This window comes from Equus asinus, chromosome 1 (assembly GCF_041296235.1).
Source record: "Equus asinus isolate D_3611 breed Donkey chromosome 1, EquAss-T2T_v2, whole genome shotgun sequence".
Lineage (NCBI taxonomy): Eukaryota > Metazoa > Chordata > Mammalia > Perissodactyla > Equidae > Equus > Equus asinus.
This window is the reverse complement of record NC_091790.1, coordinates 202,913,445-202,968,238: the sequence shown is the minus strand read 5'-3', so window position 1 is coordinate 202,968,238 and position 54,794 is coordinate 202,913,445. Positions and strand designations below refer to the sequence as shown.

The 54,794-nt window shown below is 42.8% G+C and overlaps 1 protein-coding gene across 3 annotated transcripts; it reads left to right on the top strand.

The window, feature by feature from the left end:
• The first annotated feature begins 6,971 nt into the window (after positions 1-6,971).
• On the top strand, positions 6,972-52,375 carry RHEB (Ras homolog, mTORC1 binding). 3 transcript variants are annotated; one of them, XM_070516618.1, is made up of 11 exons: positions 19,308-19,417; positions 19,772-19,837; positions 19,935-20,050; positions 20,156-20,195; positions 31,766-31,837; positions 38,793-38,860; positions 45,149-45,231; positions 45,874-45,930; positions 46,040-46,087; positions 46,881-46,962; positions 51,874-52,375. In XM_070516618.1, exons 4-11 carry the CDS (start codon positions 20,192-20,194, stop codon positions 51,964-51,966), a joined length of 507 nt encoding a protein of 168 aa, XP_070372719.1. In that variant the 5' UTR covers positions 19,308-19,417; positions 19,772-19,837; positions 19,935-20,050; positions 20,156-20,191; the 3' UTR covers positions 51,967-52,375. The 3 variants fall into 3 exon arrangements, with proteins under 3 accessions (XP_044621654.1, XP_044621655.1, XP_070372719.1); XM_044765720.2 differs by lacking the exons at positions 19,308-19,417; positions 19,772-19,837; positions 19,935-20,050 and adding an exon at positions 7,776-8,236; XM_044765719.2 differs by lacking the exons at positions 19,308-19,417; positions 19,772-19,837; positions 19,935-20,050; positions 20,156-20,195 and adding an exon at positions 6,972-7,601.
• Positions 52,376-54,794: the final 2,419 nt, after the last annotated feature.

The window sequence follows — 54,794 nt, the reverse complement described above, 5'->3', positions numbered from 1 at the left end:
CACACACACAAACAAGTGCATGTAAAACTGGTGAAATGTCAATGAGTTCTGTGGATTGTACGAATGTCAACTTCTCGGTTTTGATATTGCAGTATATTTACGTAAGATGTTATCCTCTGGAGAATGGTACACAAGCCCTCTCTGTGCTGCTTTTGAAACTGCCCCTTAATCTATAATTATTTCAAAATACAAAGTTAAGGAAATGAAATAAAGGCGACTTTCAGATAAATAAAGCTGAATTTGTTGCCAGGAGACTACAAGAAAGGAAATTCTTCAGGCTAAAGGAAACCAGGATCCAGCCTGACTCCCAGTCTGTGAGGGCTGCACACAGGGACTTCCTTCCAAAGAGGACAGGGTGGAAAGGAGAGAAAAACAGTCACTTTCCAGTGGAGAAGCCTGACAAACATACCCTCAGCCAGGTGGTCAAGGTCAACATCAACAGTGATGTCATGTTGACAGTGTGCACCCTTATATGACGTGATGAGAATGGTGCTTTACCTCTGTGTTCTTCCTCCCCAAAACCCATAATCCCAGTCCAATCCTGAGAAAAACATCAGACAAATCCCAGTTGAGGAACAGTCTACCAAACACCTGACCAGCACTCCTCAAAACTGTCAAGGTCACCAAAAACGAGAAATATCTAAGAAAAGGTCTCACCAAGGAGACATGGCAACTAAATGCAACGTGGGATCGTGGATGGGTCCTGAAATGCAAAAAGGACATTAGGGGAAAACTGAGGAAATCTGAATAACGCATGGACTTTAGTTAACAATAATGCATCAGTGTTGGTTAATTAATTCTAACAAACGTACCGCACTAATGTAGATGTTACAATGAGGGCAACTGGGCGCAGGGCACATGGGAACTCTCTACGCTATCTCCACCATTTTTCTGTACATCTAAAACTGTTCTAAAAAATAAACTTTATTTTTAAAAAAGACAAGACATAATAGCAACCAACTGCATTATATGGATTTTATTTGGATTCAGATTTGAAAAAACAAATTGTTAAGGAAAATTAGGAAGCATTAAGAGATATTTGAATTGTCCGGATATTTGGTGGTACTAAGGATTCCTCAATGGGTTGTGTTTGCTTTCAGTGTAAAAATGGCATGTTATATTTTTGAAAAGTCATCTTTCCGAGAAAATATTGAAATATTTACGTATGAAATGGTATGATGTCCAGGATTTGCTTCAAAATAATCCATGGGTGGGTGGGGAAGTGGGTAGTTCACAGACGAAACAGGATTGTCCCTGTCTTGAGAAATATACTGAAGCAGGTGATGGGCCTGGGGCTCATTGTTCTAATCTCTCTACTTTTATACATGCTTGAAAGTTCCAAACCAAAAAAAGTTGCAGAAAAATTTGAAAGTCTGCCTTCGTATTTGGGATGCTTAGTTTTTAAACATCTCACTATTTGTTAAGGGATGCTGCCCATGTCATCAGCTGATCTCAAGGGGTAATTATACTTAGTCATCATTAACGAGAGTGGATGTGAATCCGTATTTTAAATGCTCCTCTTGGCAATTTTTGCTTTTTTGTAAAACTTTCTGGTCATTTTCTTGTCAGGTATGATTAGATTGCCATGTTTCCCTTTAATGTGGCTGGGAGAGAACTCATACAAGGAAGAGGCAGAGACTCCGCCATTTGTCTTAGCGTATACTGTGTTTTATTCTCATTGTTAATTCATGGTTTCTTTGATGGAAATCTTTTGACACTCGCAACCATTTTGTGCGATTTAATTTAGTTTAGCAGGACTTGAATAATATATTCTGTAATTCCTCAGAACAACTCATGTGAAAAGCAACATATTATAATATCTGAATGCTAACCATTGAGGGCAACACAGCCAACTCCTCCCTGTTGAGGAAGTCCCACCAGGACACCTCTTGTACCAGTCAGGACATACCACCATCCGTCACACAGGCCATGAGGGTGCCATGGTCAATCCATGTATTACATACTTGCGAAGCTCAATTATTTTATTTTTAAAATAAAAATGATAAAACAGAAGTTCTATTTTCTTTCCTGCACACCAATGGAAGACACTCCCTGGATGCCAACATGCTGGATAAAATCCGACACTGAGAACTCTTCACACAGGAGGAGGAACCAATAGGGAATTGTCCCTCTAAGGGTAATTAGAACTTCCCTTGGTTTATGAACACGTGCCTAAATTGCACATCTAAGGCCCATTTGAAGAGCACATGTAATGCAAGCCTTACTGGCAGAAGCCATCACCTGTTTTATTGCAAGGAAATAGCCTGCTGGCTCTCCCTGAGCACCTCCCAGGCACTGTGCACAGGCTCGGGAGAAGGTAGGAACGGGTGTTCTGCTCTAGCCCTCTTGCCAGGCGACTACCAAGGACCCTCAGGAGACTTTCTCTGCTGGGCACTGCAGCCCTCTGCTGGGGAAAGCTCCTACTAGGGGTACTCTGTCTTGGAGAATTGGGGAGAAGGCCAATTTCATCCATAGCCCAGCAGAAACTAGATTCAAACTTTTTTTTTGTAATTTAATTTTTTGTTTTTCAAAGATTGGCACCTGAGCTACCACCCGTTACCAATCTTTTTTCCTTCTTCTTCTTCTCCCCAAAGACCCCCAGGACATAGTTATGTATTCTAGTTGTGGGACCTTCTGGGTGTGCTGTGTGGGACGCCGCCTCAGCATGGCCCCATGAACAGTGCCATGTCCGCACCCAGGATCCAAACTGGTGAAACCCTGGGCCGCCGAAACGGAGCACGCAAACTTAACCACTTGGCCATGGGGCCGGCCCCCTAGATTCAAACTTTTAATGAAACTCTATTGACGATTTGAGGATAGCTGATGGATTGGTTTTCCAGGACTGCTATAACAAAGTACCACACAGTAGACGGCTTAAAACAACATAAACGTACTGTCTCACAGTTCTGGAGGCCAGAAGTCCAAAATTAAGGTGTCAGCTGGGCCATGCTCCCTCTGACGTCTCTAGGGGAGGATCCTTCCTTGCCTAATTCAGCTTCTGGGAGCCCCAGGGGCTCCTTGGCTTGTGGCAGCATCACTCCAATCTCTGCCTCTATCTTCACATGGTTGTCTTCCCTCTGTGTGTGTGCATCTGTGTCTCTTCTCTCCTTACGAGGACACCAGTCATACTGGATTAAGGGCCCACCTTACTCCAGTATGACCTTAACTAATTATATCTGCAACAGCCTTACTTGCAAATAAGATTTCTGAGAGGGTTAGGACTTCAACATATCTTTTTGGGGGACATATTCAACCCCTAACAGTTAAGAACAATTTACAACCACCGCGTAGGCCTAGACATAGCCTCAGAGCTCTTTGCTGAGCCAACTTCCCCCCTGACGTGTGGCCTACCTCTGTGGACTCCGGGCTGGCTTACTGCACTTCCCTCTTCTGGGAGCACTCCATGCAACTCTCTGTCTCAGGGTTTGGGCTGGGCAGGTCCCTGGCTTCAGAGAGAAGAGGATCTTTTTTCACCCCAGTGTAAGCTGGGGACTTGCCTTCCCCAGGATGGCCTCCTGCTAGGATGCTGAGTTCAGGCCTATCAAGGCCCTGTCAAGGAAGCTGCTCTGCCATCCACAAGACCAGCCAATGAAATGACCTTGACATGTTTCCCCAAATCTGCATTGTTTGGTTTTGTATAATACCCTATGTGAGAGAGAACAGCTGAGTCTAATTCGGCTTATGCCAAGATTAAGATGAATCCAGTCTTTTCCAGTCTTCCTTCACCAAATATTTAAGAAGCAAAACAACTACAACAACAACTACACGCCTTCATGGCTACTTTCATTTAGGGTTACCCTTTCACATGTAAGAAGGGAAAAGAATTTCACAAATGTCCTCTTAGTAAAAACAAGCATAGCAGTGGCTTTCATGCTTCTCTTTTAGTCTAACGCAATGGTATAAAAAAAAAGAAATTTTGTATATTACCTTCAGGAATTAAAAAAATGTTAGGACTAGAAATCAGATGTCATTGGACTTGGAAATGCTCTCAGAAAGTTAACAATAATCCCGCAGTAGCGAACAGTTCAAGCTGCAAGTAACTGCCATTAACTGCCACACCTAGCAACACAGGAGGGTCAGGCCATTCGAGGCTTACTGGCCAATCTACAGGTTCAGCATGAGCTCCTCACTCAGGGATGACGGTAATTAGCTGAACCAATCACGTTTTGTCTCTGGAATTTAAACAGAAGAGACGGAATTCTTAGTTCCCAAGGAAACAGAACATAGTGGAAGGACCCACCAAGAGAAGGGAGCATGCAGGAGCCACAAGACAGAGCAGTCCTGAACAAGCAGAACCTGCAGAGAGAAACTGACTGGTGGCAGAAGCTCCAGCTGCTTAAAAGGGTAAGAAGTGAACCCAATCAGTGGACTGACTTGAATTCAGAAGCGAGCCAGTTTCTCCCAACCACGTTCCCGTATCGATTGCAGTCGTTTCTGTGTGAATTCACAGCCTCACTCCCAAGTATTTTAGGTAATCGGAGTCATTTCTTAAGCCAAACAAATTCTCCCCATTCTGGAATAAAGGAATCTTCAAAACCCCTGTGTCTGAGCTTAAAGGGTTTTAAGACAATTAGAACATTTCTTGAATGAATTTGTCCTTTACAACTGTGCTCCTTAATCTGGATTCCTAATATTCCCAGGTTAAGGCAGTGCTTTCAAACTTTTTTTTTTTTGAGGAAGATTAGCCCTGAGCTAACCGCTGCCAATCATCCTCTTTTTGCTGAGGAAGACTGGCCCTGAGCTAACATCTATGCCCATCTTCCTGTACTTCATATGTGGGATGCCTACCACAGCATGGCTCGCCAAGCAGTGCCGTGTCCGCACCCGGGATCCAAACTGGCGAACCCCGGGCCCCGGAAGCAGAATGTGTGCACTTAACTGCTGCACCACCGGGCGGCCCCTGGTTTCAAGCTTTTTGAGGCAACCCACATTAATAAATACATTTTACAATGGAACTCAGTATGATGCCAGCCCTGATATCAGTTCCCCTACATTAAACCCAGCATATATGAGTTAAAACCAAAGCACTCATTCCCTGCTTACTCCCTGGCTTCCTGGCTCCAGAATCCACTATCCACCATGGAGACAAACAGCCAAGGTTGCCCACCTGCAAATTCCCTTATCCTCCCTGTAAGCAGCCTCCCAAGGCCACACACAGGCTGGTGCGGAAGCACCCAAGGCCACAGCAGCTCCCTCCCAACCCATCCCTACAAAGAGAAACATTCCTTGCAATCTTTAAAACTCCACGCCTCCCCTCTTTCAGGGAGACGAGACAAAACGAGATGAGTTTTAGGGCTCTCTCTTATCTTCCCACTGATATCATCCAAAATAAAAACGCTTTCCTTGCCATAAACCTGGTGTTCCTGATATCTGGCCCATCTTGTGTGGCAGGTAGGGAACCTATGTTTGTAGGCGGTAACAAGTACACAATACATACATAGCACATCTATAGGTATAGACTATACACCCAACAAAAGTGTCATGAAACCATACTTCCCCTTACTATGCACAGGGTACTATTTTCTATTCTGTTCTTCTATTAAAAAAAAAAAAAACGTAACACTCACTAAGCTGATTTCACAACCCACCAGGGAGTCGAGTGCCATCAGTTCAAAATACTGTGGTAGGCGGCATCCAGATCCACAGGACAAAAATGATACATTTTTCTTGAGGGTCCATTTTAAGACCTGAAGTTTTAAAATACTTCAACTAATTATAGAGTAGAATGCAAAAATCCATTAAGATAAAACACAGAGCTTCACAGATATTTCTCACTTCCAGCTGATCGTCTGGCGCTTCAATCTGCAGACCCCCGGGATATGAACGCGCACGCATCCCCCTCTCCTAGGTGTACTTCAGCCTCACGGTGGCATGATTCTGCCTTAGCGCCACTGTTCTAACTCAACAAGGCATATTCATGGGACAGTCACCTCCGAATCTTCACACCCAGGAACCCAACCCTGCCCCTCAGCTTCCCAGGGGCTCCTTCTCTGTGCTCATTGGGAAAGGCGAAGGGCCGTGCAGCTGTCCCAATCAACCACGCAGGTGACTGTCAAACCGCCCGAGGACAACAGAGGACGCTCATAGGGGTAGCGAGGTATCTGCTTCTTTAGCAACCACCAAGGGTAAGGATATCCACCACGATGGAAAAGTATCCCTGGCTGGAAATCTCCCAGTCACGTCCTCATTGCTCAGGCCTGGGCTTTTACCTTCCTTTTGCACAACCGGGGCCTCCCGGGCTGCCGTCCCTTGCTGCACTCTAACATGGGTGCCGCAGCAATATCTCTCCCCCAGCACCACTGGGGAAAAGGGTTGTCAGTGCGCCTTTTGTGGGAAATGCACCCTTGTCCCCTTCCTGGAGAGGTCGGCCCACACCCGAGGGCGAGCCCAGCAGACTTAAATACCCCTGCCCCAAGGACGGTTCGGAGTGTTCCAGCCCACGACGGCTGGTGCTTGTCTACCGAATTAGCCACGCAACTGCTGACACTAAAGACGTGTTGACTTGCCCTGTTTCCTGTGGGGTGTGCTGGGTCCCCAAGCTGCAGAGTTGAGACGAGAACTGGGAAGGAGCACATTTTTTAATGAAATGCGTAACATTTTTAATTAATGCATATTCCATTCTTCCCACTGTCTGATACTCATGGATGACGCTTAGTTACCACCTACATCCTCAAACCCAGACTCCCCAACGCCAATATAGCAAAGGGGTTTAAAAATAAATAAATAAACTAAAAAAGAACCAGCCAACCCACAGCCCAGCCGGCAACAGCCACGCGCCTCGCGCCTTTTACGGGCTCAGCGGGCGCCAGACTACCAACCGCTCAGCGTTCCGCCAATCACCGCGCCTTCCACAGCTCGCCCCGCCCCTCACAATCACTGCTATAACCAATCACTGGGGAGCCAGCCTCTCTCCGCCCCGCCCACCCGCCCGCCCCCGAACCCTGAGACGTTCCAAGCCTTCAAACCTCACTGGCGCCCAACCGCGCGGTCGCAGCCGGATTTTATTTTTAGCTCCCGGGCGAGCAGCCCCGCCCCCGGCTCCGCCTCCTCACCGCCCCCAATGAGAGACGGAGTTTCCGTCGCGTCATCGCGCGGGCGGGCGGGAGCTGCCCAATCAGCGCTCGGGGAGGATTGGCGTAATTAAAAAGCGGCGGAAGACGGTGGGTGGGTCATGACGCAGCGAGTTTCAGTCGTGACTTTTCCTGGGGCATCTCGGCGTCCCCTCTTTTTTCCTTTGAAGTAAAACGCCGCCCGTCGCGTCTCCGTGCGTTTCGGAGGTGGGGGCGGCAGTCGCGGCTGGGGGGGCGGCGCTGACGCGGTCCGCCGGTCTTCGGTGGCGGCGGGCGGTCACGTGGGCGTGTTTGGGGGCGGGGCCGCACGGCGGTTCCGGGCGGTTGGGCGCGCGAGCGAAGAGCCCAGGCAGCCGCGCCCGCCCGCCCCGCCCCTGGATGCCGCTCTGCCCCGGCGCGGCAGCCGCCGATCGCAGCACAGGAGCCGCCGCCGCCGCCGCGGTTGATGTGGTTGGCCCGGGGCTGAGGAGGCCGCCAAGATGCCGCAGTCCAAGTCCCGGAAGATCGCGATCCTGGGCTACCGGTCTGTGGGTGAGTGGCAGGCGCCGCGCGGCCTCTTCGTGCCGGGCCCGGCCTCTCCTGGGCGCCGGGACGCCGCGGGCCCGGCCAAGTTTGGGGCCGGCGCGGCCATGTGGCGGCCGCGCGTTTCGTAACCGGCCGCCCGCCGCCGCCACCTCCATTTTGAGCGGAGGCGGCGGCGCGGCCGGGCCCGCGGGCGGCGGGGAGGGCGGCCGGGGAGCGGGGAGGCCGGGCCGGGAGGCCGCGGGCGCGCGGGGAGCCCCGGGTCCGGCCGGGCCGGGCGGCAGTGGAGGCGCTGCGCTCTGCGGGCGCCGCGGAGGGAACCGCACCTGTCTCTGCGCCTCTTCGCGGCTGGCTGGCGTGGTCCTTGCCAGCAGCCTTTCCGCCGCAGATTCAGTCAAGTCCGTGGGGTTTTAACAAAGGGAACAGCGCCTTGGCTGTTCTCTCTCCGTGGCAAAGTTCAGCATTTTACAGAAAAACAGGGACCTACAGGACGTTTGGCTGCTGAGGGCAAGTTTCCCACCGAAGAAACCCCAAAGAGCCCTCTTCGGAAGCCGCTGGATGCTGCCAGCGGCCGAAATAGGAAGGCAGAGAGAAAGGAATTTCTCATATCTCGGTGTCCTATTTTTCTTCGGGGAAAAAATAAGGTCAGGTACTTGTAACCAGGCTGTTGGAGTAATTCAAAAGTTGTGTGTGTGTTTTTTTCCCTCCCCCAAAGGTTGACATATATTTGAAACCGTTCCCGGCAGTTGCCGTTTTGCTCGGCTGGGGCGGTCTGGGGTGGGGTGGGGTGGGGTGGACAGGATCCCAGAAAACGAGTGGGAAAGCTGACCCGTTGAACTTAACCAGCTTCCGGGTGAGGCTTTGTCGCCTCTGACACCTGGAAGCCCGGGGGAATTACGCTTCTGTTTCCCTGGTGTCTGTAAGAAGTAACTGTCTAAGGAACATGTGCGCTTGGCCACCCGAGCGCGGGGAGGAGGCGAGCGCGAGGGCTCGGTGTCCGTGGTGGTCGCGGGAGGAGGGAACAGCACTTGCCGGAGGAAAGCTCGGAGCTGCGTGCCGCTCAGCCGGTGAACTCCCCCTCGCTTTCTGTGCTGCTTCCTCACCCCGGTTTTCCGCCGCGTGTGCCAGGGTCTCTGTGCTCTTTGGCCAAGATCAGCGGCAGCATGCTTACTCATCCTTTTATCATCTGTGTCAAAGTGCTCAGGCGGGGGTGTGGGGGTGGAAATCCTAAGAATGGGGAGCAAATCAGACTGAGAGACGCTTGTGCAGAGATGGTGCCTAGAGTCATAGGGGTAACTCTTGTATGGTACAGTGCCAGATCGTAGGTACCTGTTGGGGAAGGACAGGTGACAGCCTGAGCAACTGCAGCCATAAAGTAACCATGCATCAGATTGAGGCTTTTAAAGTCACTAACAGTCCACTCCCCAGATGCCCGTATGGAACCCGGCATCCAGCCTTTATTGGCAGCCTGAATCACCAAGCCCTTGCTTCTCGGTTCTTTAGTTCCTCCTTTGCATTTTGAACCGTGGGACTATGACGTGTCGTGCTCTCGAGTGAGCTCTGTCAGATACAGGGTGCCCACTAATTGAAGCTAGTCTCTGAATAATCCAGTTACAGGTGACATGTACCTGGGTGACCCGATTTCAACTCAAAAGAATGTCCCACAGATCCTCGTTTATTTACCCCTTGAAATTCTTGAGATAGTGATTCTAGTTTTCAGTAAGCAAATCTAGTGTTTTATCACTGTTTTGCTAAAGAAGGTCCTTATGTCCAGTTGAAATCTATTCTGTTTTATTTTTCTTCTAATCATCCTTCTCCTAAAGCCCTGATGTGACAGGTCACTTTTAACCTTGTCTTCACAAACGTTTAAACTTTAAACTCCTGTTAAAATACTGTGCTAAATTAGCCTCCAGTGGAATACAGAGTAAGTTCTAGTCCCTATTTGCTATACCCTCCGTATGTCATATTATTGTAGCTTCCATTTTCTCCATATATGTGTTCAAGTGTAGGGATGATTAAAGTAAAAGGTATTTTGGAGCAGTTGCATTACTCTCAATATTTGCATTTGATTTTAAAGTTGTCTATCTTTGTTATGAACCAGACACTTTTTAATTTGTGGAGTCTTTTGTTTTGCCAGCATCAAAAAAGCGAGTAATTTCCTGATTGCGTGTATTAGCCACCCTTCAGAGTATTATTCGGGATTGAGACTTCTAGGAGTTTACTGACACGTTTGCTTGCACATGGTGCTGTACTAGAGAAATTTGAGCGTGTGCGTTTCTGGGTTGTGTTAAGCTGTGATGCTAAGCTGTTGTGGCATGTTAGGCTCAGCTAGAAACCACACCTTTCTTAGAATGTTCTCTGGATTAAATATTTTCTGCCAGTTTGACTAGGAGAGTACTTGTCAGTGACACTGCCAAATCACAAACTTTATTGTAAAAGTTTGCCTTCAGATAAAACTATTAAATGCTATGATTGTTTTACTGCTTGGCTTTCAAGTTTTGTATTTTTTTAAAATATTGATAAAACTACCAGTGAGGAAAATGTAATTCTCAGGTAATTTATACAGCTTTTCTCCTGAAGTACTTTCCTCTTATTTACAATGTTAAGCTTTTAAGGACACGTCACCTGTAGGGCAGGCTGGCTTTCAGGGAGTGCCTGGTATTCATTGTTTCAGTGATGGCCACTGTACCAGCTCCCTTCCATCCGTTGTTTCTAGTACAAAGGTAACTAAACTTAACCAAGTTAAAATTGTGGTGCCAGCTAACTATGTTCAAATAAAATCTGGCACGTCTCTTACTGGAATCCTCTACAGAGAGCTTTGATAATCTAGTTTACCATTAGACCATAATCAAAAGGTTATTTGTTGTGTGTAAGTCTCTGAGGTTAACAGGAGGGACAGGATCACAGGGATGTGAAAGATCGTAAGCGAGAAAACGAAGCCGCTCTGTGGCTTGGTAAAAGGCCGTCCAGCAGAAGTAACTCAACTTAGTACCTTGTGAGAATGTTTTAGGTAGTAAGGAAGATGCATCCTTTGACTTGGATACTTAATAGGTAAAGATGTCATTAAATTTGTTCCCAATACAATACAGTCTCGTTGTATTCTGATTTAGTGTCTATTTTTAAATTATCCTGTCCCTTTCTGAGGCATTTCATTGAAAATTTAAAGGTAAAACATTGTTTGCCATATATAAAATTTATTAGTATGTGAAACTGTGTTCAGGTGCTTAGTAACATTTTGAGGTTGTGTACTTGTGGGTGGGGGTAGTCCTGTAATGGTCACCTTGTGTTGAAGCTTGAAATTAACTTGTTTTCAGCGTCATTTATTGTTCTGTACAAGAGAATAATCAGAGCCCGCATTTGTGATTATGACTTTCTAGTGCCAAATGTTATTTTGACGTTCTTGTGGCTTATATCTATCCATACTTACCTTGATCACTCTAAAAAGGAACTCTGTACCCACTGGCTGGGACTCCCCATCCTTCCCTCACCTCAGGCCCTGGCACCCACTTAACTGCTTTCTGTTTCTATGGATTTCCCTATTCTGGACATTTCATATAAATGGAATCAGACACACTTGATCCTATGTGACTGGCATCTTTCAGTTAACATAAATATTTTCAAGATTCATCCATGTTATAGCATGTATCAGTAATTCATTCCTTTTTGTTACCAAATAATATTTTGTTATTTGAATATGCCACATTTTATGTACACATTTGTCAATTGATGGACATGTGGGTTGTTTCTACGTTTTGACTTATGGATAAAGCTGTTATGAACATTCTTGGTCAAGTTTTTGTGTAGACATGTTTTCATTTTTCTTGGGTATATTCCTAGGAGTGGAATTGCTGGGTCATATGGTAACTTTATGTTTAACATTTTGAGGAACTGTCAATCTGTTTTCCAAAGCAGCTGCACCATTTTGTATCCCTATCAACAGTTGAAATTGGCTTCAGTTTCTCCACATCCTCACCCATATTTGTTATTGTGTCTGATTTTAGCTATCTTTATGGGTGTGAAGTGCTATCTTACATGATTTGCAAGTACTTTCTTCCATTCTGTGGGTTGTCTTTTCATTTCTTCATGGTATCCTTTGAAACAAAAAGTTTTAAATTTTGACAAAGTCCATTTTATCTGTTTTCTCTTTTGTCACTTGTGTTTTTTAGTGTCATACCTAGGAAACCATTGTGTAATCCAAGGACATGTAGATTTACTACTATATTTTCTTCTGAACATTTTATTCTTTTACAGTTGTATCTATGATCTATTCAGAGTTACTTTTTGTATATGGTGGGAGATAGGGGTGCAACTTCATTCTTTTTTTGTGTGTGAGGAAGATTGGCTCTGAGCTAATTCTGTTGCCAATCGTCTGTTTGCTTGAGGAAGATTGTCACTGAGCTAACATCTGTGCCAGTCTTCCTCTATTTTATGTGGGACGCTGCCACAGCATGGCTTGACAGGCGGTGCTAGGTCCATGGCTGAGATCCAAACCTGTGAACCCCAGGCCCCCAAAGCAGAGAGTGTGAACTTAACCACTACACCACTGGGCCAGCCCCACACCTTCATTCTTTTGCATGTAGATAGCAAGTTATCCCAGCATGTTTTGTTGAAAGACTGTTCTTTCCTCAGTGAATTGTCAAAAACCAAGTAACTATAAATATAAGGGTTTATTTCTGGACTTGCTTCCTTTGATCTCTCTGTCTGTCTTTATGCCAGTATCACAGTGTCTTGATTACTGTAGCTTTGTAGAAAGTTTCAAAATAGGGAAGTGTGAGTCCTCTGACTTTTCAAGATTGTTTTGGCTATTCTGCATCCCTTGCATTTCCTTGTGAATTTTAGGACTAGCTTATCAATTTCTGCAAAAAAAAAAAAAAAAAAAAAAGCAACTGGGTTTTCATAGGATCTTTTGCAGTTTTGCAAGTATCTTTAAATGTCTGGTCTAAAAAACAACTGAATACTGATATCCGCTTCTGAATTCATTCCGTTGCAGTACGTTACTCTAATGAAGTACGAATATGAAGGAAATCTGGCCTTGCACAGATACATAGTTGGGAAAGGGAGGAGTATTTGAATAACTTTTTCAGATAATTGTGGATATTCTTTGATACTCGCCAAAACTCCATAGGTGGTTGTTTCTTAGAGGTTATTGTGACGTGCAGTCTGAAATCATGGATGACTTTTGTCTGCTGTTACATGTAACTCCATTGATTTGCTTTGCACTTTGAATGGATCTTCTACGCGCGCCTCATTTTATAACTTCATGCATCGGTCATTTGGAAAATACGTATTAGTTCACTGTTACACAGATTCTTCCACATTTTGACATATTTCAATATACAAATACTTTTTTAAAATCACATTTTTAATATCACCACCAGTTTCAACAATTTAAATATTGGGAAGCTGTTAAGCTCTCCATGAGTAATGCAGGTTTTCCGAAGTGTTAATTCCCTCTTCAGAGTTTGAATTTGATCATTGGGAAGGTCCTGCCAGTTTTTCTTGAAGTGACAATCTCATTTCCAAGAAAATGTCTGTCAGATATCCACATTTGAAATAATGATAGTTTGTTGGTCATTCTTGCAAGTAAAAGTGGTGTTCTGTGATGACAGTGCTGCTTCAGAGCGCTTCCCAAACAGCTGCGCACATGCTGCTCCTCGAGCCAGCCGTCGTCCTTCAGTGTGCAGCAGGAGCGCTGTGCGTGTCCAGCCCATTGTGTCATGCCGAATACCAAGAAGACAAGTACTTAAGGGTCAGATTTAATACAATTAATCATTCTTACTGCTTCAAGGACACTGTTAAATGAAAATGACTTTTTTTTTTTTTTTTTACTGTGGGTTCCTCTTGATGAAGAATACAATGACTTTTCACCACAGTTTGTAACCACTGTCTTGATCCGTGCTAAGGGATACCAAGCTAGTAGCTTACCTACTGTTGCTTTTGCAAATTAGTGCTGATGTGAACATGATGAAAAAAGCAAATATCTTAGTATTGTTTTGAAAATAGTTTTGACCTGATGAACCCCCTGAAAAGCTCTCAGGGGACCCCTGGATTTTCACAGTCTGCCCTTTGATAACCACTGAACTATGGTATGCAGAATCTTGCTAGACTGCTGCTCGCTGTTATGCAGAATTGCAACCAGAGTGGCTGCATCCTAGATACTGTTCAAGGGGATGTGGTTACTGCAGTCTTAGAGCAGCCTTCCAGGGGAGGCCCTGTAGCGTTGTAAGAGACAGGGATGGCGAGGCAGGAAAGAACTTGGCAAGCGTGCGAACGGAAGGAAGCGGGGGTGGCTGGAACATCCTGAGCGGGGAGTAGGAAAGGAAGTTGGAAAGGTAGTCAGGAGCCGCATTATGCAGGGCCCTGCAGGAACAGTAGGGAGTCCTTCCTTCTGAGTAATAAGCAGTGAGTTCCTAAAGCAGGGAGAGGTAGGGGATCGAAATGCCAGTTGACTTGGCCTGATTTTGGTGCCATTTGGGGTGAGTTGTTTTTTGACCTAGTGAAATAGTGAGTGAGGCTCCCAAAAATTAATAAAAATTGGCAAGGGTGGCAGCATGCCAGGACCTATATACAAATAATGTGGTTTTCACCTACAGGTATCATGATGAAGGGGGGGTTTACATAAATAAAAGCCTACTTTATCACAAAATGAGAAACAGCCACCTCTACCTGTGATTATGAAGTCAAAAATCTGCAACACTTTCCTTAGTTTAGAATCTAGAACAGCTTTACGACATTGTCTGTGAGTGGATTGTGCTTAGTTATTTGAATAAATCAGAACTGACCTTGGGCAGGATTGTGCAGGTTAAAGCATTACGAAATATTTAGTGATCACACTTGAGAGAACCCTTTATTCTTCATTCTAGTTGATTACGAAGTACCACAGTAAGTCTTAACAGTTGATAGAGTACTCAGTCTGGCTTAAACTGCTAACTGTCAGAATGCAAACTTCTGGGTACCTTGAAAGTGAATTGCTTGATTGATTTAGAAATATAATTTAACGTCTCAAACACTGAGGTTCTGGATACTATTTTAGTATTTTACTATTCTTAAATGTATATATTAGGCTTCTGATAAAAGAGTTCCACGTAGGATGTCAGAATTTGAAGTCTGAGTTGGTATTACTGTAGAACGAAAGTGCTAGAAACCTCGTCTTTCACTTCGTGGGCAGGTGAAAGAAAGCAGGGCGGGTTAAGGACCTGATACAATTAACGCCTCCACATCCTTGGTTGGTTGTTATGTGGTGTCAGAAGGAGAAAGTGATTGAGTTCCCCGCTACCTCCCTGCTCCCCTTCCCCCATTTCTCTTTTTGTTGTGCTTGCTTGCTTGCAGAAAGAATTCTTAGGAACTTTTGAAACAGAAATTGGTATTTTAACAAGATACCTGATCCTGATATTTGCAACATTAAAGGTAGAATGTTAACTCCATGATAGCATGGTAAATAGTTTGTGAACATAGAGATGAAAATCCTGACTTTCACAGTTATAATATAGTTTTATGAAAAGAAAATGCTTTTCTAAGATTTGTATGTCTTAGATATAAATGCATCTGGCTGATATTTTGCTTGTTTTCAAATCTAAATCACGTTTGGAATTTCTTTTAAAGAGAATATTTTAAAATACGTGTTCTCTTTATTCTTGATAATGACTTGTATGAGTGACTGAATAAAAACCTAAATAGCAAAATTCAACCATGGCAGCTAACATCAAAATGGAGGAGGGTTCAAAATGACCTTGGCAGACTGTACACACCAAGGTAAGTATGACACTCCATTGGCTGGAGTGAAAGTGGGAAAACACTATGGAATTTCCAGTCCGTCTGCTAGGAAATAACTAGATGTAGCATGGTGAAGTTCTGACCTGGCCTGTATGGCCTGGACTACAGCAGGGGCAGGGGTTCCTGATACTGAGATAAGAGAGCTGTGCAAAGAATTCAGACCAGAACATCACTGAGGTGGCTCCTGGAGGAAAGAAGGACCACAAAAATGCAGGCCACAAATGTAAAGTCTTGTGTTTACGTTTCAGAAAAAAGTCTGTGTGCATACAGCTTGAGAGACTGGGTTAATTTTCTAGGCATTTGAGTTGACCGTGTTCTTATCGTGAGCCAGCGGAGCTCTGAACCACAGGTAGAGCGTTCTCTTCGGTTCTGGGTGTCACGTGTTGAGGAGCATTGCCAGCTCAGCATAGTGGTTCTTAACGTAGAGTTCATGAGCTTTCTCCGAGATTGTGTGCATATTTTTCTCGGGAAAGGGTTCAGAGGTTTTATTAGCTGTCCAGAGGATTTCTGTCCCCCAAAAGATTGAATTGCTAAGATGACTGATTGAAGAGGACAGTGTTTGTGGGTAAGTGTCACATGTTATTCAAACAGGTATTCATTAAATGTTTGAATAAACTAAGTCCCTACTATGCCCGTCGTTGTGTGCTTAGTCACAAAGGCTAGGGCAGCCTGATCCCTGCCCTCAGGGAACTTCAGTCTAGCGAGGGAACCACAGAAAACAGTTACTGCTACTATAATAGTTGGTGTTTTTAAAGCATTTATTGGTGTGTGTATGCCCTCTTGAAAGTTTTAGACTTTCTCTCGAAACAGTGGAAAGTCAGTGCAGAGTTTTAAGCAATAAATGAGATCATCTTCTAGACGAGGATTAGCAAACTTTTTCTGTGAAAGCCCAGATAGTAAATAGCTGAGGCTTTGTAGGCCACGTGCCCTCTGTTGCAACTACTCACTTCTGCCTTTTGTAGCACACAAGTAGCTATAGACAATACATAAACAAGTATATGTGGCTGTGTGCCGATAAAACTTTATTTATGGACACTGACATTAAGATTTCATCTAAGCCACATGTCATGAAATATTGATTTTTTTTTTCAACCATTTAAAGATGTGAAAACCATTCTTAGCTCATAGGCTGAACAAAAACAGACTGTGGGCCAAATTTGTTCCCTGGTCTGTAGTGTGCCAATCCTGTTTTATGTCCTCAAGAAGATCCGTCTCACTGCTCTGTGAAGTGGATGAGGGCAGGCAGGGAATTGCACTGGGAAAACCAGCCATGCATTGAAGTTCACCAGCCAAAGTATCACGGACTAGGGTAGCGCAGGCGGGATGAAGAGGAGAAAGGTTTGAGACATAATCAGAGGAAGAATTGACAAGACTGTGATGTGGGAGATGTTAAGGATAAACCTTCAGGTTGTTAGCATGAGTGCCTGAGTGGGTAATGGTGCCACTGGTTAAAATGAGAAATGGTAGAACGGGACCAGGATTTGGGGATGGACAAGATTCATTTGCACACCTACCAGATCCACATGCTTGCTTGCTGACTGCAAGGCCCTACCAGGGACCCGCACCATTCCCATGGTTCAAGAGACGGGTGGCTGCGCCTGCAACTGGGATTCTGAGGGTTCTGCTGCTCCTGGGTCCTCATGTCACCTGAGCGTATGCCCCAGCATACCCTCATACTGCTCGGTGGTTTCCCTGTTGCCTTGGAAACAGAGGAAATTGCAAGATCCACTTGGCCCCACACACTCATGCTGCTCGCTCCACCAGGCGCTGAGGATTGGAGTCCAACTACAAGGATTTCTGTCTTTCCTGCTTTTGGGGGTGGGGGTGGGCTCCATCTCTAGACCTTTTCATTCTGTATAACTGCTACCAAAATGTGTGAATAGGTTTTAGATAGTGTTCTTAATCTGACCGCGTTTCTGGGTAAGCATTATCCTAAAAAAAATGGGACTGTATACAGAATGAACAAACCTTCCGTTGCTTAGACCTCCATGGCAGTCTCTCTGATAAGCAGCTAAGTTTATACAAGAAGGTGTTCCTCTTCCCTTAACCTGTGGTATAGGGCAGCATTGTCCGATAGAAATATGATGTAAGCCACATCTGGAATTTTAAATTGCCCAGTAGCCACATTAAACAAGTAAAAAGAAACAGGTGAAATTAATTTAATAATATATTTAATTTAGCCCAGTATGTCCAAAATGTTATTATTTCAATATGTATTGGATATTGTTGATGTTCTTACTTTTTTTCATGCTAAGTTTTCACAATCTTGTGTCTGTTTTACACTATATATGACACATCTCGGTTAGGACTAACCACGTTTCGAATGTTCAGTATCCACCATGGCTACTGGCTGTGCGCTATCGGACAGCACAGGTATAGTGAGGAATGAATTGGTGTTCGTAAATTCAGTCAATGCAGGTTTTTTAAGAACTTTTGAAGAATAATCATTATTAATAACCGTTCATGCAGACCAATGAATGTGCTTTATTTTATGTCTCATTTCATTTTCCTAGTTTTTGTTATTACTTGTTTTGATCAGTCTTAAACTTCACGCTCTTTAATATGTTAAAGATCGTGTTATAATTTGAGAATTTATCTCATTTGCTTTTCTCTAACTCTTTCCCACCCTGACACCCAGCCTTCTTCCAAATTTGGGCCACAAATCTAGCAAAATTCATTCTTCATTGTTGCCACACATTAATTTCCTGCACGTATTCGGGTCTGTCCCCCTGCCATCCAACTCGGTGTTCCCTCTAAATCATCCTATAGAGATGAATATTCTATTTTTAAAATATTTAGGCTAACAGTTCCATGGCCTTTCTTGGCAGTACTTAGTTTTTCTCCTTTTAGTTTAATAACCTGACGGTTAATAAAATTATTTATGTAACTCGAATCTTCATACTGTAATATAAACTTATTTCTCTTATTCTCCTCAGTGGAGTATATCTGGTAGCATACTTAGCAATAATAAGCACCCAGTAAGTATTTGAATGAGTAATAATTTTGTGAACTAGTTTTACTTGGTTATTCTCTGTCTTGTCTTTGTCATAATGATAATTACACCTTAATTTTTTTCTCTCCTAGCATCTATTTTTAAAAAATTGGGAAGGGGGTGTGAGAAAGAATAAGATGATGTCAACCCTGCTTAACTCATAGGACAAGTGAGATAATTCGTGTGAAAATGTTTTGTAAACCCTTAAAACAGTATCTCACTTGTAGGTTCTGGTGAATAATTAAAATTTGGATTCTCTGCATCACATGCCCTCATCTGACTCTGTATGTGAGGGAGACGTGGGGATGGGTACTCGTAGCAGAACCGCCGCGAGCACTTCTGCAGAACACACAGGAACTCCTTATGCGCCCCTTTTGAAGTGAGAATGGTGAGCTAAGTGTATTTTTTCAAGAGGCTTCCTTGGTGACCCTGATATATGTATGTATGACCCCGCCCGTCAAAAAAGTGACAGCGACTACTGCTACTCTTGATGGAACTACGCATTTTTTTTTTACTGAAGTGGGTGCAGTACTTTAATCCTGTGATTAGCATCATGTCTCGTGTAAGGAACACACTAAGAGCTTCCTCCAGTTCCTCCTAGCCCTTCTAACGATGGTGTCTTCAGGTTGCAGTCCTCTTACCACCCCAGGTGATTGTGCATTTTGCAAACCTGGTCTGTTTTATTGACGTCAGCTCTGTTGGTGGATCCCAGAGAAGCACCTTCCTGGGAGTCCTGCCCTGGCCCTGTGGCACTCTCGAACCAGCAGAATGCTGCGGAGATGGTGGCGTGCCTGTGCCAGGCTTTACGCCTTAAAGAGTCGGCAGCCTCTGCTTTTTGTTCTCTGGAGCCCCGGGTAGCATGCAGGAGAGGCCTTAGGAGAGGACACGTGGGAAGAGAGAAGGTCCAGCTGTCCCAGCTGAGCCTAGCCCCCCCGCCCCCCCCAGCTAGGGCAGCCGAGGAGTGACTACAAGGCCAACAGAGGACCCAGCTGAGCCCAGCCTCGATGGAAGAGTTGTGAACAGAGGAGATGGCTGCTGGTTTCAGCCCCTGAGTTTTGAGGTGATTTGTTATCCGCAGTGGGTAACTGAACAGTCAGTAATTTTCTGCTTTAGCTGGGCATATGTGCACTTTTCTGTTTATTGGTTTTCTTATGGTGTTATTTAGAGGCTTTAGCTGAAGTAGTTGTTACTCTGTCATTTTCTTAGATTTCAGATTAATTTATTAGATATAATTATTAGAATGTGTTTTTCTTCTAAGCTGATTATTTTTGTTTGAAGAGCAGTTGCTAATAGTAGTACTAATAATAATGACATTTGTTGAGGACTTAGTGCATGCCGGATATGCTACATGTATTTTCATCTAACCCTCACTGCCACCTGTGTCTGATACTGTTATCGTCTCCATTTTACAAAGGAAGAAACGGGTTTGGGAAAACTGCCTGCAGTCACGGAGCTAATAATCACCATCCCACTCTACTTAGTAAGAAATAGTGTCTTGTCTTCCCCTTTTTTATACCTTTTTTAAAGTCAACTTTTGTTGTGGTATAGTTTACCTATAATGAAGTATTCATTTTAAGAGTGAAGTTAGATGAGTTTTGATAGATTTGTTCACCTGTGTAACCACCACTCCAATCAAAATAGAAGACATTTTCATCATCCCAAAAAGTTCCCTCACACCTCACCTGCTCTGCCAGTAAGCACCCATCTGGTTTCCATCACTGTGGATTAGTTTTTCTTGTAAAATTTCACATAAATAGAATCATACAGTAAATACTCTTTTTTGTCTGGCTTCTTTCAGGAAACATGGTGTTTTTGAGAGTCATTTGGTTGTCATATGTGTAAGTAGTTTCTTTATTTTTTTTTGAGGAAGATTAGCCCTGAGCTAACATCTGCCACCAATCCTCCTCTTTTTGCTGAGGAAGACTGGCCCTGAGCTAACATCTGTGCCCATCTTCCTCTACTTTATATGTGGGATGCCTGCCACAGCATGGCTTGACAAGCAGTGCCCTGTCCACACCCGGGATCCGAACCAGTGAACCCTGGGCTGCCGAAGCAGAACGTGTGAACTTAACTGCTGCACCACAAAGCTGACCCAGTAGATTCTTTCTTTTTATTGCTGAATAGTGTTCTCTTGTATGGATGGGCCATAATTTCTGTCTCCAATCACCTGTTGGTTGTTTTCAGTATTTCACTACTTAAAATAAAGCTCCAGTGAGCATTTGTTATGTCTGTGTGGACATGCAGTCATTTCTCTTTGATAAACACCTAGGAATGGGGTTGTTGAGTCACATATGTGTTAAGTATATAATTTTGTGAGAAACTACAAAACTGTTTCCCAGAGCGTTTGTACTGTTTTACAATTTCACCAGCAATGGACGAGTTCCATCCTCACTGGTACTTGGTATTGTCAATCTTTTTAACTTTTGCCGTACTGTTGTGGTAGGCCATGGTTTTATTTGAATTTTTCCAGTGACTAGTGATGTTGAGCATCTTTCTGTATACCTATTGGTCGTTCGTATATCTTTCGTGGAGTGTCTGTTCATGTTTTTTATCTATGTTATTGGGTTCTTTTTGAGTTATATATTCAGAATAACAGTTCTTTATCAGTTTTTTTGTTTATCATTTATTCACTCTGTCACGTAAGGAATCTTTGCCTACCCAAAGATTATGAAGATTTTCTCATGTTCTCTTCTCAAAGTTTTATAGTTTTAGCTCTTAAATTTAGATCTATGATCCATTTCTAATTAATTTTTGTGTATGAGGTAAAGGTCAAGATTCTTTTTTTCTTAACTAGAGGTGTAATTTACATCCTTTTGCTATATGGCTTAGTGAGTTTTGAGAAACACATACAGTCGTGTAACCACAACCACAGTCAGGACGTAGAACAGTTCCATCAATCCCAAAAATGCCTGTGTGCCCTTCTGTAGTCACCCATTAGCCCCGTTCTGTTTTCTATCCCTATAGTTTTGTCTTTTCTAGAATGCTATATAAATGGAATGAGACGTCATGCCGTTTTTTGCATCCGGCCACCTCACTTAGCGTAACGCATTTGAGACTTAGCCATGCCGTTGTGTGTATCAGTAGTTCATTCCTTTTTATTGCTAAGTGGTATTCCTTTGTGTGAATTTAACATAGTTTGTTTATCCGATCACTTGTTGAAGGACATTTGATCTGTCTCCACTTTGGGGCAATTATGAATAAAGCCACTATAAATATGGGCATACGAGTTTTTGTGTGACCATATTTTCATTTCTCTTGTGTGAATACCTGGGAATGAGATTGCTGGGTCAGATGGTAAGTGTATGTTTAATTTTTAAGAAACTGTTCTTCCAAAGCACCTGTTCCATTTGCATCCTCACCAAAAATGGGTGAATATCACTTGCTCCACATCCTCTCCAGGACTAGTGTTGTCAGTATTTTTTATTTTAATCAGGTATGTTTATCTCGTAATTTTATTTGCATTTCCCTAATGAATAATGATGTTAAGCCTCGTTTCCTGTGCTTATTTGCCTCTGAATATTTTGTTAGAATGTTTAAATCTTTTGCTTATTTTCTTAATTGGGTTATTTGGTTTTTGTTACATTTTGAGTTTGTTATATATCATGGATACATGTCCTTTGTCAGACAATGTATTTTGCACCTATTTTCTCCAGGTCTGTCACTTGCCTTTTCATTCCCTTAAGAATCTTCTGCAGAGCAGCTTTTAATTTTGATGAAGTCCAATATATCATTTTTTTCTTTATGGTTTGCGCTTTTGGTCTTATACCTAAGAAATCTTCCCTAACTCAGGGTCACAAAGATTTTTCTCCTGTGTTTTCTTCCAGAAGTTTCATAGTTTAAAATGATTTTACATTTTGATCTGTGATCCATTTTGATCCTATACTTTTTTTCGGGGTGCACATAAGATGTGGTCAGATTCTCTCTCTGTTTTTTTAGTATTGCTATCCAGTTGTTTCAGCACCATTTGTTGAAAAAGAGTATCCTTTCTCCCTTAAACTGCCTTTGCACTTTTATTGGAAATCAGTTGACCATATGTATGTGTAGGTCTGTTTCTGGAGTCTGTATTTTATTCCTTTAATCTTTGTATCTGCCCTTATGCCGGTACCACACACTGCAGTGATTACTGCAGACTCCTGCTAAATCTTGAAATCTAATACATACATGTTCTTAAAATAGTCTGAATTTTTTTTCCTTACAGATTAGTTTTTCCAATTTTTTCTTTTCCGGGTTTGTAGTAAACACCTTTTTTTTTTTTATTGAGGTCGTAATAGTTTATAACATTGTGAAATTTCAGTTGTACATTATTGTCAGTCACCATACGTATGTGCCCCTTTACCCCTTATGCTCACCCCCGCCACACCCTCCTTCCCCTCTTGTAACCACTAATCTGCTTTCCTTGTCCATGTATTTATAAACATCTATTTTGAAGCAGGTTAAAATGCCCCATTTTAATTTCTAGTCCATTTTTCAGAATTTCATCCTGATCTTCCTAATGTTTCATCTTCTCATGTCCCTCTCCTGATTGGAGAACCTCCAGTGGCTTTTATTGCAGGATAAAGTGGAAAATCTTTGGCTTTTTTTTTTTTTTTTTTTTTAACTTTCAAATTCTTGGTTGGGAGGTGCTTAACTTTTCACGTGAGTGTCTTTCTCCTTGTGAAAATGATAGGGTCCTTGTAGACGGCAGTCAGATCGTTTGTACTGACATCTTTTTCAGAGTGACTCATGGACTAGAGTCTCAGTCTGTGTGTGCGGACTCAGAGCGTACTGTGTTGATCGTAATCTGGGAGCAGCGTTATTGGAGTGCTGTACTAGAACTCATAACCGTTTGTGGAACACGTGATTGGTGCTAGGGGCTGTGCTTTATATTTATGATTTCACGTAGTCACCGCACGCAGAAGGATTCCGAGGCACAGAGGGGTTAACTTCTCCAAAGACACAGCTGGGATTCACACCATAATCTGAGTTCAGATCCTGAACTTTTACCCGCTATCCTGTTCCTACTAATTACTACATTTCCTTCATTCTATGATGCTTGTGTTGTTTTCATGTTTTAATATTTCTGAAGCCAGGGTGTATTGTAGTTTCAATCAGCTTGTGCACTGTCACCAAACTCTGTCCCCCAAGCCGCCAGTAACAGATGGTATGTCTTGGAATCAGTGGAATCCTAGAAATGGGAAAAGACGGTTACTGTGCGGGGGATACTTTTTCTTTTTGACCTGTAGAGATTACCACAGTTATCCCATCGCTTGTTTGAAATGAATGCTGATCTATGTTTTATGTCACATAGTAGGAACTTATTTCAAAAGATGTTACTTAGGTTTTTTAAAACATTCTATTAGAATGTTAATGAAACAGTTTTTTCATATTCACTTGGTTGCGTTTCACCTGTTTTTTCTTAAGTTTTTAAAAGTAGAAGTGATGCCTTCAATAATGTTTGGAAACTTAACATTTTGTTATTTTGTTAAAAGTCTTTGGCACGTCTTTATAAAATTAATTTCACCTATTCCAGTTATTTCGATGTCTTTTTTTCCCTTAGTAATAGAGTTCTTTTTGTGGTTGGGAATTTGGGATTGCAGGTTCATACCTGAGTTGTTTTCGTCTTACTTCCTCTGCCCTCCTCCCACCTTTACTCTCTCTTTTCTTTTGGATCTTTTTGGGTTTTTTTGTGAGGAAGATTGGCCCTGAGCCAACATCCATTGCCAGTCTTCCTCTGATTTGAATATGGGACGCCACCACAGTATGGTTTGACAAGCAGTGTGTAGGTCCACACCCGGGATCTGAACCCGCAAACCCCGGGCTGCCAAAGCAGAGCACACAAACCCAACCACTATGCCACTGGCAGCCCCCTCTTTTGGGTTTTTTTTTTTACTAGCCTTCATCTGGCCCCTGTCAAGGATCCCCTGTGGGCTTGCTTGGTTCCTGGTAGGGAATCAGTGACTGTGTCCTGTCTCATTTGTCCCCATTCCCCAAACACAAAAAAAAATGGCACCAGTGCTTGTCAGCGGCTTTCTTTAACTTTCTGCCTTGGCATCTTATGAGCGTCACTCAAGTCGTTTACTAGAAGGCATCACTGATGCCTGTTTCCTCAAGACCTAAGTGTCTTGAGGAATTTTACTTCTAGCTTCTGTAAAGTAAGAGTGTGTATAGAGTCAAGTGATGTGTAAAGTTCCTTAGAGCAGAGAAGGCTCCTGTCACTGTAAAATACAAATTTACCGGATAGAAGAGGAGTGATTTGAGTGATCCTGATGAGAAGATGGAAATTTTTCAGTTCTGTTATGATAATACAATTAATATTGTAATCAGTTAGGTTGCTCTTGACCGCAAATTAATTTAACTCATACAATCTTAAACAGTAAGGAAAGGTATTGACTCACATAAATGGAAGACTAGAGGTTGAGTAGTCAGTTAACTCAAGAATAGAGGTTCTTTCATCTCTTTAGTCTGCCATCCTTGACCTTGGCTTTAAGGCAGTGGTTGTCAAACATGTAGCACGTTAGAATCACCTGGGAAGCTTTTTAAAAAATCCCCGTGCCCGGGCTGTACTAATTAAATCAGAATTACTGGAGTGAGACTCAGGCAGGAGTTTTTGGAATTTCCTGGGTGATTCCAGAGTGCAGCTAAGTTTAAGAACCAGTGTTCTAGACTTTAGGACTTGGTTTGGAGATGAGCATCACCAGGGACCTTGGTAGAAATGGAAAATCCCACACCCTCCTCCAGATCGGATGGATTCACAGTCTGCCCTTGAACGAGAGCCCCAGCTGAACTGTGTATTCTCTAGCGTTGGGGAAGCACTGCTTTAGAACACTGGTTTTCAAACTTGCTGTGCTTTGGAATCACTGGAGGAATTCTGAAAATATTGAAGCGTGAGTCCTACCCCTGGAAATTCTGATTTATAGGGGCCTGAAGTGTTACTCAGATTCTGGGTTTTGCCTTTGCACCCCCATAGTGTTTAACATGTCCCTTTATTCCCTGTATTTCCTGTAAATTGGTAGTTAGATCTAGCAGTTTGATTGGATTTAGGTAGTTGCTTTCTCTTCTCCCCTGCCTCTCCCCTTACAATTGTATGGTGGCCTGTGTTTGCATCAGGAAGACCCATGATGTCTGGTTATTTCTCTTTTTGTGGGCTTAATAGCTGCTCATCATCGTTGGTTACATCCATTGGTTCATTAGTTTAAAAAATCATTGTTAAATTCTTGTGGTTACAGGGGATACATACACACGCAGATTTTCTCCAAATTACCACGTTTGTTGTGCTTTTTTTTTAAATGTGTTTCTCTCCATTAGAATTTACATGCCAAAGAAGGAGTTTCTGTTTGTTCACTGGTAGATCCCACTGCCTAGAAATGTGCCTGGCACAGAATAGCTGCTTAATAGGTATTTGAATAAAGAAATGAGCTAACCCACAGTCAGTGCTCCAAAAACTCGGGATTTGGAGCAGAATGACCTGTTACCGAGCTTGGCACTGTAAAAATACAGCTGTTAGAAGGTAGAACTGGGAGGAAGAAAGGCGGTTTGACACGTTGGGAGCTGATGTCCTTCGTTTACAAAGTGAATAGTCAAGCAGTTCTGCTGTCACTGATGAAAGCAGAAGTGGGGGTGAAGTGCGCGTAGAGCGAGGGCTCTGGGGGAGCCGGGGGAGGACAAAGCTCATCACTGCTTTGTGGCAGTGGCAGCCTTTAGACCCTGTAGACATGGTCATCCAGGGGCACAGCGTGTTTCTCGCAGTGGTTCTACCCTGCAGACTTCTCTTGTAAAGTGAAAAGCTGCGTTTTTTCCTCAGTTGCCTCCGTAGCTTTACCCTCAGTTTACCCGACCTTTTCCTTGAAGGCTCCTCAAACCAGAGTCTGCACACTTTTTGTGAGGTATTATGGTCAGATTCCTGTGGAACACATCCAGCTCACATGCATCCTCGTGAATGCGTTTGACTTGGGTTAGTGGAGTTGAGCTCTGAGTGGCTGAGACCATTTTCTATAGAGTATGCTCATCATCGTGGTCAAGCAGGTAGCACCCAACATCTTTGTATAGCGCTGAGAGCAAACGGGGAACATAAGTCAGTATGATTGGTATTGCATTTTTAAATATATTTAAATGTTTCGGAGGCACTGTTAGTAAACCACATGGAATGGAGTAAACTGGTAGAGAAGACTAAGAATGTGTTCCTGACTATTTCAGGAGCAGGAGGGTCTAGAGGAGACCAGGAGGGAATGGGATCTAGAGCTCAAGGGGCTGTTAGAAGAGCTTTTAAGAGAAGGGTGTGTGACCTCTTCCTTTGATGCGTGGTGATAATGTAAAGAGGGCCAGGCAGATGGGGCTGCATTGCACAACCCAGGGGCTCTGTTCACATTGTCTGATATGCATGGAGGCCGAGCCAAGGCTGAGTGGAAGGTAGAGGTGGTCACAGCAGGTGACCTCTGAGGTTAGACACCACCTCATAATCATGGCTGTATCCCAGTGCCTGGCCCATCTTAGATGTTCTTTAAATGCTTATGCTCTCAGCTTTCGGAAAGCACTAGAAAATTTGGGAACATCCTGGATACTGGAGGAGATAGGTAATTTAGGGTGATCAGTTAAATCTGATCTTGTTGTCTGAGCGCAGTGGTTCTTAAACTTCAGTGTGTAGCAGAATTGGGGGGAGGGGCTTGTTAATACTCCCATCCAGTAGGTTTAGATGGGGCTCAAGAATTTGCATTTGTAATAAACTACCCAGTGATGCTGCTGGGACCACACTTTCACTACTGCTTATGGAGGAAAGGGAGCCTCAGAGAGGATTCCTAAAGAGATAGGACAACCGGGAAAAAGACCAAAGCTTGAGAGCGGTCGCCAGCCCAAGTTGTGGAGTTTTTCTGCAGCTCAGCTCAACAGCCTCACCAAAGGTAGATGAGTAGATTAAGATGATAGGATTTTTCAGACGGCCCAGAGAAAGAAAATTGGAGGGTTCTGACAAAAGACTAGTGGACAGTGATTTATCTTGGGGCTTACACTGATAGGGAAGGAAGTGCAGCGTCGTGGAGATTTGGAGAGTCAAAGTTTCGTAACTTTATTATTTGCAATCCAGTCTGGTGTTCCTGTTTCTTTAAAAACAGTGCTGGTCATAGCGCAGTGTATTGATTTCATGACCTGGTGGGTTACAACCCCTGGTTTGAAAATATTCCAGAGATGGGCTGGGTAGGAGTCCCCAGTGAGGGCACTGGGAGGATGTGGGAGGTGCTGTCAGCCAGCGTTTCATGGTGTGCTCATGGTGAGGTGGGTCACTGAAGTGGCGTGGAGATGATTATTGGTGGCAAGATCAGTGAGCTTTGAGGCTTGTGTACACGGACATTGAAGTCCCATGAGGTGATGTGAAGAGTTTGAGGTGAAAGTGAAAGCAGTGCTGGGAGTGGCTTGTATCCCCGATGCATGACGCTGGTCCTGACGGCCCTCGTGCTGAGGAACTTGAGACACCGGTTGATAGACTGAAGCCTGCTCCTCACCCCCTGTCGCAGCGAGCACATCACGCCTCGCCTGTCCCAGAGAGGGCTGCTGCGAGCGGGTGCGGCCCTGCTACACGGAGGTATCTTTTCAGAAGAATAAGCATGAAAACTAGTTCAAGATTAATTTGAAAACTATTAAAATATTTTGTGTAAACAGTACCTGTTTTTCAGTAATCACAAAGTGTGAGAGATTCGGTCAACAGTTTTGAAAGGATATATTCTATAGTGAAAATACCGGGTGGAAAACTTACTGTGTCGTATTATCATTGCAAGAAAATATGTCAATGCTATTTTACCTGGTAAAAGTTTAGAAGAAACTTCTAAAAAATAGTTTGTATGATTTTTAAAGTTAAGGTGGTTTTTAGTTTGGAGGAAGAGTTTTTGGAAGTTGATTGTGGGATATTGGGATATGTTCTTTTCAAACCTTTTATAGTACTATGTTATGTCATAAAATGATTGGGTTGTGTCTCTTTGTAAGTTGATAAACACACATCTGGTTATGTGCTGCTTTTCAGTTCCGTTCAGATCACTCCTGTGTTGTTTTCATATAACATTTCTCCAAAGAGTTGATCTGGAGCTGGAGGGTCTGCTCAAGTTGGACAAGGTTATGAGCCTTCTGAGATCATGATTGTTGGTGAGATATCCTCAGAAAATAGTGTTTGAGAATCTGAATTTGATTGGAACAGAGGACAAGGTGGTAAATGCATGATTCATAATGAGGGAATCGTTTCAAAGGTGGTAAGTAAACAGTTGACTGTAGATAAACAGTCCTTTTTGTAGCTGCAAGCAACTTGCATGCAGAACTTGACCCAAAGAGCCCACTTGCTGCTTTTAGAGGACCAGGACGTCCTTTAAAGCCAGAAATGACTAGAACCAGAACTGAGGACATTATGAGCAGTGGGATTTATTTACCAAGATTAATTATCGTTTAGTGCTGACTAGTAAAGATTTCAACACTAGTTGTCTAATAATTCTACTTTTTAGTGGAAACAACAGAAAACCTCTGTGTCATGTCAGCAGTTGTAGCCTTCCTGTCCCTTCTTAAGAATTAATTTAATTCTTAAAAATTAATTTAAATAATTAATGATCTTCCCTTAGAGGAGAGACCCAAAGGACACCTAGCTTTTCTTCAGTCCCACTTCTGCTAATGAATAATCCCTTTCTCCCGGGACCAGTGTGATTGAGAAATCCAGCTTGCTCCCTAAGGACTGGGGTTTTAAATTCCTGTGTCCCAGTTCACCGGTGAAGACAATAGTTTGCTGTCAACCTGCACTGTGATTTGCGTTGAACTATATTGTCTGCTTTTGCCAGAATGATTACTTGTGTTTTCAAATTAAATGTTACTTTAACCCGTCAAATAATTCATGCCCTTTATGATACGAATGAGGAACTCTTCTTCAGATATGTGCCAATAATTGTATTTTTAAAATGTGGTCCACTTGTTATCCATAACTCCGTTTTTGTACTTTATCTCATGCTGTCTTGTGAACGTGTCTGATGTTCTTTTCAGTTTGGTGCGGCTTCCTGAATGTCGTGTGGTCACTGCTGAGTCTTCTCTGCCTTCCCTCCTGCAGGGAACGCTGCTGAGACTTACCTGGGGCCAGTGCAGACCCCTGTCTGATCCCGTGTTTCTGCCACTTTCCTCCCTCTTGGGGGAGCTTATCACGTATATCATATTTAACCCTCTTCTTTCCTTTTTTCTTTCTAACTCCTTCCTTTTGCTTTGTAACTTTATAAAAAATTATCTTCTGCTTTCTTCCTTCCCTTCCTTCCATTTGCAAGCCAAAAAAATCCCCCCTTATCCTACATAAGGGTATCAAAAGCCCACCAGTGTACCTGAAAGTACTCTTCAGAAGCCCTAAAGAAGTTTCTTTTCTTTCTTCCCAGTTAAACTTCTTTTGGGTCAAGCAATAGCATTCAATGTAAATAAGAGTTTTACTATTCATTTAAGTTTCTCAGTTTTGCTAACTTATAAAAGAGAAGTTTTTTTCTTGCTATTTTCATGACATACAATAGTTTTGCTATGTTTTGAGCTAAATGCTTCTTTATGAGCTAGCCTATACAATGTGGTTTCTTTTGAACACAGTCCGTTTGAAATACGTGGAGTTCCTGGCCTGCCGCTGCACCCCTGTATCACAGGCAGGCCTGTGATTAGGTACCACTGAATGCTAGATCATTGTTTCCTAATGCCTGTTGAACTTGGATTGTGTTTCCTACTCACGTGTATGAAAGTGAGAGCTTCGGTAGTGTCTGGATGGATGAGAGTGTTCTTTGGAGGGCTGAACTTTAATTTCTTTCGTTTGTTCAGAAACCCAAGTGCTACAGTATGTCAGACACTGTACTGGTCTTGGTAGACTAGTTAATGAATGAAGGTAATTTCAGATAACTTCAAGGACTAAAAGGAAATAAAACAGGCTGGCTGTGATAGAGTGACTGTTAGGGAGCAGGCGCCACCTTCGATGGGGAGGTCTTAGCGAAGACTTCTCTGAAGAAGGGACATTTGAGCTCAGACCAGAATAATGACAAAAGTGAGTCATGCATTCAGAGGTCTAGGGGGATGGCTAGAACAAAGGCACTAAGCCTGCCAGGAACTTGGCAGGTCCTTAGGGATGTGACTGGAGCCCTGGGTGTGGTAGCAGATGGGGTTAGGGAGATGGGCAGAGCACGGCCTGAGCAGGGCAGGCCTGGGATTCAGGGCCATGGTTACGAGTTGGGAATCTGTTCTAATTGCAATGAGGATTGTAAACAGGGAAGTAATATTTAATTTTTAAAAGCTCTTGTAGGCTGCTTTATAGAGAGTGATTTCAGTTTTTAATAATTCTAGAGACACTAAACTGTGTGTTGTGTTGAGTAAATAGGCCTGCTAACCTGGAGGTTTTCTAGTTGTCTCTCAGCAGCACCCTCTTTTAAGCCTGTTTGTTATTTTCTAAGTATATGGGGCCTGCCTCTGGTGCAACATTGTGTCGCCTCTGAACTGTGCCTCTTCATGGTTTGGAGGAAGGCAAGCACAGCTGAGACCCCAGGAGCAGAGACTTGTGCCTCCAAACCTCTCTCCTGGGCTCCCCCTGCAGCTCTCTGAGATGGAAGCTCAGCGAGACGCGGCAAGCATATGGAGCATGTGTTTCATAATACTCTGAGCACGTGCGAGAGAAGGAAGGGTTTGGGGAGCAATTAGGGAGGCACCACTTCCTGTTTCCTGGTGATAAAATAATCTGGACTGTATCTTGCACTGTCTTCACAGGCTACCCTGTTCAAAATCCTCTAGTAGAAATTGTAGGTAACAAAGAAGGGTGAGAACTTAGGGCTCTAGTTCTTGATTTGTTAACATACAAGTCCAATTATTACTGGTGATTTTGTGAAATCCACACATTTCTTAATTGTCTTCTGTGCACCAGACAGTGCTAGGCCTTTGATGCTGAATGATTGAGACAGGATTTCTACCTTCAAGGGGTTTTTGAAAGAAAGGTTTTTGTTACATATTTTCAGATTACCCTTTTTAAAAGCTGTACTTGGTGACACTTCTAACAGCTATATGTGAAAGAGCCCAAAGAAACTAATCATGTTTTATTAATTTCCATATTAACGTTATTAGCCAGATTTCAAGGACACCAGAGGAAATTAGGTTAGCTTAGATCTTACTTAAGAGTTTGTTTACCTCATGGAATATGTGATGTGCTTGTCGGTTAGGAATATTTGTTAATGTCACAAGTGTTTAATCGTAATAGTTTGATTGCTTAAATTCCTCTCATATAAAGCAAATTAATGAAATTTATTTCCTTTTTTTGAAATTACCCAAATGCTAGTTAAAGGAATGTTTTCTGGTCCCAGTACCTTCAGTTTCTTCATCTGTTTGAGTGGGTTTTTTTGGTAAAATGGCAGAATTAAAATCTTTTACCTTAATACGCCAATACATACTGAGCTCTTGCTCTCTTTTATAGGGAAATCCTCGTTGACGATTCAGTTTGTTGAAGGCCAATTTGTTGACTCCTACGATCCAACCATAGAAAACAGTAAGTATTGTTTTCAAGGCTTTATAAACTGAGAAGCCTGCCTCTGCATACAAACAGCCATTGTGTATTCCTGGAGCTGTGATTGCAGGAAGTATTCGGTGAACCTATAGGTCTGCAACCAGGGTCCAAGAAAAGCTTCCAAAGTGCTTTACCCACTGTATACTGAGTGATTTTTTATTCAGTGTCTGGATCCCGCCATCTAGAAGCTGTTATTCAGTTCCATAGGAATCAGTCCTACGAGGGAACCTCATATTCCAGACTCTGCTTTAGGAAAACAGAACAGAGAATACAGTCTTTTTTCTTCCTTCCTCTCAACAGTAGCCCTTTTTAGAGATTCCAAGCTTGAAAAGAAGAAGGATGAGAACACTTCACATCCTTTGTACCTTACTCTTGTAGAAGCACCAGCCCCCCCCAACCCCTTCCAGTCCTAAAGACTTGAAAGAAGGCTGTGGGAAATGAGCTATTCTGGGATTGGAGAGAGCAGGTGCAGCATTAAAACAAAGTTGGCTCCAAAGCCTGTTGGCATTTCAGGCTGTGTGCAGAAAGAAGCACCGAAGAGCAAACCAGCCACAACCTTAACCTTGTCCAATTTTGATCCACAGTTTTGTCATCTTCCTGAAGGTTCCCAGGACCATAAGACAAGTCTTGATTCTAGGGATCACAGAAGAGAATCTGAAACACTTCCATCCAGGGAACGTGGTTTGTTGGAAGCTGGTCATGTTTCATACCATCTTAGAACCCTAGGTAGCCCTGGAACCAGTCTCACATTCTTGACACCAGGACTTGCCTAGGATTTGTCACCAGGAACATACAGATTTAAACATGGCACTCATCAAAACCTGATTGGCATATTAGATATAAAGCTGACTTAACAGCCCAGTTAACAACTAGATTGATAAACTTCATCTGCCCAAAGTTTGCAAGAGAATCTTAAAGAGAGACTTGTAACAGGGGGGTTAACAGACTACTGCCCACAGGCAAAAAGACCCACTTCCTTTCTTACAGCCCACAAGCTAAGGATGGTTTTCTTTTTTTTAAGGAAGATTAGCCCTGAGCTAACATCTGCTGCCAATTCTCCTCTTTTTGCTGAGGAAGACTGGCCCTGAGCTAACATCCGTGCCCGTCTTCCTCTGCTTTATACGTGAGACGCCTGCCACAGCATGGCTTGACAGACGGTTGCATAGGTCCGCACCCAAGATCCAAACCGGCAAACCCCAGGCCACCGAAGTGGAACATGTGAACTTAACTGCTGCACCACTGGGCTGGCCCCCTAACAATGATTTTTAATTAATATTTGGAAAAAGTAAAAAGAAGATGACATGTGAAAGTTATATGAAATTCACATTTCAACATCCATAAATAAAGTTTAATCAGAACAAAAGCCATGCTCATTCATTTACATATTGTCTATGGCAGCTTTTTCTCTGCACTAGCAGAGTTATGGAATAGTTGCAACAGAGACCATAAGGCCCACACAGCCTAAAATATTTACTGTCTGGCCCTTTACAGGAAAAGTTTGTCTACCTCTGGCTTAAAATATTCATCTGTCCTTTGTGTCCCACTATGCTGGTGGCAGGGAAGGAAACTGGTTGGTTGCTAAACCAACTCTCGGAGAACCCATGTTTGAAATTAACCTCTGCTGGTATCGGGAAGGAAGAGTCCTGACGACATCCTGAGTTGACTTGTGAAGCTGTCACTTACAGAATAGTATGCCCATGTGAGGAGCAGATTAATTTGAATGCTAGGTGAACAAGTTTGGTTGTCTCACCAGTGGAATAAGAACATAAGGAAAGTGTGATCTTGGCCTTAATATTTGGTATACATAGCAATTTCGGATTTTGTATCCTAAGAGATAAGGCTTGTTTGGGAATTTTATTAATGATAGAAGATAGTTTTCATTGTAAACCCTGCTCATAAAAGCAGTTTTTGTAAGTGTGTATCTTTGTGCCATTTAAAATTGAGTCATTGGGGCCAGCCCTATGGCCAAGTGGTTAAGTTTGCATGCTCCACATCGGCGGCCCAGGGTTTCCCTGGTTCGGATCCTGGGCACAGACATGGCACCGCTCGTCAGGCCACGTTGAGGCAGCGTCCCACATGCCACAACTAGAAGGACCCACAATTAAAATATATACAGCTATGTGCTGGGGGGATTTGGGGAGAAAAAGCAGGGGAAAAAAAAAAGATTGGCAACAGTTGTTAGCTCAGGTGCCAATCTTTAAAAAAAAAAAAAAAATTGAGGGGCTGGCCCCGTGGCCGAGTGGTTAAGTTCGCGCGCTCCGCTGCAGGCGGCCCAGTGTTTCATTGGTTCGAATCCTGGGCGCGGACATGGCACTGCTCATCAAACCACGCTGAGGCAGCGTCCCACATGCCACAACTAGAAGGACCCACAACGAAGAATATACAACTATGTACCGGGGGGCTTTGGGGAAAAAAAGGAAAAAATAAAATCTTTAAAAAAAAAAAAAAAAAAAAATTGAGTTGTAAGGAAAGCCATAGTGTTGTATATAAATACGTTTTCTCTATATATGAATATTGGATCAGGTGAAAGCCCAACTTTCTTAACTTGATGTTATCTGAGAAACAGAATGCTATGACCCTACCTTAAAGGCTGTCAGCATCATCTTTAATCGTGCTTTTAATATTTTTCTATCTAATAGTGTTTAATAATAAAGATTTCTTTTTCATCTCAAAAATAATTTCAAAGTATTAAAGTCTCTAGGCAATAGCGGAAATGAATGTCAGATTATGTGAATCCTTTCATGAGGAGTATTCAGACACCAATTCTTTTTACCATGCTCTGACGGTCTACCACAAGGCCGAAACCCTTGCTCTACCCTTTCCCGCTTTTTAGTAGGAAAACATTGTTGAGTGATAGCAGGGAATTAGAGAGAAATGGAACCGATCATGAACTTGTGGCTAGCAACATAAATGATGGATGATTTGATGGCTTTGAAAAACACAGTACTCTGTAAATCAGGAAATAACCCAGTAGTTCTTTTTTAAGATTTTATTTTTTCCTTTTTCTCCCCAAAGCCCCCCGGTACATAGTTGTATATTCTTAGTTGTGGGTCCTTCTAGTTGTAGCATGTGGGATGCCGCCTCAGCGTGGTCTGATGAGCAGTGCCGTGTCCACGCCCAGGATTCGAACCGAGGAAACACTGGGCCGCCTTCAGCGGAGTGCGCGAACTTAACCACTCAGCCACGGGGGCCAGCCCCAGGAAATAACCCAGTAGTTCTTTTACACATTATAATATAGAACAGGTTGTTTATATGTAGCAGACATTCACTGGTGACACATCTCTGTGAAGTATCACTGCAAAAGCAAAAATTCTGCGACTGTGTCATGTTTTAAAATAGGGCTATATTGGGGCCGGCCCAGTGGCGCCGCTGTTAAGTGTGCATGTTCCGCTTTGGCGGCCTGAGGTTTGCCGGTTCGGATCCCAGGTGCAGACGTGGCACCCCTTGGCAAGCCATGCTGTGGTAGGCATCCCACATATAAAGTAGAGGAAGATGGGCACAGATGTTAGCTCAGGGCCAGTCTTCCTCAGCAAAAAGAGGAGAATTGGCAGCAGATGTTAGCTCAGGGCTAATCTTCCCCCCCAAAAATAAAATGAAATAAAAAATATGAAAAATAGGGTTATGGAAGAATAAAACTATGTATTTTCTAGTTTGGGGAAATTTTTAGACCAAAAGTACTGCTTGTACGGATGTGCTTTCTTATCTGCTGTAGTGTTGATCTAGCTACTCAATACAAACTTGATCTGATGAAGTTTAACCAGTGGTAGTTTATAATTGAAAAGAAGAATAGCGGCAGTTTACACCTTCTGCCATCTCAGTACTGTGGACAAATTAATAAAGCTCCTCGCAGAAAACTGGGACACTCTGATAGGAATTTTGCGGCATTATCCAGCGTGGCCTGGTGGGTGGACTTCTCCGTAGGGTATGGATTAGATGTTCTCAGTAACAGTTTAGTAACACAAATCTGACTTTGTGAATGCCAGATTTTGGAAATCTGTATTACTTTGCTTGTTAGTAGGTTGCACTAGTAACTAGTAGTCTGCTCAGAGTAATTTCAGGATTTTAGGTTGGAAATTAGATTGATTTCTCCAGTGATTGTGAAAGAGAAGAAGAGGCTTCAAGGAAAGCGGTAGGAGAAGGCCAGGGTTCCGTTTCTACGTGAGCTTGTGAGCGCAGGGGAGCCACATTTGTTCCTTGTCTCTGGGACTCACAGACATAGCTCTTATTACACTTCTTTTTTCTAGTAACAAGAAGAGGCACTTTTCCCATGACAGATGGAAGGTCTTCAGTTTCATATTACTGCTGTGTGTAGGAGGAGTTAGATCCATTTTATGTGCAAGGATATACGAAAATGTGTATTCCTATTTTCTTTCTTTTATATCTTATGTACAATTACATCTCCTGCCTTTTTACTCTAACCTCACTGGCCAGCACCTCGCCGGTCTCCTTGCCTTCATCGTCTTCATTTTCTGACCTGGCAGTGTAGGTGCCCTGGGCTTCGACCGCAGGCTCAGGCTTTCTCTGCACTTGCTCTCTAGTGGTGTTCTCTCTTCAGGAATTTGCTTGTCTCCTGGTACCCCAGCCCCTGCTTCTCCCCTGAACTCTGGGCTTTTTTATTCAGCTGACTTTATTTCTCTTTTAGTATTTAATAGGCTCCCGGACGGCATACATCTAAACCCAGCTCTCAGTTCCCTTCCTCTCCGTCCCCAGTGCTCCTTTCCTGTGGTGGTAAATGGCAACTCATGCATCTGGTTGCGCAAGTCAGAAATGATGGAGTCGTCCAGTTCTCCGTTCTTCACACCCTACTTCCAGTCAATCAGAAAATCTTTTTGGGTCTACCTTTGAAATACATCCAGAATTCCACCGTGTCTCACACCTCCATCTCTGCCCCTCTAGTCCAGGTCACCGTCATCTTCTTCAGGTCGTGATAGTCCAAATAGCCACAATATCGTGGGCTCCCACGAATGTCCCTTATCCGTTTTGGCCCATTTCTATTATTTATGGCCTAGCCAGAGTGATCTTTTTAGAATATGAATCAGATCAGGTTACTCCCCTGGTCAAAACCCTTTGTTTCCCATCACATTCAGAATAAAAATCTGAGTAACTTACCATGTCCTGTAAGACGTGTCTCCTCCCCAACCTGATTACCTACCCCCGTTCTCTCTCAGCCGCAGCTGCATTGACTTTCTTGCTTTTTCTCACTGAGCTTTTTCACTTAATGTTTACCCTCTGCCTCTATGCTTCTCCCAGAGAAGATACCTGACAGTGTGTGTGTGTCTGTCTGAATGCGTCTTCTTTCCGTTACCGGGCTGTAAGTTCACTGACGTCAGGGACTGCAGCAGTATCTTGAGCACCTGGAACAGTGCTAGGTGGTGATATTAGGCTCTCAAGAAATAGTTCTTGGATAAATGAATGACATTTTATCTCAATAATCTTTTCGTAATAATTACATTATACTTCATAACCACAATTACTTAGTTCTAATTGAACCTTACTGGCATTATTGCTCACCAATGTTTCTTACATAATTTTCATCAAATCTAAAATGCACTTTTTGATCTTTCCTAAGGTGTCAGTGGCAGGTTTTCCCACAGGAACGTCCTGACTGCCCCCTGGCTGACGGTGATCAAAAAGCACAGTTGGTGCAAGATGCATCCCAAGTTCAGAGAGGTTACAATGTGAAAAAAAATACGATAGAATTTTTTCTTAGAATTGATAAAATAGGTTTTATTGGGTACTTGCTATCTTGAAATATTCTGATTCAGTTTTCATCTGGTTTAACTTTTCCTTAAAGTGATAATTTCCAGAAAGAGCACAAGAATGATAGAAAGTGTGGCAGATGGCCTGAGTGGTCTGGTCTAATTTGTATTCGCCTGACTCCAGCACCCCTGCTGGCATTAGGAGAGTGTGGTGCTGGTATGATTCTCTTTGATGACTGCTTCTCTTTCACCCGTCCTTTCTCTCCCTGTGGGGCTCAACATTCAGATAAGATCCCCTCTCTGTCCTCCTTGTCACTTAGAGTTTTCCCTCATCATTTCCTCTGTCTGTTTTTGCCTTCTCTTTGGGCAGTGGGACCAAGTGGGCACAAGTGGGTCTTCTCTCCACTGTGCAAGGGATGGGTTCTGCTGCCTGGCTGTCATCAAGTCGAATGGCTGGCCAGGTCTGAGGACTCATCGTGAATCGAGATGGCTGGGACCGAGTATGCAGAAGAAATCTGTTCTGTGTAGTTGTCAGGGTTCCAGGTGGTTACTTTTTAATATTCCATTACTATTAGTAGTTCTTTCCTCTTTTGTCTATGTCTGTTTGAAGTCTTTTTCTTTAGAATTCTGAATTGACTTTTCCGGAAGTTATTTGAGTCTGGTTTTTTTTTTTCTTTTTTTCACAAATTTCTTGGATCCTTAAGCTAAGTGGGAATGATGGCTTCACACAGAACATCTGTTCCATTGCTGTTTTATCCATCAATAAAATTGTTAATTTTTTTACATACTGAAAGTTCTTAGCACTTGAATTAATACTAGCTTTTTGTGCTCTGAAACTAGAATTCCTATAAATTAATGAAAATTTTTGTGCATTTTGGTTCCTTCTAGACCTCAAGCTTTCTGTATTATATTTCACTTTGCACAAGAGAAAGAACTATCAGCAGATGAAACATTCAGATTACTTTTATAGGATATGAATTGGTGCCTAATTTCACTTTCTTTGAAAAAGATTCAGGGTTTACCCAACCTTGATTTTAGTCAGCCAGCCAGTGTTTCTTAGTTAAATTGTGGAAGTAGGGAAGAATCTGTAAACTAGAGATTTCTTCTTTTTTGTTTGGTGGGACCTTTTTATGAGATTATTAGGGACTCTGCTTAACTGGTTGTCATTGTTCAAGCTTTAAGTGATCTAAGGTTAATTTTTTTAGCTAACTGGTATTTAATTCCCTTTTTCTCTGTAGCTTTCACAAAATTGATCACAGTGAATGGACAAGAATATCATCTTCAACTTGTAGACACAGCTGGGCAAGTAAGTATCTCCTGTATCAGAATCTCGTACAGCGTCTCTGACAGTCCTGGCCCTGGCATTGATGCTTACACACAACAGCAACGCCAGGAAAACCCCTTGTGATTTGTGTAGGATGGAATATTAATAGGCTGTTTGCTTTGTCCTTGTAAGACTTTCATGGCAGTTTTTCAAATAATTAACTTGTTTTCTGCTGTAGAGTTGTTTTAAATATATTCATAATGTTGTGTTGGGGCCAGCCCCATGGCCAAGTGGTTAAGTTCACGTGCTCGGCTTCGGTGACCCAGGGTTTCACCGGTTCAAATCCTGGGTGCAAACATGGCACCACTCATCAGGCCATGCTGAGGGGGCATCCCACATGCCACAACTAGAAGCACCTACAACTAAAATACACAACTGTGTACCGCCGGGCTTTGGGGAGAAAAAGGAAAAAGTAAAAATCTTTAAAAAAAAAATTGTGAAAGTTTATGTTTATGACAGGGATAGTGGTTTCCTGTTTTCTAAACTTAATTCTGTACAGGGAATCATATTAATGCTCTTCCTCTATTTGTAATATGTATTCTCCTACATTAAGAGCAAAAGTAAATCTTTTCTAGGGAAAAGGCAGGAGAAAGATTTAGGGCAGAAATGACCTTGTTTATACATGTTTATATGATTGCTAGAGTAAGAAGTGTCAATTTGATTTGCTAGACAGTCAGTAATTGCCAGAGCTTAAGTAACCCCCAAAAAAGATATTCACAGGTTAATGTAGCAGTGATGTGGGTAATGGGTCTCTAGGGGAATTGACTGGAATCAAAGGATGAAAGAAATTGAGAGAACTTGAAGGGAACAAAGAAAATCCTTTGACAGCTTAACTTCCCTGTCACCATGGCAGCCAGCCCAGCTTTTACTAGGAACCATTCTGTTAGGCTGCATCTATTGCAGTTCACTGGAGGATGGGGAGTGCAAAGAAGCTGGAACGTCTAACTCCTCACCTTGCGTCTTATGCTCAACAAAGGATCAGACTAAGAGGAGGGCGAATGTAGTATAATCTAGTCTGCCACGTTAAATGGAGGCTTTTTTCCTGGAACCTGGGGAGATTGGGATAGACCGGAATGATGTGGCCTGTCTCATGGGTTTGGAATGAGCTCCCTCTGCTTTATGTTTTGAAGTGAGCGTGGAGGGAAAGTGTAACCCTATAGTGAAGCAAGAATGTAGCTGTGTTAAGTTGTTTCAGCACTGGAGAAACCCTGGAGTTTCTATTCTGGAAGCTTCAAATAAAATAAATCAAATGTGTATGTCACAAAGATGGAACATAACTCTCACTGACCATATACACTCCCACCTGGTGGTGGATATAATAAGCCTTCATCATCAGGCCTCATGATGGTTTTCTTAGAGCAGAGTCCTCCTAGGCTTTTACTCTACAGGGAACCTGTCCATGGTGTAATGGGAGTTTGCAGCTTATTGGAACAAGGAGAGCAGTAGAAGTCTCCGTGAGAGAGTGATGGCATAGAGGACCTAGCTTCTCTGAGAAATTAGTGTAGAGGAGCCTCTGGGATGGGACCTTGCGTTGCATTCTTAGGGTTTGTATTCTTCTTTTATAGTTATGGCGACTATGTAATTTATTACCTAAAATAAGACATTTTTAAGAGTGGAGGGGGCACTCAGTATATTGATTCACTGAGACAGCAGGTATAAACTGAGAGTGTTCTAGGCAGAGAAATATGACCACACACCATTTATGGTGGGACTGTGACGTTATCAATATTTCAGTTTGCCCTTATATCTCTGTTTTGAATTTTCATGAAGCTCATGGAAAGTGCGGGTAAGGATGTAAATTGGTAAATCACTTCCATGTAATGTTACTCTAGAAATACATTTAAAGTGGACCAGAAGGAGAACCAAGATGTCATAGTTGGAGTATGGCCTCTGCAGTCCTGCTGCCTGTGTTTGAATCCTGGCTCTTCTTACTAACCAAGTGACCTTGAGAAAGTCATGAACCATTCTGTGCCTCAGATCTTCATCTGTAAACTGGCGATAATTGTGGTACCTACCTTCACAGGATTGTTGTATGCTTTAGAGTCGATTTATGAGCTTACAGAAGATTTGATCCTTATTTGTAGCTCTTTGATGCTGCTGAGGCTAGAGCGGTGCCTAGAGGCCACACTCACTCGATGCTGACAGTGTGAGTGGGTGTCGTGCAGGTGTCTTAATACTTGGAGGAGAGCTGTCCTTGAAAACGTTTCTCTGGAGAGAAAATTTCTTTATATTGACTCTCCTTATCAAAATAAAAGATATATTCCTCTGAGGTTATGTTTTACTCTAAAACATAAAGGCACACTTGGGCATCTCACGTCTTTAAATGTTTTAATGATAGAGTGATACAAAGAATGACCCCAAAAGGATCAGAGATCTCAGGGAGTGAGCTTACGGTGTGAGGGATGGCAGGAGCAAGGTCAGTTACCAGCTCTGCTTGCCTTGCTCCTTTGGGTTCTGTTACTGCCAAATAAGAATATTTAGAGAATTTTTGCACAAAGTATATCCAAATTTAGCTACTTTGAATAAGTTGTTTTCATTGCAGCTAATAGTTGTTAAAAGCTACATCCAGAGCTGAGAGATCATAAAATAAAAAGTTATGCTAGTATTTGCCATCCATGATGGTGTGACACAGGCCTTTCCTCCTGCTGTGGTTCTACCCTCACTCTGTAGAAACTGGATGAGACGGCACGTAGCATTTACTGCTCCAAGAGCGGTTTTTAAATTGAATTCATGTGGGCTGGGTGTGGGGTTAAGACTGCTAGTACTAGGGGAAGGTGATTAAAGGACAGATTCTTTGAAAGCTGTATATAGTAAATTTGTTCACTAACTTACACATTTTGGGAGTAAAATTGCACATAAGAACTTGCTGTATAGCAATATATGATAGCAAGTACTGTTTGCTTAGGAGCTTATATTATAGCTGATTTAAGTGCCCAGCTAGAGATGATGGTGAGCATAGTTAAATACAAGTTGATTATTTTTAGTTTGAATGAAATATTATATTTGGGCCTAATTTAAGTAGAGTCAGTGATGGTCAATTTTATAATGTCAAATTTCCCTTTAAAAAAAAACAAGTATTACTTAAGCTTATTTCTAGAAAACAGTACTAAGTGCACTTGTTACAGAAGTAAACTAGCACAAAAGGTAAGTAGTGAACTGTAAGTCTTCTCCACGCTGGCTGCCCCAGGTCCCCCCGACAGCAGCCCTTGTTGCCGAGCTCTAGGATGCGGTTCCAAGATACTTTCTACATGAACATGCAGTGTAGTTTTATTCTTTTCTTTTTAACACAAAAAGTAATGTATCTCTATATTTCCATCTTGGAGATTATTCCACATCAGTACCTGCAGCCTCTTTTTTCTCCCTATGGCTGCATACCATCCCATTGTTTGGATATATCATAATTTAACCATCGATCAACAATTAGGGGGTTTCCAGTCTTGCTACCACCAACAGCGCTGCATCAGTATCTTAGTCATTTTAGACAGATGGCATGTATGTAAGAAAATCTGCATGGTGGATGCTGGAGCCAGGGTCACAGTTCACACTCTCACCAGCTGGGAATGGGAGTGCCTGTTTCCCTACACACTCGCCAACATAATGTGTAACCAGCTTTTTTGTGTGTTTGAAAACCTTTTTTCTTTTGAAGTCACAATGGTTTATAACATAGGAAGTTCAGGTGTGCATCATTATATTTCAGCTGCTGTTTAGACTACATTGTGTTCATCACCAACAGTCTAACTGCCATCCGTCCACATTTCTTGGTATTTGCCAATCTGCTGGGTGAAAAATAGTCCCAGTATCATTTTAATAAGTGTATTTCTTCTTATGAAGGAGTTTGATCATATTTTCCTATGTTTGAGGACATTCATAATTCTTTTTCTGTGATTTATCCTGTCTATTCATGTACTTTTCCCTTTTTCTATTGAGTTGTTGGTCTTTGCTTATTGATTTGAGAGATCTTTTAATATGTGAAGAAAATTAGTATTTTGTATATGATCTGAGCTGCAAGGTATTGTTTGCTTTCAATTTGTCATTGGTTTATCGTTTTTGAAAGGTTTTCAGCCGTAAAGAACTTTTTCGTTTGGTTGAATTTACTTAATCTCTTTTTAACTGATACTATTTTTAAAAAATTCTCCCATCTACTATGCACATAGTTTCAATTTTCATCTTTAAATCTTTGATTCCTCTGGAATACATTTTTGCTGAGGTGTGAGTTAGAGATCCAACTTAGCCCCAGATGGCTCTGCATTTGTTCCCTATACATTTTGTTGAGGGTTACTTTTTATACTTACTGATTTGAAGTGTCAGTATTATCATGTACCTAATTCCCATATTTATTTGGGTCTTTATAGATTTTCTGGTTTGCTCCATTCATGAGCCGGTGCTGTACTATTTTGATTGCCATAGCTTTATGGGTTCCACCCAGTTGCCTCTGAAATTGCTATTCTTTCTCAGAAAGTATACTTCTTATCAGGATCATGTTACAATTATATATTAATTTAGGATCGATCAATGGATAGCCTTATGATTCTGCATATTCTTGCTGAAGACCGTGGCACACTCTTCCATGTATTTAAGTCTTTTATTTCTTGGGAGTATTTTAAGGTTTTCTTCAGATGGATCGTGCACTTTTATTTTCTTAAGTTTATTTATAGGAATTTTGTCGTTTTTGGTTGCTGTTATAGTGGGCGGTCTTTTTCCTTCATTCTGCTTTCTAACTAGGTTTTTTGCACCATGCTTCTAGAATATGCTTATTCTGTTCTTTATTTCCACATCTTCCTTTCAGGGAAAAAGTAATTTGAACTTTGGATCTGCTGGTGACTTAAAATCATTTGGATTTTTTTTGGAGGAAGGCTAGCCCTGAGCTAACATCTGCTGCCAGTCTCCTCTTTTTGCTGAGGAAGACTGGCCCTGAGCTAACATCTGTGCCCATCTTGCCCTATTTTGTATGTGGGATGCCTGCCACAGCACAGCTTGACAAGCGGTGCATAGGTCGGCACCAGGGATCCAAAGTGGTGAACCCCGGGCTGCCGAAGCAGAACGTGTGAACATAACTGCTGCACCACCGGGCCGGCCCCAGGAATTTTTTTTTTTAATCTGGGTGAAAAAATCTGTCATTCTGTTAACAATTTGTTTTCATAAATCAACACTAAAATGAATTTGACGTAATGAAAGTTGTACTAATAATGAAAACAGTTTTATTTAGCGTGTGTAGTAAGCTCTGTGATGCAGAAGCGCTGCTTTCTGATTAGTGACTACTGTTTATGATATCAGAGAGTTTACAGTAAAAGTTAATTTTTCTTTGATTTTTTTTTTTTACGGTTTTTTGCCATAGGGTAGTAATTCAGGGCCTTGTGAACATTAGTTGTTACCATACCATGGAATTACAAAGTTAACAGAGACAGTTACTTGATATAATGGTGATTGCCATTATTTTTCTCTAGTGCTTGGGATATGTAGTATATTGACAATTGTATTTCAACTGAGAATGAAATGTTTGTTCCGGACAGTGGCATGTGCTAATGAAAACTACATTGACCTTAGAACCTTTCCTATGCTTTAATAATTCTGTATCTAAAGCAGAGTTTTGTAAAGCTTTATAAAACTGAGTAGTAGCTATACGCTGTTGCATAATGTGTACCTTTGTTTTTAATCCCTAAAGTTGCTCATTAAATAACTCATTTGATCCTCAGAAGTCTGAGTACACTGATCAAGCCTAGTGTTTTGATTCTCTTCTCTCCCCTTCCTCTCTCTCAAGTGCCGGTGGCAGCCTACTGACGACCAGTAGACTGGTGCTCAGGCCGTTGTGACTCACGTGCAGAAAATAGGTCAAGTGATAATATGACATTTCGAATATGAAAATGCAGATTAATGGAATAAACCAGTAGCACTTGTGAATTTCCTGTGAAGTCTTAAGACATTGTGGACTTTGCATCCATAAAAGAAACGTAGTAGTGCTTTCCCCTTGATACAGGATCACAGAGCCGGTCACCTTTCCATTCATTCCATTCTCTTCTCCCAGGAATGTCTCCCAAAAGTCTTAAAATAGCCAGTCATTTTTTAATATTGGCTTTATAGCACATTATCACCCCTCAGCCAGTCTTACATAAATCTTAAGTTTGTAGGCTATGTTTCTAGAATGATATTGTAACCCACTTTTTGTTTACTTTGATTTCTTTGACCAGGTGCTATGTGAAAAACCTTGGGTAAAGAGTGCTTGTTATGATATATGAAGAGTTTACTCAACTGTTATTATTTTTTCTTCCACAGGATGAATATTCCATCTTTCCTCAGACATACTCCATAGATATTAATGGTTATATTCTTGTGTATTCTGTTACATCAATCAAAAGGTGAGCCTCACTCCTGCCACGTGCTCCTTTTAAAGGGTTAGGCTGGAATTGGTGTTAGTAACAGTTAGACTTGGTTATTAGGCTAAATGTTTTTTAGTGGTGGTCTTGTGGAGCAAACAGGTAGTTATGGGGAAAAATTACCCTGATAGATGTTCTCTTACACTCGTGGAATAAAAACTCCGTATTTCTTACTTGAAGCTGCCTAGATAGATAATGATTGAACACGATCTGAGCTTTCTACTAATCGGGATGAGAAATACATAGATTGATTTGCTTTTTGTGTGTTTTCACCATATTAATGTGGAACACGGGCTGACTGCTGGGGCCCTCTAGCTAAGGAATGTTCTACACATGTTTATTCAGAGGTTAGAATTTGTGTTTATGTGGTTTGTCAGCCCAGTGTTAGGCTTTCCTATTTAAATATCTTACCTATTTCGTTTTGAATACTCTCAGTAAGGATTACTGAGTGTCAGATAATGCTCATGTGAAAAAGATTGGTGGGAAAAAATAGAGCAATTCCTTGTGTTCAGTTTATTTTATGTTAAAATGGTGACTCTGTGACATTTTATATTTTTCCCACTATAAACATCTAAAAACATCAACACTAAAATGGATATCTGATTTCATGCTTTTGTTTTGTAGTTTTGAAGTGATTAAAGTTATCCATGGCAAATTGTTGGATATGGTGGGGAAAGTGCAGTAAGTAGCCGTACTTTATCTCGGTAGATAGGTCTGTTGTAATAGTAGCTCCTGGACAGTAAACTCCACACTGACTACTTTACTTCCTTTTTTCTCCTCATATTAATAGAATACCTATTATGTTGGTTGGGAATAAGAAAGACCTACATATGGAAAGGTATGTAGCTTCTAAATAATGACTGATTTATAAAATCAAGGCTAAGATGATTTAGTCACTGAAGTTCCATTTTTAATTACTGTTCTTACAGCAAGAATATTTTTAGCTGTAGCATATCTGTGTTTCTGTGTTCAGGAATGTGGCAGTGATTGTACATAGGAGAAATAAAACTGCAGTATAAATCCCACATATGTTGATAAATGTTTCCTGTAGAAAAGAGTGAGCAAATACTGTAGAAAATTATCTTTAGATTCTTCTACCATTTTGCGTAAAGCAGACTGTAAAAAGACAACAGTAACACTCATTTACTCAACAAATCGTTTTTTTGAGGACTGAGGTTAGGGTTAGAGTGATGAACCAGGTGGGCAAGGCCTATCCCCATGATGTCTAGAGAGGAAGGCACTTGCTGGCTGAATGCCTGCAGCCTGTGCACAACAGAATTGGACTGTGGCCCCTTCAGAATTGCCCCTGTCCTTGGGTGCTTACAACCTAGGTGTAAAATAGTCTATTGTTACAGATACTGGAGTACTAGGAAATACAGTTATATTCTCTGAACTGTAAGAGCTTGCTGGAGCATGGGTAACCCCATAGGCAGTGTGTGTTCTATTCCCCAAGTCGGGCGTAGTTAAGATGCTCCTCTGTGTTGCATAGTGGATGGTAATACTGAGCAGAGCTTGCTTCTGCTTCGTAAGGGAAAAATTGATAAAAGTGGAGCCTGTTTCATAAATCAATTATAGATGTTTTATATAATACAGAGAAAAGTACTTTATTTAGAATTTTATTTTTCCTTTAGGGTGATCAGTTATGAAGAAGGGAAAGCATTAGCGGAATCTTGGAATGCAGCTTTTTTGGAATCTTCTGCTAAAGAAAATCAGGTACTTATTCTTTAAAACTCTTCAGCCTGCCTTCCGTCAGTCATAGGCATGTGTTCCTCTTAATCAGCGTTTCACCTCCTATCACTCCTGGTTAATCTTTATCCTTCCACCATTTCTAATGTTAGTCTTTGCATTGCTTTAGGAAGATTGTATTTATGTTTTAATTCAGTCAGTGTTCTACTTATGATGGGACCTAGAATATTTGTGAGATAAACAGAAGTTAATAGTAAAGGAAATACTACCTTTATGAACATATATTGTTATTTTTGTTTTATATTAAAGACGGATACAGAAATAAGTCCAGACACAGGAAAGAAGCAAGAATGATCTTAAATTACTCTGGCGATAATTTTCTGTCTGCACCTCCCCGCCTTTTTCTGTAAGAGAAACTGAGTTAGATATATGTGTTGTTTTTAACATAAAAACTATTAAGAACGATTTTACAGGCATTTATTACCAATTTCAGTCCTGCAAATATTCCTTTCAAGGCCTGTGCCAGGAAGGATGTCACTTCCACTTCAGAAGGCTTCCGTAGCTCCTCTTTCCTTTTCCTTCCATGGCTTGAGTTTAGACCCGTAGCATCCAAGCTCGTCTCCAGCCTCCGTTTCCTCCCCAGTACACTTCTCTTGGCTGCCATTAACTTTCTAAAGCTACAGCTCGGATGATGTCACCCTCTACTCAGACTGTCAGTGAGTTGCCCATTGTCTGCAGAACAAGGCTCGAAGCCTTTAGCATGATATTGAGTGCAGTGATGACTTGCGCTTTTCTCGTTTCTTCTCTCACTACATCCTGTACTTCACAATCGCGCCAAACTACTGCCACTTCCTTAAACACAGTGGGCACTTTGAAAATGCCTCGCCTTTACTCATGTTCTTCTCTGGCTTAAAATAGCCTTTCTCTAATTAAGTACTTAAATTCATATGGTGTTTTCTAGTTTTTAACGTATTTTCAACATGTTATGTTGTTTGATCCTCAAATCAATCAAAAGATTGATCGGTTTTCATTACTGTGAGGCAACAGCTCAGTGAGGGTGAACGGCTGGCTTGTTCGGGGTGAGGAGAGCTAGCGCACAGTCAGCCTGGTGCTCCTCGTTCCCCGTTCTGCCACTCCTTCCCATTACTAAGACCCCTAGCCCTCAAGGTTCTCTTAAATTTCCCCTTCTCAGTGACCCCCGCTGCTTGATTCACCCAGCCAAAATTAACAATAGTTTCTTTTCTCTCGTCTCCCTTCATTCACTCTAAGATCCAGGACAGCGTGGTTGGCCTTCGTGGCCTCCATGGTGTCCCGCACAGAGTTCTTGTAGCTGGTGGTGCTCAGTCAGCCCAGCCGTCCCTTCAGAGTCAACCCTCTTCGTCTCTGTTCAGACAACGAGGGATATTAAATCTGTATGATTGGTTCCCGAGTTCCAAACAGCAAGGGATTTATCTGAATCTGTTCAGTTCCTGAGTGCAGGTGGTGAGAATTCAGATCGTAAGAATTAAGAGGGGCTGGCCCTGTGGCCGAGTGGTTGAGTTCGCGTGCTCCGCTTTCGCAGCCTGGGGTTTCACCGGTTCAAATCCTGGGCATGGACATGGCGCCACTCATCAAGCCGTGCTGAGGCGGCGTCCCACATGCCACAACTAGAAGGACCCACAACTAAGAACACACAACTATGTACCGGGGGGCTTTGAGGAGAAAAAGGAAAAATAAAATCTTCGGGAAAAAAAAAAAAGAAGAGAGTAAGAGACTTGTGGTTTTAATTGAATGAAATCAAACCCTGATTGGGTATCTAACCTATCCTTAAGATCATCTAGTCGAACGTCTCATTTTAGAGTTGAGGAGTTAAGAGGTAAAATGACTTTTCTAAGATCACTCTATACTTTATATAGTATAGGAAAGAGAATTAAGTTTTAAATTTAACCCACATTGGGTCCTCTCTCCTGTGCCTCAGGCTGTCTAGTGGATGCAAACACGGGCCTTGTGCGTGACCCAAGTGCAGTAGAGATTAAAGTGCTCTTGGGGAGAGACTGTTCTGGATTAAGAGTCTGTGTGTGAACCTTAATTGGAATCTGGTTCTAAAAACCCTCGTGTAAAAGCCATTTTTGATCAGTTGGGGAGATTTTATTATACTCTGGATATATTAGGGAAAGTGTTAATTTTTTTAGGTGCAATGATCGTACTGGGATTATGAAGAGAATATCCTTACTCTTAGGAAATGCAAACCAAAGTATTTAGGGGCCAAGTTTCATAATGTCTGCAGCTTACTTTCTTTTTTTTGAGGAAGATTAGCCCTGAGCTAACTACTGCCAGTCCTCCTCTTTTTGTTGAGGAAGACTGGCCCTGAGCTAACATCCATGCCCATCTTCCTCTACTTTATATGTAGGACGCCTGCCACAGCATGGCCTTCCCAAGAGGTGCCATGTCCGCACCCAGGATCCGAACCAGCAAACCCTGGGCCGCCGAAGTGGAACGTGCGCACTTAACCACTGCGCCACCAGGCTGGCCCCATGCAGCTTACTTTCTCATGGGGTGTGTGGGTGGATGGACAGAGAGAGTGAGCCAGCTGATACAGCAACGAGGTTAACACTTGCTGAATCCAGATAGCGGGGCAGGTTGATTATTGTTCAGTTCTTTCCATTTGTCTGTATGCTTGAAAATTTGCATAATAAAAATTGGAGGTGGAGAAATGCAGTTGAATGGCCCCAAGCTCTCTTTGGGTCTGTTTGCTAGCTTCACTCTGCTTCTCCTGGGTGAAGGTCTGAGGGTCCTAAAGCGCTCATTCTATTTGGCGTTGTAAGTCAGCCTCAGCAGTGTTGCTCACTCTTCGTGGCGGGCGCGGGGGCGTGTTACTGTGCTATGTGTGTCTGGCAGTTACTGTGTTATCCTTGCTGCCACCTCGAAGGCGTGGATGGCTTTGGACCCCACCTCCACTCTCGTTAAGAGGACTTGCTTAGGAAGGCGAGGTTGCCTCAGGTTACTTTCTCTGGTGAGAGTGACCTGTACGGTTTGCTTAAGGTATGTTACTAAACTCCTGGTTGAACTGGCACGCAGGCCTTTTCTCTATCTAGTTTGTGTGATACTTCCCTTAGCTTAAGGTTTTCATATGCTTCTACGTAGGTTTATTCTTTAATCTTTTAGTTTCCCTTAGCAGGTAGTAAAGGGCTTTTTGAATACCCAGATAAAAGATGAATTCCACCGAAGGCTTAAAGTTAAAATGAAAAAATTTCAATTAGTGTAATTCTTTTAGGTTTTGATAAATTTAGCAAATTTGTCTGATATTAGCCAAAAGCCTAAAAGAAGGCAGGAGTCTTGTATGGTAGCCTCAAACATCTTAAGCCAGACAAGCCCAAAGACCAGATGAGCCAACTGATGGTTGTCTCGGTCTGCTCTGGCATCATTATCAGATCGACAGATACCTGGACAGACGTAATATGAATCCTTTACGGCAAAAAGATTCTTGTACCAAACTAGGTAAGTCCAGCGGTGATGAAGATGTCCTTGGAAAGCAGCAGTCCTGATCAGTACCTTAAAGGCATGTCTAGGTACTTCTCAGCTCCCTGTCGCGGCTCTTGTCATACTCCTGCCCATTTGGTCTTTGCGTGTGCTGGAAGTGAGGGGCGTCCTGAGCCTAGGGAGTTTCTCCCTGTCAGGTGGGAAGAAACGAGTAATTCTAGTCCCTTAGAAGAGGCCCTTCTGGAAGAGCTATGAGTGATTCTAATCCACACACATACTACAAGGCTACTACTATGTGTCCGTTTTAGTGGGGGAGAGAGAATTTGTGTATGTAGCGGACACACACACACACACACACACACACACACACACACAGCATCAGTAGTCATGTGATCAGAGACCAATCTGTGTGAGCTGCTCAAATTTTTTATTGAAAAGTTTTCAAGTATAATTTGTTTGTAATTTGTATTACTTACTAAAAATCCACTATTTTAAAGTAAACTGTCCTAAGTAAAGTTTAGTCAATTTTGTTGGTAACAAAGTGCTCAGGAGTAAAAATTGTCAAGTCATTGAAACTGCAGCAATAGGAGGGAGACTCGCTGAAGCCAGTGGCCTTGATTAGCTGGACAAGAGTCTAGGACCTGGGGCTGGTGTTGGCTTGCTTAGGAGCGCTTCGTTCACGCCAGCGGGAGAGAAGGAGCCAGGGTAGAGGGCCCAGAGGCAGGGGACGCTCGGTCTGGTGCGCAGAGGATGTGGCGTTCCCTTGTGAGCACTGCTTCTGCTCTCCCGGTGAACTGTAACCCAGCTGTCAGCTGGTGTGAGAGCAGGGGAGAGGTTTTAGAAATTTGAAGCGAAAGGAGAAGGTGTGAAATTTCATCTGGAGGAGTCTCTGGACCAGGGACATGGAGTTGGGCTGCTGGCGGCACCGAGGCTCCCCTTTGGACTCAGGGTCCTGGAGGTCAGGTGAGCCCCGGCGCAGCATGGGTTTCCCTGGGCTGCGTTGGCTGTGAGGTTGCCGACCCCAGCAGGCGGACAGTCAGCAGAGAAGAGAGTCCGAGTCCACGGACTGTGATGGTGGGCTGTGCAGTCTGTGCTGGTCAGGGAGGAAAGTGAGGACAAGACATGGCTGAGGGACAGGGAAAATGTAGTCGGATCAAGGAAGCAGGTCCCTGTGGGGTTAGGAGTTGTCGCATTCGGGATATCCAGAGACAGAAGGAAGATGGGTCTGGTGGGTGCTTGACCTTGGGGTGAGGGAGGAGGGCGGTTATTGGTAATGACAGGGTCTAGGCACTGGCCTCCAAGGCTTTGGGGAACAAGAGCATTTTTTGGCTACCACAATGACTGCATTTAAAGTATAGGAACCGACATTTGGCCTAAGAGACGATTTCTTGCCCCAAATGACAGTGACTCCTCCTTGTGAAGGGCTAGTAGGGTTGCCCGTGGGCCGAGAGGCTGACTGGTCTTCTCCTTGTTTTTCAGACTGCTGTTGATGTTTTTAGAAGGATAATTTTGGAGGCAGAGAAAATTGATGGGGCTGCTTCCCAAGGGAAGTCTTCCTGCTCAGTGATGTAGCTCTGCAGAGCCTGTCCACTGAAGGAGCAGGCTGCCCGGCGTCCTTCCTGGTAGACTCGGCTGCATTTCTCTTCTGTTAACCTGAAAGATTTCATTTGGGTCAGAGCGCTTTCCCGCCGTCCCCTCCAACCCCTTCAGATTATGTTAAACTCTGACTCTGTCCAAATGAGTTCACTTCCATTTTCAAATTTTAAGCAATCATATTTTCAATTTATATATTGTATTTCTTAATAATATTATGACCAAGAATTTTATTGGCATTAATTTTTCAGTGTAGTTTGTTGTTTAAAATAATGTAATCATCAAAATGATACATATTGTTACACTACTATTAACTAGGCTTGGATATATCAGTGTTTATTTCATTGTGTTCAATGTATACTTGTAAATAAAATAGCTGCAAACCTTACTCCCTGGTGCTGCTCAGTGTGGCTTTGAAAGAAGGAAAGCTTGTCCTCCTGAGGGTTTCTTTCTCGGCCTCTAGGAAGGCTCAGCATTGGGTTCCTGGAACTGGTGGAGGCTGTGGCTGCAGGCAGAGGCGAGCAGAGCCCGCAGGGACTGCTGACCGCAGGGGCTCCAGGCCGTGAGGGGGCCGCCGGACAGCAGTGGGTGGGCAGTTGGGGAGAGTAGAGTGCCAGAATTGGGATGGCTCTCTGTCGACTGAAGCTCTGCCTCCACCCCCGGAGGCCTGGCCTCCACTGGATGGTTCATGTGGGCCAGGTGGCGGGGTTCCTTAGAGCTGCCTTGTTCCCTGCTTGCCAATTAGGCTACTCGAAGAAAAGGAAACCTTAAGAAGTGCTTCCGTGGGGCCGGCCCTGTGGCTGTGAGTGGCTAAATTCACGCGCTCTGCTTCGGTAGCCCAGGGTTTTGCCGGTTCGAATCCTGGTCACGGACATGGCACTGCTCATCAAGCCACAGTGAGGCAGCATCCCACATGCTGCAACTAGAAGGAGCCACAACTAAAAGATACACAACTATGTATCAGGGGACTTTGGGGAGAAAAAGGAAAAATAAAATCTTTAAAAAAAAAAGGAAACCCTTCGTGTCCCTCCTCGTGCCTAGCTTGATGTCCATGTCAGACAGGATCTGATTTAGAAAACAGATCTGCCTGTCACCATCCCCAAACCTCCAGCGTGAAGCGTTCTGTGTAGAGCTCCGTGCACCTCCTTCCGGCACAGGCCGTGTCCCCGCTCTGCAGGCAGCAGCGGTGAGGAGGGAGGCGGTTGGACTGCGTGGTGGCCGCCACCTCAACTGGAGGTCAGAGTTCAAGGTGAGTGATGTTTTTAAATGATGCCCCTTCCAAGTTAACATTTCACAGGGCTGTTTCCAACATTTTAAGGGAATGTTATTGACTCTGTTAATAAAATACAATTTTGCCTTGTAACTGATTTTTTTAATGAAAAATTGTGTTTTTAGAATATGCCATTATTTTAGATCTTTTAACTGTTTTTGTCTTGACATTCCAAGATGAAATTTGAATCTTAGAAGACCTCCACCAACTGCTCACTTCTTAAAAATAAATTTTGACAATGTAGTATTGTTACTTATTAACAGGGTTTATTCTTAGGCTTAATATCGTGCATTAGAACTCAGCATATGGGACCACATTAAATCTGGATCCAGTCAGCCTTTTCCATCTGAAGTTGTTTCTGCGTACATGGAAACTTTCAGCAGCATATTCGTGCTGGACACTTACGTTCAGCTCTCACAGAGTGGACCTCTAAGCACTGGATCTCCTGTTGGAGGCAGCATCATGTTCCTTCACTCAGTGCAGTTCACCTATTCATTCAGATGTTTCCTGAGCACCTACTGTGTGCTCAGCACTGTTCTAAGTGCCAAGAACAGAACAGAAATCTGCTATAAATCTTGTAGAGCTTCCTCCAACCTTGAGCCTTGCAGCTACCCTGCGGTCGGTCCAGTCCGGCTCCCCAGTGCGGAGATCCCATCCACAAGACAGTTGATTCGCTTGCTAGAGGGGTTGTTTGTCACATGGTCCAAATGTGGTCTTGCAGCTCGGGACTTCCAGTGACGGGGAGCTCATTACCTGGAGATGATGATGGGAGGTGGTTAGTGGTACCTGCTGCACGCTAATGTGCTGGTTTGCTTCCCATTCACCCTGGGAAGACAGTGCCCCACTATTTACAGATGAGGAAACTGTCTTAGAGGTGTTACTGGTTGACTAAGGTCGATAACCAAATTCACTCTGTGTCTGCTGTACTCATGTGTTAGAGCTGCTGAAGAAAGTCTTGCAACTGCCAGGTTTGGCTTAAATTTTTTATTTAATACTGTATTTCACTGCTTCTAACACTTTTTTTAAATTTTAACATTTCTTAATTGAAACGAGTCTTACAGTCAGTGATAAAGCATTGTATTGGAAAAGGTAGTGTTTTCCTTGGTGGTGCATAAATGCAGTCTTAGAGTGGCTGAAGTGCAGGAAGTGCAAATATAAAGCTGAATGTATATTCAAAACTACTCTGCGGCTCATAATAAATACAATTATAAGATCACGTTGCAAATTAAAATTAATGTGATGGAATTGTGCTAAAACTAAATTATCCATCCTCTCTCAGCCCTCTCTAGTCCGCCATGTCTCCCCACCGTGTCCCTGACAGTGCTCTTCCTGAATTGCTCATCACCTCCTTGTCACCAAATCCACTAGGTTTTCTGTGGTTTCTTTCTTGTCCCTTCAGTAGCGTTGCTCCCAGCTAATTGCTTCTTTTTGAAAATCTTCTCTGTTTCCATGACACCACGATCTGCTTTTCCTCCCAGCCCACTGTGGCTGTTTCCTTCTCTGTTGGCCTCTCAGTGGGCCCTTTTTGTATCTACAC

Bases quoted from the DNA above. Each gene is read 5' to 3' on its own strand.
- RHEB (XM_044765719.2), top strand. From the start codon at position 7,550: ATGCCGCAGTCCAAGTCCCGGAAGATCGCGATCCTGGGCTACCGGTCT. The intron at 7,602-31,765 runs GTGAGTGGCAGG...TCTCTTTTATAG, and splicing joins CCTGGGCTACCGGTCTGTGG to GGAAATCCTCGTTGACGATT. The intron at 45,931-46,039 runs GTAAGTAGCCGT...TCATATTAATAG, and splicing joins GATATGGTGGGGAAAGTGCA to AATACCTATTATGTTGGTTG.